Consider the following 72,089-nt stretch of genomic DNA (forward strand, 5'->3'; position numbering starts at 1 on the left):
TGGCTCCTGTGTTGGTGAACTAGCCTCCTTCTCAGGGGAGTCCCCTGTCTCCTCCTTGGTGGGGACGGTGTGCTCTGTTGCTTCCAAGAAGAGCTCCAGCTCTCTAATTCTTTGGAGCGTAGCTACACGTTCCTCCAGTTGCTGGACTTTGTCTTTTAAAAGGGCAATCAACATGCAATTGCTGCAGGTAAAGCTGCCTGCAACCTTTGGCAAGATGGCAAACATTGCGCAGGAATCGCAGGCGACTGCAGCTGTTCCCTCCCCTTCCATCTTGAGATCGTGTCGTTGGGGGTGGCTACAGAGGTCCTCCATCATAAAAAGCTTGAAGACAGGACAAATAACTTCCCCCAGAAAAAAACCCTAGGTCTCCCCCAACAAATGTTTGAGACTAGCTCCCCTAAATCTAAAAGATGGGTATAACTGCGCGCGCCACTAGGCGCGCACCGCTGCCCTGCAAACTCTGATAAGCTCCTCCCACAGCTAATCCCCTGCCTCAACAGAAATCCTGCCTCCTCTGACCTTTACACAGGGAAAACAGCTAATCAGCCACAAAGAAACACACACACACACACACAAGAAAACCCTTTTTGCTCCTTCTTCAACTGCTGCCCTGCAAACTCTGATAAGTTCCTCCCATGGCTAATCCCCTGCCTCAACAGAAACCCTGCCCCCTCTGACCTTTACACAGGGAAAAAAGCTAATCAGCCACAAAGAAACACACACACACACACACACACAAAAGAAAACCCTTTTTGCTCCTTCTTCAACTGCTGCCCTGCAAACTCTGATAAGCTCCTCCCACAGCTAATCCCCTACCTCAACAGAAATCCTGCCCCCTCTGACCTTTACACAGGGAAAACAGCTAATCAGCCACAAAGGAACACACACACACACACACACACACACACACACACACACAAGAAAACCCTTTTTGCTCCTTCTTCAACTGCTGCCCTGCAAACTCTGATAAGCTCCTTCCACTGCTAATCCCCTGCCTCAACAGAAACCCTGCCCCCTCTGACCTTTACACAGGGAAAACAGCTAATCAGCCACAAAGAAACACACACACACAAGAAAACCCTTTTCGCTCCTTCTTCGACTGCTGCCCTGCAAACTCTGATAAGCTCCTCCCACAGCTAATCCCCTGCCTCAACAGAAACCCTGCCCCCTCTGACCTTTACACAGGGAAAACAGCTAATCAGCCACAAAGAAACACACACACACACACACAAGAAAACCCTTTTTGCTCCTTCTTCGACTGCTGCCCTGCAAACTCTGATAAGCTCCTCCCACAGCTAATCCCCTGCCTCAACAGAAACCCTGCCCCCTCTGACCTTTACACAGGGAAAACAGCTAATCAGCCACAAAGAAACACACACACACAAGAAAACCCTTTTTGCTCCTTCTTCAACTGCTGCCCTGCAAACTCTGATAAGCTCCTCCCACAGCTAATCCCCTGCCTCAACAGAAATCCTGCCCCCTCTGACCTTTACACAGGGAAAACAGCTAATCAGCCACAAAGAAACACACACACACACACACACACACACACGAAAACCCTTTTTGCTCCTTCTACAACTGCTGCCCTGCAAACTCTGATAAGTTCCTCCCACGGCTAATCCCCTGCCTCAACAGAAACCCTGCCCCCTCTGACCTTTACACAGGGAAAACAGCTAATCAGCCACAAAGAAACACACACACACACACACACACACACAAGAAAACCCTTTTTGCTCCTTCTTCGACTGCTGCCCTGCAAACTCTGATAAGCTCCTCCCACAGCTAATGCCCTGCCTCAACAGAAACCCTGCCCCCTCTGACCTTTACACAGGGAAAACAGCTAATCAGCCACAAAGAAACACACACACACACAAGAAAACCCTTTTTGCTCCTTCTTCAACTGCTGCCCTGCAAACTCTGATAAGCTCCTCCCACAGCTAATCCCCTGCCTCAACAGAAATCCTGCCCCCTCTGACCTTTACACAGGGAAAACAGCTAATCAGCCACAAAGAAACACACACACACACACACACACACAAGAAAACCCTTTTTGCTCCTTCTTCAACTGCTGCCCTGCAAACTCTGATAAGTTCCTCCCACGGCTAATCCCCTGCCTCAACAGAAACCCTGCCCCCTCTGACCTTTACTCAGGGAAAACAGCTAATCAGCCACAAAGTAACACACACACACACAAGAAAACCCTTTTTGCTCCTTCTTCAACTGCTGCCCTGCAAACTCTGATAAGCTCCTCCCACAGCTAATCCCCTGCCTCAACAGAAATCCTGCCCCCTCTGACCTTTACACAGGGAAAACAGCTAATCAGCCACAAAGAAACACAGACACACACACACACACACACACACACACAAGAAAACCCTTTTTGCTCCTTCTTCAACTGCTGCCCTGCAAACTCTGATAAGCTCCTCCCACAGCTAATCCCCTGCCTCAACAGAAACCCTGCCCCCTCTGACCTTTACACAGGGAAAACAGCTAATCAGCCACAAAGAAACACACACACACAAGAAAACCCTTTTTGCTCCTTCTTCAACTGCTGCCCTGCAAACTCTGATAAGCTCCTCCCACAGCTAATCCCCTGCCTCAACAGAAACCCTGCCCCCTCTGACCTTTACACAGGGAAAACAGCTAATCAGCCACAAAGAAACACACACACACAAGAAAACCCTTTTTGCTCCTTCTTCAACTGCTGCCCTGCAAACTCTGATAAGCTCCTCCCACAGCTAATCCCCTGCCTCAACAGAAATCCTGCCCCCTCTGACCTTTACACAGGGAAAACAGCTAATCATCCACAAAGAAACACACACACACACACACACACACAAGAAAACCCTTTTTGCTCCTTCTTCAACTGCTGCCCTGCAAACTCTGATAAGTTCCTCCCACGGCTAATCCCCTGCCTCAACAGAAACCCTGCCCCCTCTGACCTTTACACAGGGAAAACAGCTAATCAGCCACAAAGAAACACACACACACAAGAAAACCCTTTTTGCTCCTTCTTCAACTGCTGCCCTGCAAACTCTGATAAGCTCCTCCCACAGCTAATCCCCTGCCTCAACAGAAATCCTTCCCCCTCTGACCTTTACACAGGGAAAACAGCTAATCAGCCACAAAGAAACACACACACACACACACACACACAAGAAAACCCTTTTTGCTCCTTCAACTGCTGCCCTGCAAACTCTGATAAGCTCCTCCCACTGCTAATCCCCTGCCTCAACAGAAACCCTGCCCCCTCTGACCTTTACACAGGGAAAACAGCTAATCAGCCACAAAGAAACACACACACACACACACACACACACACACAAGAAAACCCTTTTTGCTCCTTCTTCAACTGCTGCCCTGCAAACTCTGATAAGCTCCTCCCACAGCTAATCCCCTGCCTCAACAGAAACCCTGCCCCCTCTGACCTTTACACAGGGAAAACAGCTAATCAGCCACAAAGAAACACACACACACACAAGAAAACCCTTTTTGCTCCTTCTTCGAATGCTGCCCTGCAAACTCTGATAAGCTCCTCCCACAGGTAATCCCCTGCCTCAACAGAAACCCTGCCCCCTCTGACCTTTACACAGGGAAAACAGCTAATCAGCCACAAAGAAACACACACACACACACAAGAAAACCCTTTTTGCTCCTTCTTCGAATGCTGCCCTGCAAACTCTGATAAGCTCCTCCCACAGCTAATCCCCTGCCTCAACAGAAACCCTGCCCCCTCTGACCTTTACACAGGGAAAACAGCTAATCAGCCACAAAGAAACACACACACACACACACAAGAAAACCCTTTTTGCTCCTTCTTCAACTGCTGCCCTGCAAACTCTGATAAGCTCCTCCCACAGCTAATCCCCTGCCTCAACAGAAATCCTGCCCCCTCTGACCTTTACACAGGGAAAACAGCTAATCATCCACAAAGAAACACACACACACACACACACACACAAGAAAACCCTTTTTGCTCCTTCTTCAACTGCTGCCCTGCAAACTCTGATAAGTTCCTCCCACGGCTAATCCCCTGCCTCAACAGAAACCCTGCCCCCTCTGACCTTTACACAGGGAAAACAGCTAATCATCCACAAAGAAACACACACACACACACACACACACACACACAAGAAAACCCTTTTTGCTCCTTCTTCAACTGCTGCCCTGCAAACTCTGATAAGCTCCTCCCACTGCTAATCCCCTGCCTCAACAGAAACCCTGCCCCCTCTGACCTTTACACAGGGAAAACAGCTAATCAGCCACAAAGAAACACACACACACACACACACACACACACACACAAGAAAACCCTTTTTGCTCCTTCTTCAACTGCTGCCCTGCAAACTCTGATAAGCTCCTCCCACAGCTAATCCCCTGCCTCAACAGAAACCCTGCCCCCTCTGACCTTTACACAGGGAAAACAGCTAATCAGCCACAAAGAAACACACACACACACAAGAAAACCCTTTTTGCTCCTTCTTCAACTTCATTAAGCTAAGTCTGCCTTCTGGGATCTGATTAGTTCTTCAACTAATTTGCTTATGCTAACAGAATTTCTAAAGGATGGTGTAAAGTAATATGTGTGTAATCACATCTAAGAAAATGTGGCATTTTCCCTCCCCATTTATTTTCAATGTTTCATTAATTAGGAAACCCCCTCACACTAAAAAAAGGGGGGACACACAAAGATGAGGCAATGCTAAGATATCTCAACCACATGATGATATTAAAGCATTGGTTTGAGCTTTAAAAATAAACTAAAATAGAAGGCTTAATGTGCTGTCAAGTGGTGGTGGGGGAAATCTCAACCTGGTGCCTTTAACCTGTGGGAATGTTCAGGGATGCAGGAGAGGATATATTGTCTGATTATATCCTTATCCAATGTGTGTTAACAAGTTCCACAATTTCAGCAGAGTAACATTCCCCTTAATTTTAAGCTTGCAACGGATGCGATTGCTCAGGCTCGCTAATGCCTATTAACTATTCTGGTAATTTTCCCGTATTCCCTATAAAATATAAGAGACGACACAGTCTTTTACAAAAGTATATAAAGAGTTTACTCACATTCTATTCACAATCAGATCCCAGAAGGCAGACTTAGCTTAATGAAATAATATACACTTGGAATCTATCTCATAAAAAACAGTCCCTTTGTCTTCTCTTGGCTGGAAGCCAAGAGGGCATCTTTGGCTCAGTAGATGTTGTTTCTTTGATGCATGTAGTCAAAGAGAGAGAGATGGCTGCGCTGCCCTGTGCTGTTGTCATTACCAGCACAGATGAGGCCACACCCACCTCTAGTCACATGCAGAGGAAGTCTGTCCAGCCCAGAAGGAAACAGGAAGTTTGCCTGCTGGCTGGACAAACATCCCTCCCCATCTGTAAACATGTTCCTCTAGGAATGTCGTACTTGACTGCTCTTGTGTTTCACATCCCACATAACCAGGTGGAGAGGTGGAGAAGTGGGCATCTCCCAGGGTGAGAGGCAGGATGAGAAAAGGAAAGCTCCAAGGTGAAAATGGGGAGGGCCTGTCATTGGGAGCCAGGGAGGGTGCTTGTGACTTGTCAGTGCTGTGACTTGTTTGCAAACCATTTTGAGGTTAAATCTCAAGCGGTGTCCAGAGCACTGTCTACCATGATGTGTTGGATGAGGATCAGTTGGTAAGATTCAAGGACATTGCCCCTTGCCCCTCTTGTCTGAGGATAACTAGCAGGGAGGGTACAGCTGACTGGCTCAAAATGTGATTAATCTCTCCTTGGAAGAGGGGGTGGTCCTTGCCTACTTGAAGGAGGCAGTAGTGTGTCATCATCACAGATGGGTTACGTGGATCTCCCCTCAAGTTATTTCATAGTGTCCCTTGGAGGTGGGACATCTGAGATGGGACTTTTGGGGTGCAGTGTCATATGACATCTTCAATCAAACTCTAGAGGGGTGGGGCATAACCAATAGACAGGAGGTAGTATACTAATACTACTGATGCCTGTTGTATGCATGAGCAAAGTATCCTGCCAGGCTGCTCAATCAGAGGAATTGGGGGGGGGCAGTGTCTATGGCACCCTGTCTGAAGGCAACTAGGAGAGACAGGCAGACCAGTTGCTATGCCCATCAACTTTGGGAGGGACCGGCTCCCTCAGGCATTTTACGGGGCGGGGGGGGGAGTGAAGTCCCCTTGGCACCTTGGAGTTGCCTCCTATGTAAACTGGTGTTTGTTCAGTGAAGGTCAGAGTGCATATCCTTTCCCTTAGGTATTTATTGATAAAATTTAAAAATGGGATGGAGGTTTCAAGGAGATTCAGATTTTTAACAATAGAGAGCCTCCATATTGGAATAAGATAATACTACAAATTATTGATGATTATGATCTTCCTTGAGATATTCTTACTGTGTTAGATATTGAGGTGACACCTAGTCATATGAAATTTCATATTTAGAAGCATAATTTCATGGTCAAATGTGCTCCTTGGAAAGTCTGTCCCAAGACATGTTGGCAGCTGAAGCAAAACACAAAATAGTGCCTCCCCATTCCAGGGAAGAAGAGATAAGTGCAGATCGACATCCGGAACAATGTGAAGGGTGAAGAATAAAGATCTCCACAGGAAACAGGATAGGAAGAGACCAGTAGCACCTCCTATTGGCCAAGAGGCCACTGAAGAGGCAACCTGATTGTGGGGAAAGGGCAAATCTGGTCTCTTAAGAAGCACAGTGCGGCTGTCATTGCCACTGTGCCAGCAGCAGTGGCAAAGAAATCCTTGGAGGCCAGATCTACTGCCTCTATGGATCCAGCCGACTAAGGCTTTGATGACAAAAAATCAAGATTCAACATAGAGATAGTAGAAGGAAAGAACAAAACATTATCTAAAATATATGATATGCTATTAGAATGGTACACAAAAGATGAGGAGGTGAAAGAAGCAATGATTAAATGGGCAATTGATTTTGGCTATAACATTGATTTTGAAAGGTGGCTGGAATTGTGGAACAGTAATATTAAGTTTACGGCTTGTATGGCATTGAGAGAGAATGTCTGGAAGATGATGTACAGATGGTATCTTACGCAGGCGAAATTGGCCAAAATGTATAGATTAAAGAATAAGACATGCTGGAAATGCGGTGAAGTGGGGGGAGACCTTTACCACATGTGGTGGTTATGCAGTAAGGTGAAGGCCTTTTGGGAATTAATTTATAATGAGCTTAAAAAAATATTAAAATACACCTTTCCCAAGAGACCTGAGGCCTTTCTGCTGGGAATAATGGACAAAGAAATAAAAAGTGAGGATAAAATAATATTCCTCTATGCCACCACAGCCGCAAGAATCCTGCTGGCACAAAATTGGAAATCGGAAACTGTACCTAGCATAAGTGATTGGCAGGTTAAAATGGTAAATTACGCCGAGCTGGATAGACTAACAGGCAGATTACGAGACCAAGATGAACAGAAATTCAAGAAAAATTGGAGTAAATTCTGGAATTATATTGGAACAGACTTATAAGATGATCTGGCGGGGAGAGAAAAACTCTATCGGCGACAATCTTAAGATTAAAAATAAATACGTAACCATGGAATTTATTAGAAACTTACCAAAAGGGTGGAGGGAAGTCAAAGACTCGACAGAGTATAAAACATTTTTTATTTTCTTTATTTCTATGATTTTGTATGCTCAATTCTTGTTTGCATAGAATGGGAAATGGGAATAATAATTTATGTTAATTTGTTTGTTTACATATTTGTTTGTTCTTTATTAAATATGAACGAAAATTTAATTTAAAAAAAAAAGATGGTTGCCTCACCTTGCCTCATTGGGGGGGGGGGAGACAGTCTTGCACCTTCGTATGCCAAACTACTCATTCAGGCCCCAGACTATGTAAGCACATCAGAAATACCAAATGGGGAAAAGCTTTTACAACTCTGTCATAGTTGAAGGCTGCTCTCACCGGATCCCCTATGTCGTTTGCCTATGTAAAGGTAAGGGGCCTGAATATTCACCCAACTACTTACTGGTTTGTTCCATCTATGAGGACTTAAGATAAGCTTTGCTCAAATATTTAAATCTCCCAATTGAGAGATGAACTGGTATTATTTATTAAGGGACAAATTCCCTTAGCCCGCTAAAAAATTGATCTGTTTTTCCTTTACAGTTCCGATTATGAGGAGAAAGGTTTGTAGCGCTCAGCGCTATTTTTCTAGATTTGCAGGTGCCAGAGTTCACCACGAACTTGTTCCTTGTTCTCTTAGAATGACAATGGCACTAACCTGAGAGATGCCTGAGCTGAGCTCCAATGAACTCTGCCTTAAAATATGCCCTAATTTAAATCTTTCAATGGAGAAACCTCTTATCTAAGGAATCAACTGATTCTAATAATAATTTTAGTTGTGCAATGTGTTAATTTTGTTTTTATTCTGTTTTATGTATTGCGTCTTTCGTAATCGGTGTGGCTAAACAATAAATGATAATTGCATTTGTATCTGAAAGAAACAGATCTGAGAACCAGCATTTGATTCTCCATAACCATTTATTTTGCATTGTAATCGTCATAATGAAAACTTAACTGTTTTTTAATGATACACAATAGGATTCTTTGAAGTTAGAATCCCCAGTTCCCGTATTCTGACCTCTTTTTCTCTGCCCCTTGCTTCCCTTTACTTCATCTAAAAGCAAAAAAGAAAGAAACAGAGATCCTGAGTCCTGATTTTCAACACTAGACCTCCAATTCCCCCTCATTGCCATAGATTTTGGAATACACAAGGAGGAGGTCTACACTGTCCCATTCACTCTTCATGTTCAGGCTGGTGTGAGATTTGTGAAGCATTGTAGCAACTTTCTTCGATAACAGAAAGGATAAAGCTCCCAGCTCCGATCACCTTTCTTTGATTTTTCCCGATGGCACAAAAATCTGTTGTTCCACAACCTTGGAAAGTGAAATAGTGGATCTGAAATACACCTGGGGGGGGGTGGAGAGAGAAATGTTGGTGTCTGTGATGGTGAATGATAATTTTAATAAGTTAGTTTTTAAAAGTGTATATTTACGAAATCTGAGAAATATCATAATTTCATCAGAACATACAAAATATACAAAATCATATACATACATCAGAATATACAAAATTTTCAACATTAGAAGTTCAGGTAAAAAAGTTAGATCAGATATAATTTAAAATTGCTATCATACCCAAAGGACTCTCAAGACACAAAGATTTTTAATAAACAGCTTATACTTATAAGATATAATGAAATCAGAGAATTGATAAGATTAACCAAATCAAATTCTTGTGGGCAGGTGAGTAGCAATAAAATGGGTGGAATTCTATCCCCCCACCATCTCCTGGGCATATTAAAAGTCACATGCTATGGCCACACAGCAAGATCTGAGAACAACACTCCCACCTTGGTGTCTGAACCTTGAGTGAACCTGCCATAAGTCAACAGGGTGATCCAGCAGCAAAAAAAGCTGGAGATGCACTTCATTGTCTCTCAGGATGGTTGGGTGCCAACTGAGGCTCCCTCATTGCCCCACTGTGATCTAAGTATCCAGAGAATCCTCCTTTTATTTTACCATATCTATTTTCATGTTAAACACGTCAAACATAAAGCAGGTGAAAACTACGAATCCCAAGAACTAATCAGGTATTCACCTCAGAATTCTTACTCAACCCTTAAAAGAGAAAATAGCAAAGCCAAGGCTGTAAAGGGCAGCAGAAATAAGAGAAGAAAGCATGTAGGGCAGAAGCATCACAAATGGCCTGGAATCTGCCTCTGTCCTCCTGAGGCAAATCAGCCATATGCCCCTCCCCCATGCATTCCAAATTCCCTCTTAATGTAGCATTATTCCTAAAAAATATAGGTTAAGAACGGACCTCCGGAATTAATTAAATTCTTAACCAGAGGTAATAGGATATCCTGTTAATGAAAGACGGGACTCCCAAGTGCCATCTGGTGTCAAATTGTTATAATACACATAAAGCACTTTATCTTTACGGATGTAGCTAAATCATGACATCAACAAAATAATGTATGGTTGTAGAAAGGAACATATCCTCCCTCTCTTCCTCCTTCTGTGTATCCCCTAAATGAATTCTGAGGGTTTTCCCAATTCTGTGGAGCAGATTTTGGGAGGATACAGAGCACATACATGCAGAAGAGAGAGGAAATTCTCTTGCACAACTATAAATCCTTGCACTAATGGTCTGAGTTAACCAGATACTGCTCATTGTCACAGAATTTAAAGAAATGTAATACATTCCTTTTACTTAATAAATATTTGTTTTGAGCAAGACGGACACATCTTGTCCTGGACTGCATCCCAGTGGTGGAGAGATCCGGATTCAACTGGGGTGAAGCAATCAATGCCCTTTTTTACTTTTGTTCAGAAGGGTATTTTATACAGTGGTGCCCCGCAAGATGAATGCCTTGCAAGACGGAAAACTCGCTAGACAAAAGAGTTTTCCGTTTTGGAGGTGCTTCGCAAAACGAATCTCCTATGGGCTTGCTTCGCAAGACGAAAATGTCTTGCGAGTTCCTGCTGGTTTTTTCCCTTCCCCCCTTTTTCTAAGCCGCTAAGCCGCTTATCAGCTGATCCGATAAGCCGCTAAAAGCCGCTAAAAGCCGCTAATAGCGCTAATCCACTAATCCGTCAATGGGCTTGCTTCGCAAGACGAAAAAACCGCTAGACGAAGAGAATCACAGAACGGATTCTTTTCGCCGTGCGAGGCACCACTGTATACACATCTCACTCTGAATCCTCCTTCCAGACAATCAAGTGGCATTATGAGAGTTAAAGGACACAGACCAGGCAGGCAAAACAATATGGAAGGGTGCAGAGTGGGGCCAGTGAGAAATATGATCCCTCTCATTGTTCGTGCAACATGCAAGGGAAAAGGAGGAAGGAAGAGAAGGAGACAAGGAGAGAGTCTGCATGACCAAGAATTACTAGGCCTTTTTTTCTTGTCTGAGTAGCAATGTTACCGGTACTAAGAATTCCTTTAAAAACAACACACTGGGTCTCATTCTCAAGGCAGTTGATGGTCTTCTCACTTTTACACATTATGGATCCTTTGGAAAAGCAGGATGGGCAATGCAAACCATTTTCAGCCTTTATGTTGCGATCAGGAACTGCCAAAATCAAAAGTATAGTGAGCATGTTAATGTCTTCGTCTGTTTTTGTATCTCTGTGTTGTATTAATGGAATCCACCCTAGGGCCTTCCAGTTTTGGTGGGGCAGCTGCAAGTACTCTTGGATAAAATATAATCTAGACACAATCTGGGTTCAGGACTGAGCATGGGACAAAGTCACCATTGTTCTCTGAGATGAATGACCTTTACATAAAGAGGGATGGGGGAGTGTGAACTTCCTTCCCTTCTCAATCTCTCAGAAGGTTTTCCTGCCATTTATTATGGTGTAGGCTGTATGAAAGCATATGCTCTTAGTCCCTTATCTTTGTACAGAGTTTCTGGCTGTCTTCTGCACTTCCGGAATGAACTAACCGTCACTTTCTGTGAATTCCCTGAGACCTGCAGGTACAAAGCAGTATATAATTCAATAAATAATAATAATTAATAATAACTGCCAGCTTAGACAGTGCTTATTTTGTCAATTAAAAGACTGTCCAGAAGCAGTTGAAGGGTCATTTAGGAGGACACATAGATAAGATAGGTGGGTTGTAAGGCCCATATTTGGACCATCTAATTGAATGTTATCTTAAAGGGACCATAACCTGTTTATGAGCTGTTCATGCACCTAGGTATCCAATTATGTTGCTTTAAATATCATTCATGGCTAATTATGCATAGGGAATGTTATAAAGGCATCTTGAAAATTGTTTTCTTGACCCCGATTTTCATTTTCATTTTTTTATTTATCCACTTGGTTAATTAATGTAGGCAAAATTCCTAAACTGACATAACTGACCCTTCTTTAGACACTTCTAAATCCTAGTGAAGGGCCATAAGGCTATTATTTAATAGTATATTATTTTCTTTTTTATATCCAACGCTGCTCTTCTTCCTTCTGCCTGTGGCAGAACAAACCTTCTTTCTTTAACAGACTGAAATATCCTGATCCCCTTGCAGGAATGTGCCAAGGTCATAAAACCTAGCCATAAAAGAATGAACTGTTCTTCTAGCAGAGGGAGGGCTAGGCTGGGGGTAGTCTCTCTTTGATGGATGTTATATTCCTCTATTATCTCTTACACTAAAATCTCTATAGGTTTCATATTCATATATATATATATACACACACACACACACACACACACACACACACACACACACACACATATTATATATGGGAAAACTTTCCTAGGTATATAGCTAATTATATTATCCTTATTTACATAATAATATTAAAAGCAAGAATCTCTTTGGGCTTCCTCTCCCTACAGACCCCCCCCCTTCCCGTAGAAGCATGAGGAATGACTGATTGCTCAGCCAAAAGATAACGGGTTGCTATACCAACTCCAGCAGCCCAGGAGGAGGGAGGAACTAGAATACGTGAAATTAGGAAGTTAGCCCCTTTTATGGAAAAACGAATGTTTTAATTCTATACCATTTCTTGTAAATCACATGTTTTCTGGGAAATCAGATGATAGACCGTCACAGGGGGTATAAAAGGGCTGGCAAGCCCAGAGAGGGGCTCTTCCTTTTGGCAGGGCAGGCAATGAGCATTAGCCTGTCTGTACCTTTTTTTCATGACAAATAAATAACTGATTTTACTACTGTCAAATTGACTCTTTGAAGCGTTTCTGATGCTCAGAGAATTACAAGGAACTAAGGCAGGACCTAACACTAGGAAATCAACATGACTAATGTCAGAAGCAATCTACTTCTGAGGTAACCATTTTGGGGAAGTGGGTCATTAAAATAGCAAATTAGCACAGCAGCACATCAAAGGAATGGAGGCTGCTCCCTGTGTAGTAATAAAACAAGGATTAGGTTTTATTAGAATATGTGGGATGTGACCGTTCTCAGAAAAAGACAAACTGCCAAGGCAAGGATGCTGCTGTGCCTATGAGAGGGAGAGGACATATTCTGGTGGGTGTCTTCATTGTAGGCCTCAGGTTGTATATATTTATGCATAACCATATATAATAAAGACACCACAGTGCATTATGGTCCCACAGGAAACACAGAGCCTGGGTTACAGCATGCCTAGTAAGCATGGAATCTCACATCACTTGGATATAGGAGTGATTTGTAACCATATCTTAACATACAGTAAAAACATGGCTGGGACAAGGGGCACTGGCACTGTGCAGGATCAGATCCTCCCACCTATCAGAAGGATGATCTGATTCTGCATGGTGCTGCTTTCAGGGGCAAAAAGAAGGAGAGGCCTGGTTGGAAAGGCAACCCATCCCTTCTCTGGCAGACGTATCTGCCAAGTAAAAGGTAAAGGGACCCCTGACCATTAGATCCAGTCGCGGACGACTCTGGGGTTGTGGTGCTCATCTCACTTTATTGCCCAAGGGAGCCGGCGTTTGTCTGCAACCAGCCTCTGGGTCATTTGGCAGCATGACTAAGCAACTTTGGTGAACTAGATCAGCGCTCAGAAATGCCGTTTACCTTCCCGTTGGAGCAGTACTTAGTTATCTACTTGCACTTTGTGCTTTTGAACTGCTAGGTTGGCAGGAGCAGGGATCGAGCAACGGAAGCTCACCCCATTGCGGGGATGTGAAAGGCTGAACTTCTGATCGGCAAACCCTAGGCTCTGTGGTTTAACCCACAGCGCCACCCATGACTCTAGCTAGGTCCCTATTTTTCACAGTTTCTCGTCATCACTGCCTCCCCATCCTGCCTGACTCTCCATCCCTTGAGAGCCCCTAATAGTCCTGAGCTGCTCAACCCAACCTGTAGCCACCTGGGGCTGTCTCACTCCATTTGAATGAGGCACAGATTCTCTAAGTACTGCTGATTGACTAAGGATCCAGGCCATGGCTAAATTCAGTGCAAAACCCTAACATGTTAATGATTCTAAATTGATGCAGAAACGTACGGCTGAGAAATGCATTGTTACACATTTTAGTCCTGCAGCAGTGCCTCTTCATCTGAAAGAATTTACCATCCCCTGCAGTGAAGCTGTAATTGCCTGAGGAACAGAATCTGGATGACGAGCATTGATTCACAAGTTGCTCTTGGAATTTCACTATGAAAAAGAATTTGAAAGAATTAACTAGATATGGAGGTTTATTGCTCCTGACACGTTCATTGTAATGGTTCCAATTTTCTGTAATGTCTGAATGAGAACCTTTTCAAACAAATAACATGGAAAGTATTATTTAATTTGGCAACATAAAGTGATGGGTTTTATGAATTAAAATATGTACACACCAATATGTCATAGAAAGAAAAAATATCAAAATGTCTTCCAGCCATAATACTTAAAGCATTCAATAAAAGCTATTAAAAGTAAAGAAACAGATATCAATTAACCAGTGGAAAGATGTATTCTGAATGGCTTGTATGAGCCTGGTGGCATACACATTTTTCTGCAGGCATTTAAAAGATGCTTGCCAAGGATGGGTTGAATAATAGTGAGACAAGAGAAGCAAATATAAGTCAGATGATACTGCCCTGGCCATGGCTAGGTTCCTCTTAGAAGTAATAAGAAATAGTAACCTACATACTCCGGATAAAACAAAGTGACCGCCTTTTAATCTTCATTGTATTTCTCTTTTATCTTGTTTTTGAAAATGTTTTTGTAGGTCTTTTGACTGAAATAAATAATGTTGTTCTTCTTGGCAGTATCAGTTGCATTTTCAGCTGAATTTGGGGGAACCACTTGAAGCAGCCATTGTGCAGAGCTATTTCAATGGCTTTTGTTTGATTTGCTCAATGCAAACAGCTAGAAGTCTGTAAATTTTGATAATCAACCCAATTTGCAATGGAGCATGAATAATTTCGATTGCAACTGTAGTTTGTAAAATATAACCGAAGCTTTCAAAGCTTTAATACGATCATAGACCAGAGTAAAAGGCATTAAATTTGGAATGAATGTAGAACTTCATTTCAGGTCCAATCTGCAGCATGAAGAATCATGGCTTCTTCTATACTTCTGACAATACATGTGCCATACACTGCACTCTCTCTGCTAGTCGATCATAACCGTTTACAGGGTGGGGAAATACTTCTCTGAACTCCTGTTGCCCAACCCAAGATACTTGGCAGAGGTTTAAAGACTGCCTCAAGGCAAATCTAAAAAAATGTAGTATCAGCACTAACAACTGGGAAACACCGGCCTGCGAGCACTCCAGTTGGGAAACAGCCTTTAACCAAAGGTGTCAGAGGCTTTGAAGACACTTGAATTCAGGATGAAAGGGAAAACATGCTAGGAGGAAGGCATGCTTGGAAATCCACACCATGATCAATTCCTGCCTGTGGAAGGATATGTGGATCCAGACTTGGCCTCCACAGGTGCTTACGGACTCATTGTTAAAACCATGTTTATGGAAGACAATCTTACTCAGCTACAAGTGATCGCCAAGGAAGAAGACTTGGCAGGGCACTTCAACTGCACCAACCTCACTGTCCCATTTCCCCTCTCTCTCCAAGTATGTAGCAATGATGCAGGAACAGATGGTCAAGTGAGCACAACCATCCCACCCAGAATAGCCCCACAGTATTTTAGCAGCTGAGGCGAACCACAAAATGGCAACCACACACTCTAGGGAAGAAGGATGGGTGAACATGTACATCAAGCTGGAAATCTGATGCTTGTGATCAGGTGATTTTAGATTCCCCATTTTCAAATGTTAGTGATTCCTTACTGGAGGATTGGGAAGCTGTGATCCACCAGATGTTTCTGGACTTCATCTCCCATCATCTCTGACTGGTGGCCAGGATAGATGAGGCAGATGGGAGTTCTCATTCATCTACAGCTTATGTGACACAGCTTCCTTACCACTAACTTATTAATTTCAAAAACAAAAGACAAAAAACCGGATAAATCTTACCTATATTTGTACGCAGAACACTGGCAACACAGGAATCTTCTTTCCAGTTACAAGGTTTTTTTACATAGTGATCATATGTCAGTCCAGTACTGTTAAACACATGTCTGCAGTACAGAGGTAATGCTGAGGATAGGAACAAAAGATTACTTCATGGATTATTATTATCATTAACATTATTATTATTTGGTTTTGTGGTTTCCTTCATTTGACACAGAGAAGGAGGTGAGAATGAATTAAATATTTTAAATGAAATGGGGTTCAAGTTAATAATATATTTTTAAAAAAATAAATGAGTAAAAGCCATTGGCCAGAACACTGGTTTAATTATTTCCAAGAGGTTTGAAGGTAAACCCTCCCTTTACCACGGCCCATTTTTCCTCCCATCCACTTAAATGCCTTTTTTCTTCTACAGTTTGATTACAATCTTAGATGTGAGCTTAGCTAAAGGATCAATGGCCAGATGATGAGCAAGAGGAAGGCAAATTGTGACAGATCCTTTCCCCCTTACCTGCAGTTCCAGTTTTAAATCTAAATTGGTCTTATCCCATCATTTAGGCATGAAAAAAAGCATTGGGGAAACTGGGAACCCTCTGTAGGAATACTCTGTGCCATCACTTACTAGACCTCTTGGGGAGAAGGTTTTGCATTTCAACCAGTTTTAAGCAGAGTTAAATGAACAGGGTTAGATGCAGTTGAAGAGAGTTGGACTTTAAGGGGGGAGTTAGGACAGTTAAGAGGGGAGAAAGAGGGGACTTCCTGGAAGCACATACTGTTCTGCATGATATGGACAAAGTGGAAATACAAATATTTTGATCCCTGTCTCGTAAGACTGACAAAGCTACCAATTTGAATGGCTACACAAAAGGTTTACACAAATGATGCAGAATTAGGCTACCATTGGCTACTAAACATAGTACCTTCAGTTACTAGCATATTTCAAATATCATTTTAAAACTCTATCCATTTCAGTTGCTCTTGGTTTCTATTTTTTTGATTTATTTGTTTTCTGCACTTGCCCCCAAGCAGCTCAAGGCTGTGTACATGGTTCTCCGCTCCCCATTTTATCCTCACAAGAACCCTGTGAGGTAAGGTAACCTGAGGTATAGTGACTGGTCCAGGATCCCCCAGCGAGCTTTGTGGCTGAGTGGGGATTTGAACCCTGGTCTCCTGGATCCTTGTCTGAACCGCTAATGACTACAACACACTAGCTCTCTTAATTTCAGCTCTCCGGATTCCTCTGTGCTTCTAAATATTATTTCTGTAAAAGTTCCCCATCCTACTGGTTCCTACTTACCTGGAGAAAGCAGGGCCAAGAGGAGGCATGTGCTCAGGAGTGCCTTCATCATTCTAGAAAGAGAACTGATGCCCGTAGAGTCTTACTTGGAGGGATTTATAGGCTACGTGTTTCTGCTGCAGGCAACACTTGGGGACAAATGTTCAGTGAGTTCTGGGAAGAGGAGGGTTTTTCCCCCCTTTGGCATAAAGACATAGAGAAAATGATGAAATTCAAAGCTCACTGTTGGACTTAGAAGGTTTTAATAATGTTTTTGGATGGCATGCATACCTTTGGTACGACAAGGTTAAAGCTCATAAGGCATTTAAAAATCACATTGTCAGGAAAGCACTGTTTAATGTCTGGACACGATATAAAGACTTACTTGAAAATAAAACCCCGAGGTGGTTGTCACCGATGGAGGCAAAAGCTCAAAAAAAACCCCCAAAATGGAGGCCAGGTGGCCAAAATATTGGGAGATTTTGGAGCAAGAAGGAGACAAATTGAAATTGCAGAGTTTTGAGAAACTTAAAGACAGAGTGCGAGCTTGGCTTCATTATTATCAAATAAGAGAGGTTTACAATTTGGATAAAAAAATTGGCTTCCAGGTGGAAAAATAAAAGTTGGAAACAGAACTGTTAGATCCCAAAACTAATTCAAGAATGTATAACTTGCTGTTAAAATGGAATACTCAAGATGAGACGGTTAAATCTGTTATGATTAAATGGGCACAGGATGTTGGACATAATATCATGTTTGCTGACTGGGAACAGTTATGGACCACAGGTATGAAATTTACGGCATGTAATGCCTTAAGAGAGAATATTATGAAAATGGTATACAGGTGGTACATGACACCAGTCAAGCTTGCAAAAATCTATCATTTGCCCGATAATAAATGCTGGAAATGTAAAGAAACTGAAGGTACATTCTTTCACCTTTGGTGGACGTGCCCAAAGATTAAGGCCTTCTGGGAAATGATATATAATGAATTGAAAAAGGTATTTAAATATACCTTCCTGAAGAAACCAGAGGCCTTTCTCCTGGGCATTGTCGGCCAATTGGGGCCAAAGAAGGACAGAACTTTTTTTATGTATGCAACAACAGCAGCAAGAATACTCATTGCAAAGTATTGGAAGACACAAGATTTACCCACTCTGGAAGAATGGCAGATGAAGGTGATGGACTATATGGAATTGGCAGAAATGACTGGCAGAATCCGTGACCAGGGAGAAGAGTCGGTGGAAGAAGATTGGGAGAAATTTAAAGACTACTTGCAGAAATACTGTAAAATTAAGGAAGGTTAAAATCATGTTGGATGGAAAATAAGTAGTATTGGTAAAAAGTTTTTTAAGAGTATGCAAGTATGGATTGTTAACACTTAGAAGTATATACTTACAATAGGTGATGACACAGAGTTACGAAAAATGACAGAGGGTAAGGATTTGCTGAAAGGATTCTTTAAATGGGAATACAAAAGGGGAGGTGTGAGGGGGTCAAAGAATCAAGGTAATGAGGTAAAGGATGATTGAAGGATGGAATTAATTTTAAACTTTTTATGCTTGTTTTTTCTTTCTTTTTATGTATCTAATCATTGTTTTTTCTCTTGTCTATATAATTTTTTCTCTATGTGTGTTTTCTCTTTTTTATTTTTTTCTATTTTTTAAAAAATTTTTATTTGTGTGAACTGTATTGTATAATTCTATGTTTATTTCTAAAATGTTAATAAATATTATTATAAAAAAATAAAAATAAAATGTTGACTTCATATTGCAGCACACATGGCTGCAATGGAGGTTTCAACCAGTAAAACTGATCCACACAGAAAAAAGGAGGGTGACTCAGTGGCAGTGAAGCAATCACTTCAGGTGCAGGGAAGTAAGGCTGAGGTAGAAAGCAGAGTGATACCTCTTCATACGAACACTTCTGGCTACGAATGCTTCGGGTTACGAAGTCCGCTAACCTGGAAGTAGCTGCTCCTAGTTGCAAACTTTGCCCCAGGATGCGAATGGAAATCGCGCGCAGCAGGAGGCCCCATTAGTGAAAGCACGCCTCAGAATAAGGAAGGTTTCAGCTTAAGAATGGACCCCCAGGACGAATTAAGTTCTTAACCAGAGGTACCACTGTAAGGTAATGTTACTGCAGGACCACAAACAGCTCCAAATGAGCAACTTGTTCCAAGAAGGCTGCAAAGTCAATTGAGGCCATGTGACTATGCTCATCTTTAAAAGTAGAAAAAATAATTCCGAGCCAATGCCTCTGTTTTTGCCTTTTCTTCCTGAGTTGGAAGGAGCAATATACTTTTTCTCTTCTTCCAGGCCACTAATCAAAGTGCAATGAAAGCCTCAAGGTACTGCTCAGGTGACTGCTCAGCTGGCAAAGCTAGACATAGCTCAGGGCTGTTGAAAGGTGCCAGGGACACACTGAATAGAATACAATGACACCAAGATCATTACTGAGAGCTGATTAAATCATTTTACTGAACTTTGCCTTGTTCTAATTGTGTCAGATTGTTGTGAAAGGCAGAGGATACTTTGAGCCAGCTGATTTGTTTAGTGATGACTATCCTTAGCCATATTGTCTTGGACTGAATCCACCTAGTTGTTTATCCCTGCTTCAAATCCCACCCTCCATTTTCAGAAGACACAAAGAACCCTGCAGTCTAGCAGCATCCTTCTTGGAGTGGCTGATCAGATGTCCATTCGTACAGGACTATCACAACAGGAGGGCAGTCGCCCACTCCCCCTGTTCTCCCCCAGCAACTAGAAATGGTATATCCATCAAATTAATTGCCACTGATAGCCTCTTCCACAAATGTGACTAGTCCAGTGTTTGGTCTATCCAACTGTGGCTTTCACGGCTGATATGGGTTTTCTATAGCTCAGCCAGTAGAGCATGAAACTCAATCTCATGGTCGAGTCCCATGGGGGGAATTACAGTGGTTGGACTCTACAATTCTATGATTAAACTGAAGAATTTTCTGATGCAGATTATGCTTCGCTTCTTTTCTTTTTTAAAAAATAATTTTATTACATTTTCAGTTTTTTGTAATCACAATATCCATACATTAATCAATAAGCTGAAACATTGCTCTACCCGAGCATCGACCTCCTCCGGCCCCTTCTTCTGACTGCCATACATATTTACTTTATTCTTAGCATTTCTATTTTTTTTTTTATAATATTTTTTATTAGTTTTACAAAAGTTTTTATAACAGACAAACACAAAAAAGAAAACAAACAAACAGACAAGTATAATTTCATAATGTCATTTCATAAACTTCTTTCCTCGGACTTCCCCATACCTCCCCTTTCTGCATCCTCATGTCCAAATTTTATAGCAACTTATAAATGTTTTTTCCAACTCTAATTCGTCATAGTCCTTTCTTATTCTAATCTTATATTACTGCAACCCTTTCTCTCTATAGAATCTCGACATTCTAAACTTCATCAAGTTTATAATAGTCCTTAAGATAAATCTTGAATTTCTTCCAATCTTCTTCCGCAGTCTCCTTTCCCTGGTCTCGAATTCTGCTCGTCATTTCCGCCAATGTCATATAGTCAATCACTTTCATCTGCCATTCTTCCACGGTGGGTAGATCTTGTGTCTTCCAATACTTTGCGATCAGTATTCTTGCTGCTGTTGTTGCGTACATAAAGAAAATTCTGTCCTTTTTTTGCACCAATTGGCCGACAATGCCCAAGAGAAAGGCCTCTGGTTTCTTAAGAAAGGTATATTTAAATACCTTTTTCATTTCATTATATATCATCTCCCAGAAGACCTTAATCTTCGGGCATGTCCACCAAAGATGATAAAAAGTACCTTCAGTTTCCTTACATTTCCAGCATTTATTGTCAGGCAAATGGTAAATTTTTGCTAGCTTAACTGGGGTCATGTACCACCTGTATACCATTTTCATCACATTTTCCTTTAAGGCACTACATGCCGTAAATTTAATTCCGGTGTTCCACAACCTTTCCCAGTCAGCAGACATAATATTGTGGCCAATGTCCTGTGCCCACTTAATCATAACTGATTTAACTATTTCATCTTGTGTGTTCCATTTTAACAGCAAGTTATACATTCTTGACAAATTCTTAGTATTGGGTTCTAGCAGTTCTGTCTCGAGTTTTGATTTTTCCACCTGGAAGCCAATTTTCCTGTCTTGTTTAATATTCTTAGCATTTCTATAACCACTTTTTTTTTACCTTCTCTCTTATTTTTCTATTTCCCCTTATTAAATGTACATTGGTTCTTTCATATACAATATAAATTTGCTCCAGTCCTTTTGAAACAGTTCGTCACGCTGATTCCGGATCTTCCTCATCAGCTTTGCTAACTCAACGTATTCCACTATCTTACTCCACCATTCTTCCAATGTTGGAATCTCCTGTGATTTTCGTTTCTGAGCCAGGAGTATCCTTGTGGCCATTGTGGCATACATAAATGCATTCACATCTTTTAAAAAAAAATTCATCTCCCATTAGACCTAACAAAAATCAATTTATAAGATTATGCTTCGCTTCAGCAGAATTTCTGATGTCCAGGAGAAGGTAATCTAATGTTTTTTAATTATTTTGCTTGTGTTTAGTAAGTTAAAGAAGAAAGAAAAGTATTCTATTTAACGATTAACCCCATAATATCACAAATATTTTAGCTGAGATAGTTCAAAGGAGGGATGAAGCATAATTAGTGCAGTTCAGATGCTATGTGCTGTATAATATGTTATGCAGTTCATAGTTCAATCATGGAACTCACTTCCATAGGAGGCAGTGATGGCCACCAGCTTAGATTACTTGAAAAGAGGATTAGACAAACTCTAGCAGGGCAAAATAACCCACAATGTCTATGTTCCACCTCCACATTCAAAGGAAGCTTCCTTCCTTGAAAGCAAAAGATATTTCTCAGTTTTCCACCCCATCCCACACCCATCCCAGGTGTGGCTGTCAAAACCTGATTTGCCACAGAAGGGCAGGTGCAGGAAACTGAACCCAAAGAGTGGGCCCGTTTGAAGTTGTGGACCAGATCAACTCTCTGACTTTCTGGCTCCAATTGCCTGTGTCTATGAAGATTCACCCCATCTTGCACAGATCAGTCTTGTCACCCGTCATGCCTGCACACCCTTACCAGGCACCTAGACATGGTAGAAGGAGAGGAAGAGTACGAAGTAGAACAAATTCTAGACTCCAGGATGCAAAGAAAGAAGTTGCAATACCTGATTGTGTGGGAGGGGTATTGACCGGAAGAAAGATCATGGGAGTATGCAAAGCATGTCCATTCACCATACTTACAAAGGGCATTGCATACATGCCACCCCAACTGACCAAAACTACTGGGATGGGTGGAGGAGGGCTCTGGAGAGGGGAGTGATGTCAGGGACTGGGCGGAGGAGGAATGGTGGAGACCGCCTCCCCAACCTGACCCTTCCAGAGAAGAAGACAGTTCAGAATTACAACAGAGGTTTGAGGGAGATCACAATTCAGAGGAAGATGAGGGGAGAAGTTGGGAAATAATGGGAGAGTAGGAGGAGCCAGATCCAGAGCAGCTGGCTGACACATTATCACTAGAAAGCATTTCAGATCCACCATCTCCCTGAACCCTGCGAGTAAGGAGCTCAAAGACAAATGGCCCTAAGAGGCAACCATGGAGGGGGTGGTGCTGTTGACGAATGAGGAAGTGGGAAAGAAGGGGAGTGGAGATTTACTCAGGACTACGGCATTTCTCCAAGAGGCTGCATTCCCAAGCATCTCCCTGTAAACATTGAATAAAAAGCAGATGGGAAGGAATTTTTCTTGTGTTATCCGTTCCTGGCAACCTGCCATGGTTGTTGGTTCCTCTGCCACCTGACAGCTGTTAAAATATACTAGTTTAGACTTGTTTTTTCCTGTGTACATATTTTCCCAAATGTTCCCAAATTCCTAACTGACCTTCTTCTACCATCCTTTATTCCTATTTCGTAACAGGGTGCTTACTACACTGTTGTTTTATTTGTCTTAAATAAATATGTAATTCTGTGTTTTTTGATGCAAACCAGTGCATCAGATCTTTTTGAGTATCCTGTGCTATATATTTTGGTGATTTAGCTCCTACTTTCTGGAATCACTCAAATGTCCTTTGTACCCACAGGTGTTCCCTGGACCTGAAGGGAAGAATTGTTAGCAAGAGTGTTGACATACTAATATTCTGGGAGTTTGGCCATGTGTTTAAGAGCCAACAAGAGAACAAGCTCTTAAACAAAGGGTCCATTTCATAAGCTACAGGAATGCAAGAGTTGTAGATAACATCTTTTATTGTAACCTATTTTCAGTGATCTGACTTCTGAACGGCTTTCATCTGCATTTTAAACATGCACACACATTCCTGCCTTCCCAATCTTTCACTTTTGCCCTTCCTTCCTTCCTTCTTTCCTTCCTTCCTTCCTTCCTTTACTTTTCCTCATATTTACCCCTTTCTTTTCTCCTCCCTTTCCTGCTTTTATTGTGTTCTCTTTTTTATACACCCTAATATCATCATCATCATAACCATCATTATTGCTATTAATATTATTTAAATATACCTCTTTCTATACATTTCCTTTGAATCGGTGTGTCTTTGTTGTTGTTGTTGTTTAGTCGTTTAGTCGTGTCCGACTCTTCGTGACCCCATGGACCAGAGCACGCCAGGCACTTCTGTCCTCCACTGCCTCCCGCAGTTTGATCAAACTCATGCTAGTAGCTTCAAGAACACCATCCAACCATCTCATTCTCTGTCGTCCCCTTCTCCTTGTGCCCTCAATCTTTCCCAACATCAGGGTCTTTTCCAGGGAGTCTTCTCTTCTCATGAGGTGGCCAAAGTATTGGAGCCTCAGCTTCACGATCTGTCCTTCCAGTGAGCACTCAGGGCTGATTTCCTTCAGAATGGAGAGGTTTGATCTTCTTGCAGTCCATGGGACTCTCAAGAGTCTCCTCCAGCACCATAATTCAAAAGCATCAATTCTTCGGCGATCAGCCATCTTTATGGTCCAGCTCTCACTTCCATACATCACTACTGGGAAAACCATGGCTTTTACTATACGGACCTTTGTTGGCAAGGTGATGTCTCTGCTTTTTAAGATGTTGTCTAGGTTTGCCATCGCCTTTCTCCCAAGGAGCAGGCGTCTTTTAATTTAATGACTGCTGTCACCATCTGCACTGATCATGGAGCCCAAGAAAGTAAAATCTCTCACTGCCTCCATTTCTTCCCCATCTATTTGCCAGGAGGTGATGGGCCCAGTGGCCATGATCTTCGTTTTTTTGATGTTGAGCTTCAGACCATATTTTGCGCTCTCCTCTTTCACCCTCATTAAAAGGTTCTTTAATTCCTCTTCACTTTCTGCCATCAAGGTTGTGTCATCTGCATATCTGAGGTTGTTGATATTTCTTCCGGCAATCTTAATTCCAGCTTGGGATTCATCCAGCCCAGCCTTTCGCATGATGAATTCTGCATATAAGTTAAATAAGCAGGGAGACAATATACAGCCTTGCCGTACTCCTTTCCCAATTTGGAACCAATCAGTTGTTCCATATCCAGTTCATGTCCCACATAGAGATTTCCCAGGAGACAGATGAGGTGATCAGGCACTCCCATTTCTTTAAGAACTTGCCATAGTTTGCTGTGGTCAACACAATCAAAGGCTTTTGCATAATCAATGAAGCAGAAGTAGATGTCTTTCTGGAACTCTCTAGCTTTCTCCATAATCCAGCGCATGTTTGCAATTTGGTCTCTGGTTCCTCTGCCTCTTCTAAATCCAGCTTGCACTTCTGGGAGTTCTCGGTCCACATACTGCTTGAGCCTTCCTTGTAGAATTTTAAGAATAACCTTGCTAGCATGTGAAATGAGTGAAATTGTGCGGTAGTTGGAGCATTCTTTGGCACTGCCTTTCTTTGGGATTGGGATGTAGACTGATCTTCTCCAATCCTCTGGCCACTGCTGAGTTTTCCAAACTTGCTGGCATATTGAGTGTAGCACCTTAACAGCATCACCTTTTAAAATTTTAAACAGTTCAGCTGGAATACCATCACTTCCACTGGCCTTGTTATTTGCAGTGCTTTCTAAGGCCCATTTGACTTCACTCTCCAGGATGTCTGGCTCAAGGTCAGCAACCACACTACCTGGGGTGTACGAGACATCCATATCTTTCTGGTATAATTCCTCTGTGTATTCTTGCCACCTCTTCTTGATGTTTTCTGCTTCAGTTAGATCTTTACCACTTTTGTCCTTTATTATGGTAATCTTTGTACGAAATGTTCCTTTCATATTTCCGATTTTCTTGAACAGATCTCTGGTTCTTCCTATTCTGTTGCTTTCCTCTATTTCTTTGCATTGCTCGTTTAAGAAGGCCTTCTTGTCTCTCCTTGCTATTCTTTGGAAATCTGCATTCAATTTCCTGTATCTTTCACTATCTCCCTCGCATTTTGCTTGCCTTCTCTCCCCCGCTATTTGTAAGGCCTCGTTGGACAGCCACTTTGCTTTCTTGCATTTCTTTTTCATTGGGATGGTTTTAGTTGCTGCCTCCTGTATAATGTTGCGAGCCTCCACCCATAGTTCTTCAGGCACTCTGTCCAGCAAATCTAAATCCTTAAACCTGTTCCTCACTTCCACTGTGTATTCATAAGGGATTTGGTTTAGATTGTATCTTACCTGTCCAGTGGTTTTTCCTACTTTCTTCAGTTTAAGCTTGAATTTTGCTATAAGGAGCTGATGATCTGAGCCACAGTCAGCTCCAGGTCTTGTTTTTGCTGACTGTATAGAGCTTCTCCATCTTTGGCTGCAGAGAATATAATCAATCTGATTTCGATGTTGCCCATCTGGGGATGTCCATGTGTAGAGTCGTCTCTTGTGTTGTTGGAAAAGTGTGTTTGTGATGACCAGCTTGTTCTCTTGACAGAACTCTATTAGCCTTTGCCCTGCTTCGTTTTGATCTCCAAGGCCAAACTTGCCAGTTGTTCCTTTTATCTCTTGATTCCCTACTTTAGCATTCCAATCCCCTATAATGAGCAGAACATCCTTCTTTGGTGTCACTTCTATAAGGTCTTGTAAGTCTTCATAGAATTGGTCAATTTCAGTTTCTTCAGCACCAGTAGTTGGTGCATAAACTTGGATTACTGTGATGTTAAAAGGTCTGCCTTGGATTCGTATCGAGATCATTCTATCATTTTTGAGTCTGCATCCCAGTACAGCTTTCGCCACTCTTTTGTTGACTATGAGGGCCACTCCATTTCTCTTATGGGTTTCTTGCCCACAGTAGTAGATATGATAGTCATCCGAACTGAATTCGCCCATTCCCGTCCATTTTAGCTCACTGATGCCCAGGATGTCAATATTTATTCTTGCCATCTCATTTTTGACCACATCCAACTTACCCAGCTTCATGGTTCTTACATTCCAGGTTCCTATGCAATATTTTTCTTTACAGCATTGGACTTTCCTTTCGCTTCCATGCATATCCACAACTGAGCGTCCTTTCGGCTTTGGCCCAGCCGCTTCATCAGCTCTGGATCTACTTGTACTTGTCCTCCGCTCTTCCCCAGTAGCATGTTGGACACCTTCCGACCTGAGGGGCTCATCTTCCAGCGTCATAACTTTTATATGCCTGTTGTCTTTGTCCATGGAGTTTTCTTGGCAGGGATACTGGAGTGGCTTGCCGGTTCCTACTCCAGGTGGATCACGTTTGGTCAAAACTCTCCACTATGACCTGTTCATCTTGGGTGCCCTGCTCGGCATAGTTCATAGCTTCTCTGAGTTCTTCAAGCCCCTTCGCCACGGCAAGGCAGTGATCCATGAAGGGGGGTGTGTCTTTAGTATTTGCTTATACTAACAGAATTTCGAAGGGATGGAGAAAGGAGAAGAGAAGATTCCCTGGAAAAGACCCTGATCTTGGGAAAGATTGAAGGCACAAGGAGAATGGGATGACAGAGGACGAGATGGCTGGACAGTGTTCTTGAAGCTCCTAACATGAGTTAGTAGACCAAACTGAGGGAGGCAGAGGAAGACAGAAGTGCCTGGCATGCTCTGGTCCATGGGGTCATGAAGAGTTGGACACGACTAAACAACGGAATATGCATGTAATCACATCTAACAAAATGTGGCATTTTACCTCTTGTTTATTTTCAATGTTTCATTATTTAGGAAACCACTAAAGCAGAGTTGGGGTGTGTGTGGAGATGACAAGGCATTGGTACTGTATGTATCAAAAATACATGGTGATGAGTATTGGTCTGTGCTTTAAAAATAAAATAAAAGGCTTAATTGTGCTGTCAAATGGTGGGGGGGAGATCTCAAGCTAGTGCCAGTATCCAGGTAGAGAGGTGGCAAAGTGGGCATCTCCCAGGGTGAGAGGCAGGATGAGAAAAGAAATGTTCCAAGGTGAAAATGGGGAGGGCTTGTCGTTGGGAGCCAGGGAGGGTGCTTGTGACTTGTCAATGCTATGACTTTTTGCAAAGCATTTTGAGGTTGAATCTCAAGGGGTGTCCAGAGCACTGTCTAGCCCTGTTGTGTTGGATGAGTATCAGTTGGTAAGATTCAAGGACATTGCCCCTTGCCCCTCTTGTCTGAGGAAAAGAAGCAGGGAGGGGACAGCTGACTGGGTCAGGGAGATGATTAATGTCTCCTTGCAATACAGGGGGGTAACTGCCTACTTGAAGGAAGCAGTAGTGTGTCATCATCACAGATGAGTTACGTGGATGCCCGTCCCCAGGTTATTTCATAGTGTCCCTTGGAGGTGGGCCTTCTTAGATGGGACTTATGGGGTGGAGTGTCATATGACATCATCAATCAAACTCTATGGCAGTGGCGCATAAGCAATTGGCAGAAGGTAGTATCCTTATACTACTAATGCCTTGGCCTGTAGATTAGTGTCAGGAAAGATGAGCTGACTGAGTCCAGGAATGATACACCATTGACTGGAAAACTGGACCTGAATCCTGATACTGAAGTTCCGCCATGATTGCCCCAAGGGTCCTGTAACTTTCAACCTACATGCTTCTCCATTCCAAAGTATTCATCTGAAAGAAGACTTGGTGTTTTAAATCAATTGGTAATGGAAGAAAAACTAAAACTTAATTATAAAAAGACAGGATGATTATAATGGGAATAGTATGTTGGGATCAGTGCTATTTTTTCTAGATTTACAGGTGCAAGAGCTCACCATGGAATTCTTCCTTGTTCTCTTAAAATGGTAATGGCACCCACCTGAGAGGTGCCGGAGTTGAAAAGATGCCCCGAGTTAAATTGTAGAATGTATTTTAATTATAATTATAATTGTGTAATGTATTTTATTATGTTTTTATCCTCTTTTATGTATTTTTTCTTTTGTAATATCTTCGGCTAAACCAATAAATATTAATCACATTTGTATCTGAAAGAAACATCCAAGAACCAGCATTTTATTTCCCATAACCATTTATTTTGTATTGTAATAATCATAATGAAAACTTAACTGCTTTTTAATGATACACTACAAGGCTCTTTGAAGTTAGAACCCCCCCCCCCACATTCTGACCCCTTTTTCTCTGCCACTTGCTTCCCTTTATCTCCACCAAAAGCAAAAAAGAAAGAACTAGACTTCCTGAGTCCTGAATTTCACCACTAGGCCTCCAGTTCCCCCTCATTGCCTACACTGTGCAAATTACCCTTCATGTTCAGGCTGGTGTGATATTCGTGAAGCATTATAACATCTTTCTCGCGCAACTAAAAGGGCATATATTCCTGCTCCAACTTTCTTTCCTTTTTTTCGGATGCCACAAAAATCTGTTGTTCCACAGCCTTGGAAAGAAAAATTGTCAGCGATAAAAAGAGCTGAAAAAAAGGGAAGAAATGCTGACATTAGTCCTTTACCCAGGGACTAAAAGATGGTACCTGTGATGGTGAATAAGAATTTAATAAGTTAATTTTAAAATATGTATATTTCAGAAATCTGAACAATATTATAATTTCATCCAAAGATGAATATACAATAATAATACTACTACTAATTTATTATTTATACCCCACCCATCTGGCTGGGTTTCATAATTTTCACCATTAGTAGTTTGGGTAAAAAAATAACCCTTATGTAATTCAAAATTGCCATCATACCCAAAGGAGTCTCAAGAAATGAAGATTATTAATAAACAGGCTATATTTATAAAATATATTGAAATTAGAGGATTTGAAAACAAGCCTTGAGTATGTGGATGTGGCATTAAACAAGCTGGGGGTGCACTCCATTGTCTCTCAGGATGGTTGGATGTTCACTGAGGCTCCCTCATTGCCCCACTATCATCTAAGCATCCAGAGGATCCTCCTTTTATTTTACCATATCTATTTTCATTTCAAACTAACATGAAGTAGGTGAAAAGGGGGAATCCCAAGAGCCAATCAGGAACTCCCCTCAGAATTCTTACTCAACCCTCAAAAGAGAAACTAGCAAAAGCCCAGGTGTAAAGGGCAGGAGAAGGATGAGAAGGATGAGAAGAAAGAATGTATGGCAAAGGCAGTTCAAATGGCCTAGACTCTGCCTCTTCCCTCATAGGGCAAATCAGCCCATATGCCCCTCCTCCATTCATTCCAAATTCCCTCTTCTTTTCAGAAAGGAGGGATTTGGCAATCCCCCCCCAAAAAAACCCATCATTATTCCTCAAAACTATGTTGATTTGGAGCTATGCATCTAAGACTGGATCAAAAAAGTTGTAAACTTCATACATGGAAATCCCATTGGTGAAAGGTGGGACACCACAATATCAATTCCATAATGTTGTAATGCGTATAAAGTGCTTTATATTTTTATGAATGTAGCTAACTCATGACATCGGCAAAATGATGTATGCTTTTGGAAAGGAACATAGCCTGCCTCTTTTCCTCCCCCTGTGTATCCCCTAAAACCATTCTGGGAGTTTCCACAATTGTGGAGCAGATTTTGGGAGGAAACAGAGCACATGCAGGCAGAAGAGCCCAGATATTCGGTTGCACAACTGTAAATCCTTGCACTGATGGTCTGAGTTAGCCAGATACTGCTCATTGTCACAGAATTTAAGGAAATCTATTACATTCATTTTACATAATAAATATGTTTTTTGAGCAAGAGGGACATAGTTTGTCCTGGACTGCATCTCATTGGTGGAGAGATTCAGATGCAACTGGGGTGGAGCAATCAATACACTTTTTACTTTTGTTTGGAAGGGTATTTTATATGCATATCTCACTTTTAACCCTCCTTCTGTACAAGCCAGTGGCATTATGAGAGATAAAAGACACAGTCCAGGCAGGCAAAACACTAAGGAAGGGTGCAGAGTGGGACCAGTGAGAGATGTGTTCCCTCTCACTTTTCCAGCAACATGAAAGGGAAAGGGGGGGGGGGGCGAGAAGGAAAACAGGAGGGAGTCTCTATGACCCAGCCGAAGACTAGGCCTTTCCCCCCTGTTTGAGTAGCAGTGTTACCTCTAGTGAAAACTCCTTTAAAATCCACACACTTGGTCTCATTCTCAAGGCAGTTGACGGTCTTCTCACTTTTACACTTTTTGTTTCCTTTGGAGAAGCAGGATGGACACCACAGACCATTTTCAACCATCATGTTCCCATCAGGAACTGCCAAGATCACAAATATACGGAGCATGTTAATGGTTTTGTCTGTTTTTGTATCTGTGTGTGATAATTCACTTATTTTGCCAATTAAAAGACTGACCAGGACCAGCAAAGGCTGATTTAGGAGGACACTTGGATAAACTATGTGGGTTGTAAGGTCAATATTTGAAAAAATTGAACGTTAACTTGAAGGGACCATAAACTGTTCATGAGCCTAGGTATCCAATTATTCTGTTTGAAATAGATCGTTCACAGGCTAAAAAGCATAGGGAATGTTATAAAGGTGTCTTAAACTTTGTATTGAGTGACGCGGGTGGTGCTGTGGGTTAAACCACAGAACCTAGGACTTGCCGATCAGAAGGTCAGTGGTTTGAATCCCTGTGACGGGGTGAGCTCCCGTTGCTTGGTCCCTGCTCCTGCCAACCTAGCAGTTCGAAAGCATGTCAAAGTGCAAGTAGTTAAATAGGTACCGCTCCGGCGGGAAGGTAAACGGTGTTTCTGTGCACTGCTCTGGTTTGCCAGAAGTGGCTTAGTCATGCTGGCCACATGACCCAGAAGCTGTCTGTGGACAAACGCCAGCTCCCTTGGCCTTTAGAGTGAGATGAGCACCACAACCCCAGAGTCGGTCATGACTGGACCTAATGGTCAGGGGTCCCCTTTACCCGTTACCGAAACTTTGTATTCTTGGCACAGGTCTTTTTGGGGGGACTTACCCACTGAGTTAATTAACCTAGGCCAACGTCTTAATTTTGGCTTGTTAGACACCTCTTGATTCTAGCAAATTATCTTGATTTATGTCAGAAGCAATCTACTTGTGAGGTGACCATCTGCAGAAGTCGGTCATTAAAATAACAGATTAGCACAGCAACACCTCAAAGGAACGGAGGCTGCTCCCTGTGTAATAGGGTTAAGTTTTATTAGAATATGAGGGATGTGACCGTTCTCAGGAAAAGACAAGCTTCCAAAACAAGAATGCTACTGTGCCTATGAGAGGGACAGAACTCCTTGTTGTGGACACCTTCATTGTAGGATTCAGGTTGTATATATTTATAAATAAAAAATAAATCATAAAGGCACCACAATGTCAGCTGTGTATTTTGGTCCCACAAGAAACACAGACCCTGGGTTGAAGCATGCCTGGTACCCCTAGAACCTCAAATCCCTTGGATATAGGGGTGATGTGTAACAACATCTTAACATCCAGTAAAAATATGGCTGGGACAAGGGGCACTGGCACTGTGCAGGATCAGATCCTCCCACCTATCAGAAGGAGGATCTGATTCTGCAGGTTGCTGCTACAAGGGGCAGGAAGAAGGAAAGGCCTTTTTGGAAAGACAACCCATCCCTTTTCAGCTGCCCAGTAGGTCCATCTTTTTCACAATTTCTCCTCATGCCTGCCTCTCCATCCTGCCTGCCTCTACCCCCCTTGAGAGACCCTAATAGTCCTGGAGCTGCTCAACTGAACCTGATCTATCTGGGGATGTCTCACCCCATTTGAATGAGGCTCAGGTTCGCAGACTTCCGGAGGCGGCGCGAACGGCAATGGCGGTCCTCTTCAGCTGCTGAAGAGGGGCTCCGCAGAAAAGGATCGTGCGCTACGGCACAGCGACGATCCACGAAGATAAACCACGAGCAGAGTGAGCTCGTGGCCGTGGGACCCGGCGGGCACCTGAAGCGACCCCCAAAACGAAGAAGGGACCCCGTAAGGGGTTCCGGAAGCGCGGAGGGGAAGCGGTGCTGTGGGTTCATCGCTCTTTCTGCTGGAGTGAAGCCGCGCGGCTGCTGCCGATGAGCGCCGACCTTTCTTCCTTTGAATTGGACTCCAAAACATCTACTCGTGAGTAAGGATTACTCTTTCTTTGGGATTACAAATTCTTGAATTTCGGCTGAAAGCGAGAGACGAAAAAAAGGAAGTCCGTCTCTCTGCGTTGCTTAAAGATCAAAGACAAAGAACTGACAGCGGGAAGCGCTTTAAAGGGATTTAAAAACTGAAACCATCGTGCGTGAACGGAAACTGATAAAATAAAAGGCAAGTCTTTCTTTTTTTTAATTTCTACGGTATTGAACAAGTTGGGAACTCTCTCCTCCTTAGTGGATTACAAATCCTGAGATACCCAGTATCGGGCTGGCAGAGCGAAGGGAATCTGTGGCTGCGGAAACTGTATCTAAAGTGGAACTTGATACTTTGGGCGCTCTGGAGGACAACTTTTAAAAACTGTATCAGGCACCTTGTGGACTTTGTGACGATTTGTGGTTACTCTGTAAGCTCTAAAGAAGTGGGTAAAGGCTTATTTTTCCTTTTCCCTTTCTTAAAAAAATACTTGTTTAAACTTTGTGGAACTGCAGGGACTTTAAATGGCGGACAAGTTTCTTCTTTTCCTTACTGAACTGCTACAATACTCCCTCTAGTGGAGTTTTGGATTTACAATTGCCTGGGAACAAACTTTATTTTGTCTCTCTGTGGTTTTCTTTGGCAACTGTGGGACTGCCTTTCCTATGGGAAGATTGACAATTTGACCTTGAGTCAGAGACAGGTGTGGAATGAGTGGCCCGCCGAAAACAAGGGCTGCAGCAAAAGCGAAAGCAGGGAAGGGACAACTTTTGCAAACAACCTTGACAACCCAAGCACGCAGATCATCCGTCCCTGCGGTATTAGACGAAGCTGATCAAACTGCATCAGAGGGTATGGCTGCAGGAGGAGCTGAGTCCACTTTATTGAAACAGATGATGGACCAATTTGCAATCCTAAATAAGAAAGTGGACGAACAGACGGCTAAAATTGACTTAGCCACATCCTCCATCACCAAACTTACTGAACAAGTGACACAACACTCACAAGCAATTGGAGATCTTAAAGATACTGTATCACAAAATCGGAAATTAGCTGAAGCTGCAAATTCAAAAGCTGAACAAGCAAATAAAGAAATTCAGGAAATAAAGGGAGAAGTAAGGCCACTACATAAACATATCAGTGACCAGCAGGCTTACCTGTCTTTGATCGAATTGAGAAACCGGGAAAATAATTTGAGAATTCGCTTTATCCCAGAATCAGAGAAAGAAGATTTGACTGGTTATTTGACAGAGGAGTTTTCTAAATTCTGGGATATAAAAGTTGATCAGGACTTTAAAATATCAACTGCATTTAGATTGGGAAGAGTAACAAGGAAGGACAGACCCAGGGACTGCTTGATTATTTTGAGATCAAAACAGGAGAGAGACAAGATATTAGACCTTCATTTTAAGAAACCACTTGAGTTCCAAGATAGGAAAGCTGAAATTTACAAGGATATACCAAAACAACTTTTGGACCTCAGAGCTGTCTACACGGACCTAGCAAGATTACTGAGAGGCAACGGGATACCTTATAGGTGGGAGTTCCCTCAAGGGTTATCATTTACATACAAGGGAAAGAAAATTAAAATCAAAACGCAAGAAGATTCCCAGAAGTTCCTGCACGACCACGGAGAGGACCTACAGAAGGGGATAACGATCCCTTGGCCACCACCACCGCTTGGAGTAGATCCATCATCTTTGCCCTCGGGCTCGAAAGAAAAGGAGGACACCCCATAAAGAGTAACAACAGATCGACCCAGGATGTCTCTGCAGTTGTACAGCTGGAATATTAATGGCGCAAATTCCCCGGAGAAAAGAAGAAAGATTTTTCATATTTTGAAAAAAGAACATTTGGATATAATCTGTCTTCAGGAAACACATGTGACAAGACTCCAAAGGAAAGTATTAATAAATAAAAGATTGGGCCAAGAATTTATTTCATCGGACAGAGTCAAAAAAAGAGGCGTAGTGATCTATGCAAAGGAGAATTTGTCACCAAAATTTTTGTTTAAAGATGAATATGGACGAATTTTGGCAATTGAAATACAAACTCAGGGTGAAAAAGTTTTGATATTAGGAATTTATGCACCAAATGAGGGGAAATCGGAATTTTATAAGAAACTGCATGAGACATTGCTGGACTATCTGGACTATACTAACATCATTATGATGGGAGATATGAATGGAGTGGTCTCTACTTTAATGGACAAGTCGTAGAATCAAAATTTGACTAAAGACGGCAGACTACCTAAAACCTTTTTTGAACTGACTGACAACATGGATTTGATTGATATTTGGAGGACAAGGAACCCCCTTGGTAAAGAGGGAACGTTCTTCTCTGAGGCCCACCTATCTTGGACAAGAATCGACCAGATTTGGGTAACTAGAGGGCTGGCACCTAAGACTGTAAAAGTGGAAATCTGCCCAAAAACCTGCTCCGACCATAACGCTCTGAAATTGGAATTAAGATTTACTCCAGCCGGTTCCTTCAGATGGAAAATGAATGACAACCTGTTAAGAGATCAAGAGATTGTAAAGAAGGCCCAAAAAGCTTTAAAAGACTATTTTGAAATAAATTTGAACACCTCGGTGGAAAAGAGAACAATCTGGGACGCAAGCAAAGCTGTAATGAGAGGGTTTCTGATACAACAGAACACAATCAAGAAAAAGCTCTGGAATGGAAAAAAGGATAAGATATTAGAGAAAATAAAAGATGGCGAGAAAAAACTGAGATCTAACCCGAAATCAAAAGAGATTCTGAGAGAAATTAAATTCCATCAAGCACAATATATGAAATTGATAAATCAAGAAGTGGAATGGAAAATTAAACAAATGAAACAAAGATCTTTTGAATCAGCGAATAAATGTGGGAAACTGCTAGCATGGCAGTTGAAGAAAAGACAAAAATTGAACTATGTTACCAATCTAGAGGTTGAAGGGAAAAACATCCAGAAACCAGGTGAAATTAGAAAGTGTTTCCAGAAATATTTTAAAAAACTGTATACGCAAGGACCCGAGGAAGTGTTTGAGATGGATCAATTTTTGAAAACCAATGGCCTACCAGAACTTTCTCAGGAAAAGAGATCAATCTTGAATTATAGAATAACACAACAGGAAATTGAGGTTGCCATTCAGAATATGCAATTGGGCAAATCTCCAGGCCCTGACGGACTTACCTCCAAGTATTATAAGATACTAAAAGACTATTTGACACAACCCTTAATGGAGGTTTGCAACCAGATTATGGATGGAGGGAGAGCACCAGAAACGTGGAAAGAAGCTTTCATTACATTGATTCCTAAAGTGGAATCTGAAAAGACTCAACTAAAGAATTACCGTCCCATCTCACTCCTTAATGTGGATTACAAAATATTTGCAGACATTTTGGCAAATAGATTTAAAAAGGTTTTGAATGAAGTAATTCATAAGGACCAGGCAGGCTTTCTCCCAGGTAGACATTTGTATGATAATACCAGGAACATTATTGATGTCTTGGAACTTTTGCAAACTAACATTAACACCAAAGCAGTGTTAATCTTTATTGATGCGGAGAAGGCCTTCGATAACATTTCCTGGAGGTTTATGAAGAAAAATTTGGAAGGGATGGGAGTGGGACGGGGATTTGAAAACGGTTTAGAGGCAATATATTCAGAACAGAAAGCTAAGTTGATAGTGAACAATGTGGTGACAGAAGAGTTTCAAATTGAAAAAGGAACACGTCAAGGGTGCCCTCTCTCCCCCTTATTATTTATTTCGGTCCTGGAGGTGCTCTTGAATATGATTAGGAAGGACCGGCAGGTACAAGGTATACAGGTCGGAGAGAAACAATATAAACTGAAAGCTTTCGCAGATGATTTGGTTTTGACATTACAGGAGCCAGAATCTAGTACAAAAAGAGTTCTAGAATTGATTCAGGAGTTTGGTCGGGTGGCAGGATTTAAGTTGAACAAACAAAAAACCAAGGTATTGGGTAAAAACTTGACATCTTTGGAAATAGATGGGTTTCAGAGGGAAACAGAACTAAATGTGGTGAAAAAGGTAAAATACCTGGGGATTAACTTGTCTTCAAAAAACTTGAATTTGTTTAAAGATAATTACGAAAAATGTTGGACAGAGGTGAAAAAAGATCTAGAAATTTGGACAAGATTGAAACTTTCCTTGTTGGGCCGAATAGCAGCGATAAAAATGAATGTGTTGCCAAAGATGTTATTTTTGTTTCAAACCTTACAGATCGTGGACAGAGTGGAATGTTTTGGGAAGTGGCAGAAGGATATTTCGAAGTTTGTTTGGCAGGGCAAAAAGCCCCGAATAAAGTTTAAAATATTAACTGATGCAAAAGAAAGAGGGGGGTTTGCCCTGCCAGACTTAAGGTTATATTATGAAGCTGCAGCCTTCTGCTGGATGAAAGATTGGCTTTTACTCAAGAACACTGATGTCCTAGATCTGGAAGGGTTTAACAATTCTTTAGGATGGCATGCCTATTTGTGGTACGACAAGGTAAAAACACATAAAATGTTCAAAAACCATATTGTCAGAAAAGCAATTTTTATAGTCTGGACAAAATATAAGGACTTGTTAGAAAGTAAGACCCCGAGGTGGCTTTCACCAGTGGAGGCCAAGGCGCGGAAAAGATCCAATATGGAGGCCGGCTGGCCGACATATGGCGAAATAATAGAAAAAATTGGAGACAACTGGAGATTACAGAGTTTTGAAAAATTAAAAGACAAGGTGCAAGATTGGTTTCATTATGCCCAAATTCAAGAGGTATTTAAGACGGATAAAAAAAATACAGGTTTTCAGGTGGAAAAATCGAAACTAGAGACAGAATTGTTAGAACCTAGGACTAAGTTACTGTCTAGAATGTATAACTTGCTGCTTAAATGGAATACTCAGGATGAGACAGTTAAATCGGCCATGATAAAGTGGGCTCAAGATATTGGGCATAACATCATGTTTGAAGACTGGGAAAGGTTATGGACCACCGGTATGAAATTTACGGCATGTAATGCCCTGAAAGAAAACATTATGAAAATGATATACAGGTGGTACATGACCCCAGTCAAACTAGCAAAGATATACCATTTGACTGATAATAGATGTTGGAAGTGTAAAGAGGCCGAAGGGACATTCTTTCACCTGTGGTGGACATGCCCTAGGGTGAAGGCCTTCTGGGAAATGATATATAATGAGTTAAAAAAGGTGTTTAAGTACACCTTCCCTAAGAAACCAGAGGCCTTCCTCTTGGGCATTGTCGGACAAAAGGTGTCAAAGAAGGATAGAACGTTTTTTATGTATGCAACTACAGCAGCTAGGATTCTTATAGCAAAATACTGGAAGACTCAAGATTTGCCCACACTGGAAGAATGGCAAACGCAGCTGATGGACTACATGGAATTGGCTGAGATGACTGCCAGGATCCGAGACTTGGGAGAAGAAGCAATGGAGGAGGAGTGGAAAAAATTTAAGGACTATTTGCAAAAGTTTTACAAATTATATGAATTATAAGATTCCGCACGACTTGGAGAAAACAGCTTCAGCAATGAGAGTGAAGGACAATGAAATTAAATAATGAATTAATGAAAAGAATAAATGTTTAAAGGTTGGAAAGATAATTATATTGGCTGATTAAAGTAATATGACAATATGTAATTTAAACCAAAAAGTAAGCTTTAAGGCAAAAGAAAGAAACGTATGAAACAAGGATATAATTTGTTGAAAATTTATTTGTTAAGAATGCAATGCGGGGGAGACGTGGGGAAGTTCGATAGTGGACTGGAACAAGCATGGAAACAACTAATTTCTTTTCTTTTTCTGTCTTTTTCCTTTTTCTTTTTGTAAATGCATAAGCTTTCTGTGTGGCTTGCTGAACAATTTCTATCTGGAAAAAAACAATAAAAATATTATTAAAAAAAAAAATGAATGAGGCTCAGGTTCTCTGAGTACTGCTAATATACTAAGGATCCAGGGCTTCACCAAATCGCTAGATTGCGCTTTGCACATGTGCAGAAGCGCCGAATCGCAACCAACATGTGCACAGACACGCCACTGCAGGTTGCCAACGTGCCTCCTGCATGGATCACGTTCGCAACCCGAGCGTCCACTGTATAATGAAATGAAAAAAATATTTAGAGTAACTTTTGTAAAACAAAAAACCAGCAGCCATTTAAATAGGTATTATAGGAGCAGAGGTTCCAAAAGACCAGAAGAAATTGTTTATGTATGTTACAACGGCCGCCCAGACATTTCTAGCCCAAAGATGGAAAGAGGAAGCAATCCCTACCAAAGAAGACGGGCAAACCAAGTTAATGGACTATGCTGAAATGGTGAAATTAATTGGAAAGCTCAGAAACCAAGATGATGAGAAATTTTAAAAAGAATGGGAAATGTTTATTATATATTTACAAAAGTACTGTAAACATCTTAATACACTGGCAGGTTTTTAAAAACACTTGTAATATTAGAGAGGGTACAGGAAACTTGAGGTTAAAATACAAATTTGGAGTAGAAAGGATATGCAGTTTAAAAAGATTTTCTTTTCTTTTCTCTTTTTCTTCTTTAATTTTTTGATGTAGTGTTTGTTCTCTTTTGTTTATATGTGATGCTTGTTACCCTTGCAGAAAATCCAATAAAAACATTATTTCCTTTAAGAAAAGGATTCTAAAATGATGCAGAAACTTACGGCTGAGAGTTTCACTGTTACACAGATCAGTGTTGCAGCAGTGCCTCTTCATCTGAAAGAATTTGCCATCTGCTGCTGTGAAGCTGTAATCACCTGAGAAGCAATAGTGGGATGATGAGCACTTATTCAAAAGTTGCACTCGGGGATCCACTATGAAAAAGAATTTGAAAGAAATATTTAGTTCGGGGGGCGGGGGCGGGATGCAGATTTATTGCGTCTAAGGCACATTCATTGTAATGGTTCCAGGTTTCTACGTTGCCTGAATCAAGACCATTTCAAACTGACAATATGGAAAATTATTATTAAATTTGGCAATGGAATGTATGCAGAACTTCATTTCAGGTCAAAATTGTAGCACGAAGACTCATGCCTTCCTCTATGAATCTGATAATGCATGTGACATACACTGCACTCTCTCTACTTGTTGATTGTAACAGTTTGCAGGTTGGGAAAAATGCTTCCCTGAACTCTTGTTCCCAATGCAAGACACAGCTTTTGAATAGTTTTTATAGATCTGTGAAAGGACTCTTAATTTTAAGGTAATTTATGGCAAAGGGGATGTTCAGTTTATATTCCAGGCTTATTGTCCTATTTTGCTAACCAAAACTAACCTGGAATTCACTGGTGTGGGTCAATAGGGATTTCTGGTTGATGCAAATCGAGTTCTTCAAGCTTGGCGATCAGCCCCCAGATTCGGCCACTGGTTGTGATCAGGTGATGTTAGATTCCCCATTTTCATATGCAAGCCATTCCTTACTTCAGATGTTGTTGAACTACATCTCCCATCTTCCCTGACTAGTGGCCAGGCTAGCGGAGGCTGATGGTAGTCCTAATTTATCTACAGCTGAAGTCTCACAGTTTCCTCACCTCACTTTAGACTAGCATAGACTTCTATATGCTAGTAGAACCCTTAAAATGCACCTACCTTAACCTGGATCTAATCCAATAGCAAAAGACAAAGTCTTACTTATATTTGTTCGCAGAGCACTAGCAACACAGGAATCTTGGTTGGAGTCACAAGTTATTTCTGCATAGCCATGATCTGTCAGTCCAGTCCTGTTATAGGCAATTATGCACTTCCTAGCTAATGCTGAGGACAGGAGCAAAAGATTACTTCATAAATTATTATTACCATTACCATTATTATTATTTGGTGTCGTGGTTTGCTTAATGAGACCCAGAGGAGGAGGTGATAGTGAATTAAAACTTTTAAATTAATTGAAATGATGGAAAACATGGACTTAATAGACATATGGAGAACAAGGAACCCCCTTGAGAGAGAGGGAACCTTTTTCTCCCAAGCAAAGATGACCTGGACCAGAATTGATCAAATCTGGGTTACTAGTGGAATGGCTCCAAAGATTAAGAAGGTAGAAATCTGCCCAAAAACCTGCTCCGACCATAACGCCGTGAAGATGGAAATGAAACTTACATCAACTGGTCAGTTTAGATGGAGGATGAATGACGCCCTGTTTCGAGATAAGGAGATCCACATGAAGGCCCAAAAAACCCTAAAGGACTATTTTGAAATAAATCTAAAGGGCGATGTGGAAAAGAGAGTGATCTGGGACGCAAGTAAAGCTGTGATGCGAGGTTTTTTGATTCAACAAAATTCAATAAGGAAGAGAAAGCAGAATGAAAAAAAGGAAAAAATTCTGGAAAAGATAAAGGAAGGAGAGAAAAAATTAAGGTCAAAACCAAAGTCCCAGGAGATATTGAGAGAGATCAAGTTATACCAAACACAATATATGGAATTGATGAACCAAGAGATAGAATGGAAGATAAAGCAAATGAAACAGAAGACATTTGAATCGGCAGATAAATGTGGCAAACTTTTGGCATGGCAACTGAAGAAAAGGCAAAAACTAAATACAGTTACAAGCCTAGAAGTGGACGGAAAGAACATATCTAAACCCAATGAGATTAGAAATTGCTTTTTGAGTTATTTTAAAAAACTTTATTCCCAAGGGTTACAAAATGAAGAAGATATAGACAAATTCCTTAGTAAATTTGGATTACAAAAGATCTCTCATCAAAGTAAGGTGGACTTGAACCAGAGAATAACAGAACAAGAGATAGAGGGTGCCATTCAGAACATGCAATTGGGCAAATCTCCAGGGCCAGATGGACTGACTTCCAGATATTATAAATCTTTGAAGGAGTGGTTGATACAACCGTTAAAGGAAGTTTGCAACGAGATCTTAGAGGGAAAAAGGGCACCTGAATCGTGGAAAGAAGCGTACATTTCACTCATACCAAAGACAGAGACTGAAAAGACTCAACTGAAGAACTACCGCCCAATATCATTACTTAATGTGGATTACAAAATTTTTGCAGACATTTTAGCAAAAAGATTTAAAAAAGTATTGATGGAGAAGATTCATAGGGACCAAGCAGGCTTTCTCCCAAAAAGACACCTATCAGACAATGTTAGGAATATAATAGACATTTTGGAAAAGTTAGAGGTGAATATAAATACTAAAGCAGTTTTGATATTTGTGGACGCGGAGAAAGCCTTTGACAATATCTCTTGGAGCTTTATGAAAAAGAATCTTCATGGGAGGGGGGTAGGGCAAGGATTTCAGAATGGTATGGGTGCAATATATTCTGAACAAAAAGCTAAGTTGATTGTAAATAATGTAATAACTGAGGAACTCAAGATAGAAAAAGGAACACGACAGGGGTGCCCAATTTCCCCATTGCTTTTTATATCGGTTCTGGAGGTGTTGCTGAATATGATTAGAGAGGACCAGCAGGTTAAAGGTGTACAGGTCGGAGTTAAACATTACAAGTTAAGAGCATTCGCAGATGATCTTGTATTGACTTTGCAAGAGCCAAACACTAGTACGAAAAGGGTGTTAGAAATAATCCAACAATTTGGACAGGTAGCTGGATTTAAATTGAATAAACAAAAAACTAAAGTCTTAGGGAAAAACTTAACAGATATGGAGAAGAACAAGTTTCAAGAAGAGACAGGTTTGATGGTGGTTAAGAAGGTGAAATACCTAGGGGTACATTTGACATCTAAAAATTTGAATTTGTATAAGGACAACTATGAAAAATGCTGGTCAGAAATTAAAAAAGATTTAGAAATATGGTCAAATTTGAAATTGTCAATGTTAGGCCGAATTGCAGTTATTAAGATGAACGTATTGCCTAGAATGTTATTTTTGTTTCAAACTTTGCAGATTATTGACAAGATGGACTGTTTCAAGAGGTGGCAGAAAGACATTGCGAAATTTGTCTGGCAGTGCAAAAAGCCCAGAATAAAACTTAAAATACTTACAGATGCAAAAGAAAGAGGGGGATTTGCCCTGCCGGACTTAAAATTGTACTATGAAGCAGCAGCGTTTTGCTGGCTGAAAGAGTGGATGCTCCTTGAGAATACAGATATCTTGGATTTAGAAGGTTTCAATAATGCATTTGGTTGGCATGCATATTTATGGTATGACAAAATCAAAGTGCATAGTGCCTTTTAAAATCACATTGTCAGAAAAGCGTTGTTTAATGTTTGGATAAGATATAAAGATTTGTTGGAAAACAAAACCCCTAGATGGTTGTCACCTTTGGAGGCTAAGGCATTGAAGAAATTTAATATGGAGGTCGGATGGCCAAAGTATTGTGAGATCTTGGAACAGGATGGAGAAAAATTGAAATTAAAGAGTCACGAAAAACTGAAACCCAAAGTACAAGACTGGCTCCATTATTATCAAATAATGGAGGTCTATAAACAAGACAGGAAAATAGGCTTCCAGGTGGAAAAATCAAAATTAGAGACTGAATTGTTAGAACCCAATACTAAGAATCTGTCAAGAATGTATAACTTGCTGTTGAAATGGAATACACAGGATGAAACAGTTAAGTCAGCCATGATTAAGTGGGCACAGGATATTGGTCATAACATTATGTTTGCTGACTGGGAAAGGTTGTGGAACACCGGGATTAAATTTATGGCATGTAATGCCTTAAGAGAAAATATTATGAAAATGATCTATAGGTGGTACATGACTCCAGTCAAGCTTGCAAAAATTTATCACACGCCTGACAATAAATGTTGGAAATGTAAAGAAACTGAAGGTACTTTCTACCACCTTTGGTGGACATGCCCGAAGATTAAGGCTTTCTGGGAAATGATATATAATGAAATGAAAAAGGTACTCAAATGTACTTTTCCTAAGAAGCCAGAGGCCTTTCTCCTGGGTATTGTCGGCCAATTGGTGGCAAAAAAAGATAGAACTTTCTTTATGTATGCAACAACAGCAGCAAGAATACTTATCGCAAAGTATTGGAAGACACAAGATCTACCCACCTTGGAAGAATGGCAGATGAAAGTGATGGACTATATGACTTTGGCTGAGATGACTGGCAGAATCCGCGATCAGGGGAAAGAGACGGCAGAAGAAGAATGGAAGAAATTTAAAATCTATCTAAAGGACTATTACAAACTTGATGAATGTTAAAATGTTAAGGTTTCTTAGAAAGAAAGGGTTACAGTGATATAAGATTGGAGTAAAGATAAGATTAAGATGACAGAGGGTTGAAAGGAACATATATAAGTTGCTAAAAAACTTTGGACATGTGGATGCAGAAAGGGGAGGTATGGGGGAGTCTGAGAAAAGAGGTTTCTGAAAAAATATTATGTAATACTATATGTGTTTGTATGTCTTTTTATGTGTTTGTTTGTTAAAATTTTTTTGTAAAACCAATAAAAAAATTTATTAAAAAAAATAAAACTTTTAAATTAAAAGGGGTTCAATTTAATAAGCATTTTAATAGAATAATATGAAATGATATGAGTACAACACTCATTAGTTAAAGCTCTTGAAGCCATTGACCAGATCACTGGTTTAATTATTTCCAAGAGGTGGGGAGGTGAACCCTCCCTTTCCCATGGCCAACTTTTCCTCCCATCCCAACTCCCACTTAATTACATTTTCTTCCCAATATTTGGTTACAAGCTTAGAATAGAGCATAAATTGACTGAGAAGAAGACTCTCAGTGGCTACAAATCATGATGGCTATGTACTGCCCCCAATATCAAAAGTAGCATATTTCAGACATAAGTTGCTGGAACCCACAGTAAGACAGAGTGTTGCAGCTTTGCTGAGGTCCTAATTGTGTGCTTCCCATAGTCAATGGGTTGGCCAGTGTGAGGACAGGATCCGGGACCAAGGATGAACAAATCTATCAGTTTCGCTTGCTCTCAATTTCAATTTTTTCAAATTTATGTAACTGCAGCCAAGCTCAAGGCTGTGTACATGGTTCTCCCCTCCCCATTTAATCCTCAGAAGATTCCTGTGAGGTAGGTTAAGCTGAGGGATAGTGCCTGGTCTAGGATCCCCCAGTGAGCTTTGTGGCTCAGTAGGGATTCAAACCCTGGCCTCCTGGATCCTTGTCTAACACTCTCATCACTGCAGCAAACTGGCTCTCTTAAATTCAGCTCCCCAGATTTCCACAATCAACGAGTAGTAGTAGCAAAACTGGATCCTCAGCAGTGGGTTTCTGTGATCTGTTCCAAGAGGATGGTTTTTTTCTTATTAAAATGTATTGAATTTCTTCCTGCTATGGCCATACTTTGTTTTCTCCCCTTTCCTTTCCTAAGCAACTTTTACTCTCCATTTCAATGGAATTACTATTCTGTCCTATTTTCTAAGTCCTATTTTCTCCCCCTCTCCCATTGAAGAAAAGATTGTTCACCTTCTTACACTTTCCCTGCATTTTGAAATCATATCCAACATTTTCATCTGACCATCTCTTGCCTTTGCACATCCCCCATCTGTTTCCACACCTAACCATCTCTCTCTCTCTCTCTCTCTCTCTCTCTCTCTCTCTCTCTGTATGTGTTTGTGTGTATATAAACACACAAACATATATAAACACACACTCACACACAGAGGGAGATCCTTGATTTGTGTGTTTTGCTGGAACTCAATAGAAATAAACTCGTGACTAGACTCTCCCCTACTTCCTCTTGGTAATCCAGCAGTCCTTGCTCTCTATGGTGTTGATCTACACTCCCAACTCCCCTTCCCTCCCAAGCAGCAAGTTCTCTTCAGTGTCCTCTAAAAGCAATTTAATGTTCCCCATCTTACCTGGAGAAAGCAGGGCCAAGAGGAGACATGCTCTCAGGAGTGCCTTCATCATTCTAGAAAGATTAGGAGACTCAAAGCAGAGAAGGATCATCAAATGAATTGATGCAGGTAGAGGCTTGCCTGGAGAGATTTATAGGCCATGGATTCATGTCGAAGGCAACACTTAGGAACAAATAGTTCAGTGAGGTCTGGAAATGGGGATTGTTTGTTCATTACAAAGATAAAGAGGGACATATTAAAATCCAAAGCTCACTGTTGGAATTGTCTAAATTATTTCTCTATAATCTCATTACTTGTTAATAGACACCTCTCAGATTTATTCCTAATAATAATAACAATAATATTTTTACCCCAACCATCTGACTGGGTCACCCCTGCCGCTCTGGGTGGCTTCAAGTATATGCAGAAACATTCTTCTTCTTCTTCTTTGGCAATCACTTGAAGCTGAATAAGATTGTCTTCGATAAACACGGTTTTAACAATGAGTCCGTAAGTGACTGTGGAGGCCAATTCTGGACCCACATGTCCTTCCACTGTGGGGACATTGGTTCCCGGGCAGGAGTTGATCACGGTGTGGATTTGCCAAGCATGCTTTCCTCTTAGCACGTTTCTCCATTGTGTCCTGAGTTTGAGTGTCTTCAAAGCCCATGACACCTTTGGTAAAGGCTGTTCTCCAACTGGAGTGCTCGCAGGCCAGTATTTCCTAGTTGTCTGTGTTTATACTACATTTTTTTAGATTTGCCTTGAAACTGTCTTTTAACATCTTTTGTTGACCACAAGCATTGCACTTTCCATTTTTAAGTTTGGAATAGAGTAGTTGCTTTGGAAGACGATAATCAGGCATTCCCACAACATGAGCAGTCCAACAAAGCTGATGTTGACACTGGTGACACGTTGGTGATCTTTGCTCCATCCAGTACACTGATATTATTTCGCCTGTCTTCCCAAGTGATGTGTAACATTTTTTCAGAGACACCATTGATGGAATCTTTCAAGAATTTGGAGATAGCATTTGTAAGTGGTCCATGTTGCACAAGCATACAGTAAGGTTGGTAGTACAATGGCTTTGTAAACAAGCATTTTGGTTTCCCTGCGAATGTCCTGGTCCTCAAACACTCTACACTTCAATCAGGAGAAAGCCACACTTGCAGATCTCAGGCAATGCTGGATTTTGGCATGAATGTTGACCCTTATGGAAAGATAACTGCCCAGGTAGGAGAAGTTGTATTGTAAAGGTTGGGAGGTCATTCCACAGTGTGGGCACCACTACCAAAAAGTTTCTCTGCCTGGTTCCCTCTAAACTCACTTCTCAAATTGAGAGAACTGCCAGAAGGCTCTCAGAGCTATATCTCAGTGTCTGGGCCGAATAACGGTGATGGAGACTCTCCTTCAGAGAAAGCTTGGATATCAGATCCATATGGAATGGGCTGTGGGTCACATGGATGCAATGGAGGCGTTATCCATTAAAACTGATCCTCCTATGTTTTTCTACATCTTTGAGAGCTATGATGGGGTTAGATACCTCTATTGTCTATTTAACATGTTTTCTTTAGTGTTATAACATGTCGTACACTTCATAGTTTTTTTCCATAGGTTTTCCCACTCATTCAGCATTATAGGGTGTCCAATATCTTGATCCCATCTAATCATAACTGCCTTAACCAGTCAAGGAGGAGTCAGTCTCCTGGATCCTTGTCTGACACTCTAATCACTACAGCTCACTGGCTATCTTAAATTCAGCACCCGGGAATTCCACAAACACCAAGTAATAGTAGGTCATCTGGATCCTCACTAGTGAGTTTATGTGATTTGTTCCAAGGAGTAGACTTGAAGCTGTCTTTCTTTGTAAAATGTATTTAATTTCTTCCTTCTATGGCCATACTTTGTTTTCTTCTCCTTCTTTTTCTGAGCAACCTTTACTCTCCATTCCAATGGAATTATTATTCTGTCCTATTTTCTAAGGCATATTTTCTCCACCTCCCCCACTAAAGGAATGCTTCTTCACTTTCCCTGCACTTTGAAATAATGCCCTACATTTTCATCTGGCAATCTCTTGCCTTTGCACCCCCCCCCACCAGTTTCCACACCTACCTGTGTTTGTGTATGCATGGTTTTGTGTGTATAAACACACACACACAAACACACACACACAGAGAGATCCACTATTTTGTGTACTGCTGAAATGGAGCTTCCATGTTGGAGTGGGCCATTTCCTTATTTATCTGTATGACATCATTTAACTGTATGACATCTGAAGAAATAAACTCTTGAGTTATTATTAAATGTTCCCCATCTTATCTGCAGAAAGTGGGGCCAAGAGAAGGCATGCCTTCAGGAGTGCCTTCATCATTCTAGAACGATTAGGAGACTGAGAGCAGAGAGGGACCAACAAGAGAACTGATGCAGGTAGAGACTTACCTGGAGTGATTTATAGGCCATGGACTCATGTCACAGGGAACACTTGGAAACAAATACTTCTGTGAAGTCAGGGAATGGGAAATGTTTATTCTCAACAAAGATAAAGAGGGACATACTGAAATTCAAAGCTCACTGTTGGAATTGTCTGAATTTGCACTATGGTGTGAGCTCCCGTTGCTTTGTCCCAGCTCCTCCAACCTAGCAGTTTGAAAGCCTACCAATAAGAGTAGATAAATAGGTACAGCTGTGGCGGGAAGGGAAATGGCATTTCCGTGTGCTCTGACACAAATACAGCTACTGTTCAAGAATGCTCTCTCTTTTACACACACACACACAAACACACACACACACAGAGAGAGAGAGAGAGAGAGAGAGAGAGAGAGAGAGAGAGAGAGAGTTTGCTGTTGAATGAAATTATATTTGCAATTTATTTTGTCCTCACTTGAATCTTAAACTCAGTCCAAGAAACTAGCCTTCCCTGAGCTGGTGTGGCATTTCCTCTCCCCCAAGTTTCATGCAAAGGTTGACTATAACTGAGGACAGGACAGAACCCTGAGGTCAATTGTCACAGTCCAATGGCTAAGACTTTGAAAAGGAGTCCTCTCGGCTCCCTCCTTTCCAGGCTAAATATACCCAACTCCCTCATCTATTCCATATAAGGCTTGGTTTCCAGACCCTTTATCATTTTGGTTGGTCCCCTCTGTACATGTTCCATCTTCTAAATATCCTTCTTAGATTGCGGTGCCCAAAACTGGGCACAGCATTTCAGATGTAGTATGACCAAGTCAGAATAGTGCAGTACTATTAATGATCTGGACACTATAAAAATCAGCTATAACATAAGAGAATTTAAAAAAAATAAGCATAAACTTAAAAAAATTAAGTCATGAAGATTCTCATTCACCATCAGAACCAAAACTCCAAGGCCCTAGTCAATGACTAATGTGAATATTTCCTTTTCTTTTCCTGATTTTGGTTGTGGGAGTGACTTCACTTTCCAAGGATGTGCAAAAACAGATTTCTCTGCTACTGAAGAAGGAATTGGAATCGGAGTAATAGTTCTCTTTTCCAGTTGAAATAAGTGTTATAATGCTTTACAAATCTCTCTTTATATATATATCTATCATCTTCTTGCCAAGAGGTATTTTTTATTATTCTTTTTACTAACTTTTTATTACAGCACATAAACACACGACACTTAAGAAACTAAAAAGAAAACACAAAACAAATGACAAACATATAACCATAAATCCAAAAGCTCTTACTCACGGACTTAAGTTACCATACTTTATTCTCATCATAGAATAGAATCATAGAATCATAGAGTTGGAATAGACCACAAGGGCCATCGAGTCCAGCCCCCTGCCAAGCAGGAAACACCATCAGAGCACTCCTGACATATGGTTGTCAAGCCTCTGCTTAAAGACCTCCAAAGTAGGAGACTCCACCACACTCCTTGGCAGCAAATTCCACTGTCAAACAGCTCTTACTACCAGGAAGTTCTTCCTAATGTTTAGGTGGAATCTTCTTTCTTGTAGTTTGGATCCATTGCTCGGTGTCCGCTTCTCTGGAGCAGCAGAAAACAACCTTTCTCCCTCCTCTATATGACATCCTTTTATATATTTGAACATGGCTATCATATCACCCCTTAACCTCCTCTTCTCCAGGCTAAACATGCCCAGCTCCCTTAGCCGTTCCTCATAAGGCATCGTTTCCAGACCTTTGACCATTTTGGTTGCCCTCCTCTGGACACGTTCCAGTTTGTCAGTGTCCTTCTTGAACTGTGGTGCCCAGAACTGGACACAGTACTCCAGGTGTGGTCTGACCAGAGCAGAATACAGTGGCACTATTACTTCCCTTGATCTAGATGCTATACTCCTATTGATGCAGCCCAGAATTGCATTGGCTTTTTTAGCTGCCGCGTCACACTGTTGGCTCATGTCAAGTTTGTGGTCAACCAAGACTCCTAGATCCTTTTCACATGTACTGCTCTCAAGCCAGGTGTCACCCATCTTGTATTTGTGCCTCTCATTTTTTTGCCCAAGTGCAATACTTTACATTTCTCCCTGTTAATATTCATCTTGTTTGTTTTGGCCCAGTTCTCTAATCTGTCAAGGTCGTTTTGAAGTGTGATCCTGTCCTCTGGGGTGTTAGCCACCCCTCCCAGTTTGGTGTCATCTGAAAATTTGATCAGGATGCCCTTGAGTCCATCATCCAAGTCATTGATAAAGATGTTGAATAAGACCGGGCCCAAGACAGAACCCTGTAGCACCCCACTAGTCACTCTTCTCCAGGATGAAGAGGAACCATTGATGAACACCCTTTGGGTTTGGTCAGTCAGCCAGTTACAAATCCACTGAGTGGTAGCATAATCAAGTCTGCATTTTACCAGCTTCTTTACAAGAATATTATGGGGCACCTTGTCGAATGCCTAACTGAAATCAAGGTAGGCTACATCCACTGCGTTCCCTTCATCTACCAGGCTTGTAATTCTATCAAAAAACGAGATCAGGTTAGTCTGACTTGACTTATTTTTCAGAAATCCATGCTGACTATTGGTGATCACAGCATTCCTTTCTAGGTGCTCACAGACTGTTTGCTTAATGATCTGCTCCAGAATCTTCCCTGGTATTGATGTCAGACTGACTGGGCGATAATTATTTGGGTCCTCTCTTTTCCCCTTTTTGAAAATAGGGACATCATTTGCCCTCCTCCATTCTGCCGGGACTTCGCCTGTTCTCCAGGAATTCTCAAAGATGACTGCCAGTGGTTCTGAGATCACATCTGCCAGTTCTTTTAATACTCTTGGATGCAGTTCGTCTGGCCCTGGAGACTTGAATACATCTAAACTAGCCAAGTATTCTTGTACTATCTCCTTAGTTATTCTGGGCTGTGTTTCCTCTGCTGAATCATTTGCTCCAAATTCTTCAGGTTGGGCATTGTTTTCTTTATCGGAGAAGACTGAGGCAAAGAAGGCATTGAGGAGTTCAGCCCTTTCTGTGTCCCCTGTCTGCATTTCACCATCTTCTCCTCTGAGTGACCCCACTGTTTCTTTCTTCTTCCTTTTGCTACGGACATACCCATAAAAGCCTTATTTGTTGCTTTTAACCTCTCTAGCAAGCCTGAGTTCATTCTGTGCTTCAGCTTTTCTGACTTTGTAGACACATGAGTCTACATGTGCTGGCTATTTGTTTGAATTCCTCTTTGGTGGTTTCCCCCCTTTTCCATTTTTTCTACACATCCTTTTTAATCTTAACTCGGTTAAAAGTTCTTTAGATAGCCACCCTGGCTTCTTAAGGCACCTTCCATGTTTCCGTCTCATTGGTATTGCCTGAAGTTATGCTTTTACTATCTCCCTCTTAACAAACTCCCAGCCATCATGAACTCCCTTTCCTTTTAGTATTACTGTCCATGGGATCTCACCCAGCACTTCCCTAAGTTTTATGAAGTCGGCTTTCTTAAAGTCAATAAATTGAGTCCTAGTATTGGCTGCTCCTTTCCGCTGTATAGTAAACTTCAGAAGAGCATGATCACTCGTGCCTAATGATCCTTCCACTTCTACTCCACTAACCAGGTCATCAACATTGGTTAGGACCAGATCTAATATGGCTGTTCCTCTTGTTGCTTCTCCCACTTTCTGGACAATGAAGTTGTCTGCAAGGCCAGTGAGGAATCTGTTTGACCTTATGCTCTTGGCTGAGTTTGACATCCAACAAATATCCGGGTAATTGAAGTCCCCCATTACCACTATCTCCCTTCCTTTTGCATGCTTGGCCATCTGTTCCAGGAATGCATCATCTATGTCCTCCGTTTGGCTTGGGGATCTATAGTAAACTCCCACAATGAGGTCTCTGTTATTCTTCTCTCCCTTAATTTTGACCCAAATGCTCTCACTTTGGCTTTGAGGTTCTAAATCTTGGATCTCTTCACAGGTATACACATCCCTGACATATAACGCCACTCCTCCTCCTTTTTTGTCTGGTCTGTTTCTCTGAAATACATTGTATCCCCCCATTATTACATTCCAATCGTGGGACTTATCCCACCAGGTTTCAGTAATGCCTATTATGTCATATTTAGTTTGCTGTACCAAGAGCTCAAGCTCATCTTGTTTATTTCCCATGCTTTGCGCATTAGTGTACAGACATTGAAGTCAATTAATCATTCCCCCGTGTCTCTTATTTAAGGATTTTTTCCTCCCACCACTAGGTCTGCGTGCTGTTTGCTCCATTTGGTCTATGACATTTGGATGATCATCTTCATCAATTGATAGACTTCTACCTTCAGGAGCACTGTCTCCCTCCCCCACATTAGTCAGTTTAAAGCCCTCCTGATGAGGTTTCTGAGATTTTTGGCAAAAACATTCCTCCCAACCGTTGTGAGGTGCAGCCCATCACTTGCCAGAAGTCCATCTTCAAGAAACTGCAGTCCGTGATCTAAGAATCCAAACCGTTCCTGTTTACACCATTTGCGAAGCCAGCTGTTCACTTCCACTATTTTTCCCTCTCTCCCTGGGCCACGTCGTTCAACTGGGAGGACAGATGAGATGACAATTTGTGCATTTAGTTGCTTCAATTTCCTGCCGAGAGCCTCGTAGTCTCTTTTGATCTTCTGGAGGCTATTGCTTGCAGTGTCATTGGTTCCCACATGAACCAAGAGGAAGGGGTATTTGTCAGTGGGTTTTATGATTCCTTGCAGTCGTTCAGTTACATCTTGGATCTTAGCCCCGGGGAGACAGCACACTTCCTGAGACATCTTGTCAGGCCCACAGATCACTGCTTCTGTTCCCCTCAGTAGGGAATCCCCTATCACCACTACACGCCTCCTCTTAGGTTTGGTCGGGGTTCTTCCGTGAGGTGTCCGTTCCAAGGTCACCTGCACATTCCCTGAGGACTGACTTTGCTGCTCGTCTTCATATACCTGATCCATATACTATTCTTGTAGACCATATTTTGTTTTGCAAAAATTACTCAAAGCAAGTCCAGGTTTTGATTTGAGGATGCTTCACAAATCTCACACCAGCCTCACATTGATGGGTAAATATGGATATTTTTTTTTAAAAAAAAAACTCTCTTCCCACAATGGCTGAGACCGCCAACCATATTCTTCAGTGCCTGACTGCAGGCCTCATTAGCTACAAATATGTACACAGACAGCTAATGCTATCATATCCAAGGCCTATGGGAAGTTGCTGGGTCCTTGATGGATAAAGGTGTCTTCTGAGCAAATGCCTCTGTTTTTTCACTTACATGGTGTTGGGTCTTATTGAATTAGAATAAACAATATACTTTTTCTGTTCTTCCAGGCCACTAATCAAAGTGCAATGATATGGACAAAGTGGAAATACAAACATTTTGATCCCTGTCTCGTAAGACTGACAAAGCTGCCAATTTGAATGGCTACACAAAAGGTTTACACAAATGATGCAGAATTAGGCTACCAGTGGCTACTAAACATAGTACCTTCAGGTACTAGCATATTTCAAATTTCTTTTTAAAATTCTATCCATTTTAGTTGCTCTTGGTTTCTATTTTTTAAAATTTTATTTGTTTTCTGCACTTGCCCCCAAGCAGCTCAAGGCTGTGCACATGGTTCTCCGCTCCCCATTTTATCCTCACAAGAACCCTGTGAGGCAGGTTAACCTGAGGTATAGTGACTAGTCCAGGATCTCCCAGTGAGCTTTGTGGCTGAGTGGGGATTTGAACCCTGGTCTCCTGGATCCTTGTCTAACCCTCTAATGACTACAACACAATAGCTCTCTTAAATTCAGCTCTCCAGATTCCTCTGTCCTCTAAATATTATTACTGTAAAAGTTCCCCATCCTACTGGTTGCTACTTACCTGGAGAAAGCAGGGCCAAGAGGAGGCATGTGCTCAGGAGTGCCTTCATCATTCTAGAAAGAGAACTGATGCACATAGAGTCTTACTTGGAGGGATTCATAGGGTACGTGTTTGTGCTGCAGGCAACACTTTGGCATAAAGACATAGAGAAAATGATGAAATTCAAAGCTCACTGTTGAAATTGTCTGAATTATTTCACCACAATCTCATTAGTTGTCAACAGGCATTTTCAAATTTCTTCCTCTATACAGTTAATTTAAAATTTAAATTCTAATGGAACCCAATAAAGGAGCTGAGAACAAAAAAAAGGTAAAGGCTAAGCCCAGAAGCCACCTACAAGAAACCTCCTCAATACAGTCTCCATCTAAGGATTCCTCTTCTTAGGAAGAGAAAAGCCTGAATACTAGATCCATCCCAGCAAGGCTGAGAAGGATGGGATGGGCTGTGTTTAAAACGTTGACTTCATATTGCAGCGCACATGGCTGCAATGGAGGTTTCTACCAGTAAAACTGATCCACACAGGAAAAAGGAGGGTGACTCAGTGGCAGCAAAGCAATCACTTCAGGGGCAGGCAAGTAAGGCTGAGGTAGAAAGGAGAGTGATACCTCTGGATACGAACACTTCTGGCTACGAATTCTTCGGGTTACGGACTCCACTAACCTGGTAGTTGCTCCTGGTTGCGAACTTTGCCCCAGGATGCGAATGGAAATTGTGCGCAGGAGGAGGCCCCATTAGTGAAAGCCATTCTGTACTTTTGATAGATATTTGGATACAGTCTTGATCCAAACCAGTACCTCAGATCTCTTTTGGCATCCTGGGTGATATATTTTGGTGACATCGGGCAGAGGAAGGGGTCATTTAGTTCCTGCTTTCTGGAATTGATCTGATGTCCTTTTTACCCACAGGTGTCTCCTGGACCTGAAGGGAAGAAGCGTTGACATCGTAATATTCTGGGAGTGGGTGGGGTGTTTCTAATGTAATTCCCAACTCCCGCCCAAACTTTGGTTTATTTTTATTTTTAAAACATTTGAATACTGCCCTACAGATGTTGATTTCAGGGCAGTTTACAAGAGAAAAACACAAAGCACATAATAAAAACCAGATTGACCCCTTCTCACCCTGTGGGGTGTTGTTTGTTAGTCACTTTGACCTGCCCTGGGCAAGATAGAAAGTAATAATTTTAATTAATTGATCAATGATGATGATGATGCAAGCAACGCAAGCATGGCATCCAAAGAGAAACTTGCTTTTGCTGCAGCCCCTGCGCACCCAACCTTGCTGGGGTAGGGGCTTGTCCTCCCTCAGGGTGGGGCAGGCACGTCCTTTGCAGGGGCTGCATCCAACAAGCGAGGTTTCCTCTGGAAAGGAGCAGGGGCATGTTTAAAAAACCCATCTTGTGAGAGGAGCTCACCAGCTGCTTGTCCGATGGGACAGGGGTGGGCGCGTGCAGCATCAGAACATCCCCTCCCGTGAGAGGAGCTTGGGATGAGGTGGCAGCTGCTTGGGTTTGTCTCTTGCAGAGGTTGGGTGATAGGTAGGATGAGGCCTCAGCAACAGCGATCCAGCAGAATTCTTTCCACAATCAAATAGTCAATCGCGATCTACAGGTTGGACATAGTGGAGCTACAGGACTGACAGGGTTGTAGATAACATCTCCTCTTGTAACCTATTTTTAGTGATCTGACTTCTGAACAGCTTTTATCTCCATTTTAAACACACACACCCCCACACACATTCTCTCTTCTGCATTTTTCTCTTTTCTTTCTTTCTTTCTTTCTTTCTTTCTTTCTTTCTTTCTTTCTTTCTTTCTTTCCTTCCTTCCTTCCTTCCTTCCTTCCTTCTTTCTCTTTTTACTTTTTCTCATTATTTCCTCTTTATTTTACCTCCCTTTCCTACTTTTATGATGTTCTCGCTTTTATACATCCTAGCAGCATAAACATTGCCATCATTGTTGCTATTAATTTTATTTTAAATATACCTCCTTCTACTCATTTCCTTTCTATTGGTGTGTCTTTTGTACTTGCTTATACTAACAGAATTTCTAAAGGATGGAGTAAAGTCATATGTGTGTTTCATTAATTAGGAAACCCCCTTGCACTAAAAAAGGGATGGACACAAAGATGAGGCAATGCTAAAATATCTCAATCACCTGATGATATGAAACATTGGTCTGGGCTTTACAAATAAAATAAAATAAAATAAAATGCTTAGTGTGCTGCAAGTGGTGGTGGTGGGAAATCTGAACCTGGTGCCAGTAACCAGGTGGAGAGGTGGAGAAGTGGGCATCTCCTAGGGTGAGAGGCTGGGTGAGAAAAAGGAAAGGTCCAAGGTGAAAATGGGGAGGGCCTGTCATTGGGAGCCGGGGAATGTGCTTGTGACTTGTCAATGCTGTGACTTGTTTGCAAAGCATTTTGAGGATGAAATTGCCTGCATCCACTGGGAACCTGACTCAGTTGTTACAGCAGATGAAACTCAAGGGGTGTCCAGAGCACAGTCTAGTCCTGATGTGTTGGATGAGTTTCAATTGGTAAGATTCAAGCACATTGCCCCTTGCCCCTCTTGTCTGAGGAAAAGTAGCAGGGAGGGGACAGCTGACTGGGTCTGGGAGGTGATTAATGCCTCCTTGAAAGAGGGGGTGGTCCCTATCTAATTGAAGGAGGCAGTGGAGTGCCATGATCACAGATGGGTTACATGGATCCCCCCCAAGTTATTTCATAGTGGCCCTTGGAGGTGGGACATCTGAGATGGGACTTTTGGGGTGGAGTGTCATATGACATCTTTAATCAAACTCTAGAGGGGTGGGGCATAACCAATAGACAGGAGGTAGTATACTAATACTACTGATGCCTGTTGTATGCATGACCAAAGTATCCTGCCAGGCTGCTCAATCAGCATTGGGGGGGGCAGTGTCTATGGCACTCTGTCTGAAGGCAAGTAAGAGAGACCTATAGACCAGTTGCCATGCCCATCAACTTTGGAAGGGACCGGCTCCCTCAGACATTTTATGAGGTGAGGGGAGTGAAGTGTTACGGAAAAGCAGCAATGCGGGAGCGAGCTGCAAGCTGCTGGAATGCAAAACAGGATGTTGATGTTTGGGACTGTACCATGGGAACAAAGGGGCAGTCTATTCACTGTACTGAGCACCGGATGTTAGCTCAGAGTGTCATCTGACCTGTACTGGAAGTACAGGGGTGGAGTTTGTCTCTCTACTGTTGGAGACTGGAGAGTGCAGACGTGTTTCTCTGTACTGCTGCAATGACAGAAATAAAGACATGTAAATAGATTTCTGTCTGTCTCTTTCCCCTCCCTGGGGAAGCAGGGAGGAGGGAGGAGTGGTGCGTCCCTCTCACGCTGAGTGGGATCGCCGATCGTGACCTTGCCTGTATCCTGCAGGGAGACGCAGACGGGGAGGTCAACAAGGATCTCAAGCCGAGTGCCGGGAAAGTGGCAAGTTACCTCTGATAAAGGCTAGAGAATCCGACATCTGGTAGCAATGCTGGTGGTTTTGATCCACGGGAATCTGCATGAGAGGTTGATGGATCGTTCTTCATCCTCTGCACCAAGGGAGGGAAGATAAAGTCTGCGTGCAGCTGGAAGCTGGACAGACGGCTGGGCATCGAGACGAAGTGAAAGCCAAGCAACGGAGCCCCAAGGTATGAAAAATTTATGGCTGTGAGTGAACGCGTTAAGAAAAAATCTTCGGTTCACTGTGTGTCTGCGTTTGAGAGAAGCCAGCACCGGGGAAAACAGCCGGAAATACCTTGCATACCACAGATAACACTGGTATGCACAGTTGCTAAGCAACGAGAAGTCAGTGAAGTGAAATTGAATGGAAACTTACTGACTGGGGGCTGGAACACGGAGTGTGTTTTGATTACTTCGCCATTCTTTGCAAGGAATTTTACGCAGCTTGCGGTTTATCTGCCAAGTAAGAGAGAAAGCAGAAAAACAACCAAGAGTAACTGTTGGATTTTACAGGCTCGAGAGTGAGAGCTGAATGCTTGGATTCAAAATGGATGCCAAGAAGGGGGGAGGCTTACCTTACCCACCTCCCCTGACTAATGACAATTATTCATCTTGGTGTATAAAGATGAAAGCCCTGCTACAGAATCAGAGGATTTTGGGGGTGATTGAGAACCCCATTCCTGCAGCACCAACGCCAGGTTGGAATTCACAGAATGTGAAAGCCAGGACAGCTATAATTCTGTGTGTCTCAGATGAACAGCTCGTGCATATCCGGGGTTTAGATAACGCATGAGAGATTTGGGAGACGCTGCGTAGAACACATCAGAGGGATGCTGGTTCTTCAGCGTTGCTGCATTTTGAAAAGCTGACCAATCTGAGGCTTGCGCCTGATGGAGATGTACAAGTGCATTTGACGGAGATGAAGTTCCTGCGCCAGCAGATGGCGGAACGCAATTTCCCTCTACAAGAGGAGGTCTTCTGCTTCATGATTATAAACAGCCTTAATCGGACTTATAAAACGGTTGCCAGTCAGCTTGGTTCCCTACCGGCCACCGACCTGACCGCTGAGAGTGTGTGTGCGGTTGTTCTGAATGAACACGGCAGACTTGCTGCACTGGATGTGAAGGACAGGGGGAGAGTAGCACAGGGTTCTGACTCCCTCACTGCCGATGCTACTGGAGAGCATGCTGTAGCTTTGAGCACTGTCCGATGTTACAATTGTGGACAGACTGGGCATCTTCAGCGAAACTGTAAGAAGCCACGTCAGCAGAAAGGAGCCAAGGGGAACTCTGCGAAGCCTGAGGCGTCAGGCAAAAGTCGTACCAAGTCCCAGGTGAAACCTGCAAAGGCTTTGATGTCGAAAGGAACCACACCAGAGGTGGAGAACACGTTTGTCATTGACACGGGTTGCTCGAATCACATGACGTCACACAGAGAACTGTTTTCGACGTTCAAGAAGAGAAGCTTCACTGTGAAGCAGGCCAACGGTCAGGAGCTGGAAGCGACCGGGGTTGGAACTGTGTATCTTGAGAGTCTGAACTTGACTATTAACAATATGTACTTGGTTCCTGAGTTGAAGTTCAATCTGCTGAGTGTTTCGCAGATTGCAAAGAAAGGACTGAAACTGTCCTATGATGATGAAAGCTGCAAGATCTTCAAAGATGGAGAGTTGTATCTTTCTGCCAGAGAGAAGGATGGACTGTATTTGTTGACTTTTGATCAAAGTGATTACATGAAATGTAATGCATTTGATTCTAACGAATTTTCTCTCGCAGGTGTGACCAAGGATGCCCGGAAGGTGGCCAGGGTCGACAGCGCATTTCAGCGGGTGTATGCTGATGTGATTGGACCTCTAGCACCATCTAGAGGCAATGCAAGATATTATCTTGTGTGTGTGGATTGTTTCTCTCATTATGTGTGGGTATATACATTAGAGAATCTAAGGGAAGCCTTAGAAAGGTTTAAGGAGTTTTCTGACAAGGTTAAGAATGTGCATGATTCTAACATCGATTGTCTTTTCACAGATGAGAAGCCAATTTTTCTTTTACAGGATTTTCAGGAGTTCCTGCAGAAGAAAGGGATTGACCACAAGGTTGCTGTTTCAGCAGAAGCGTGGAACAGGGGTGTCTGTGTAAGGGTGAACAAAGAATTGCAAAAGGGGATGAATACGCAATTGCTTAGTTCATATTTGCCACATGAATATTGGGCGGAGTCATTAATGTCTTATGTTCACACGTGGTTGAGAAAGGTTTCAAAAGAGTTGAGAAGTTCTCCTTTTGAGAAGCAGTTCCATAGAAAACCTTCTGTTGCCCATTTTAAGGTTTTTGGGTCTCATATGAGAACAGAAGCTCCAGGTGGAGTAAAGAATGCCAGAGGCATTTTTGTGGGATATGAAAAGGGTCTCTACAGAGTAATTTTGTCTGAATCTGGTCAGGTGATTCTCACAAAATTTCTAGAGAGTGCTCCTGAACAGGAGAGAGTAATTGTTCACACATTTCCCACAGAGGACAATTCAGATGATGATGATGATGATGATTTTACTGATTACAGTGGTGATGATGACAGTGATAGCTCACAGAGCTCAGTTGACACAGTCATTGAGAGGAAGTCTCACACAATGGATAGACCTTCACAGATGAAGGAAGAACCACTATTACTATTGGAATTGGTTCTCCAAAGAGTCCAGAGGCTGAACAAGTGAGCAGAGAGGATCAGCACCTCATACGCAGGTCTGAGAGAGTTACAAAGGGAGTACCACCCAAGAGGTATTCAAAAGAGTTTGCTAACTTAGCTGTTGCATGTGTTGCTATTGTTAACAACTCAAGACAGCTTGAAGCTGTGTCTAAGTCAGAGACAAAGACACAACAGGCAGTTGCTAGCCAAGGTAATGCAGATGCACTCATTCCTTGGAAGCCAGACAACCAGAGAGGTACACTGGGGAAACCAGTGGCGGGGAGTTCCAAGGGTGGAACTGAAACAACAGGGGAGTGTTATATGTATAACAACTGTTTGTTTTCTTCTCTGGATCACGCTTTGCTCGCAACGTACATTGATACTTTTGGGGGAGTATGTTACGGAAAAGCAGCAATGCGGGAGCGAGCTGCAAGTTGCTGGAATGCAAAACAGGATGTTGATGTTTGGAACTGTACCATGGGAACAAAGGGGCAGTCTATTCACTGTACTGAGCACCGGATGTTAGCTCAGAGTGTCATCTGACCTGTACTGGAAGTACAGGGGTGGAGTTTGTCTCTCTACTGTTGGAGACTGGAGAGTGCAGACGTGTTTCTCTGTACTGCTGCAATGACAGAAATAAAGACATGTAAATAGATTTCTGTCTGTCTCTTTCCCCTCCCTGGGGAAGCAGGGAGGAGGGAGGAGTGGTGTGTCCCTCTCACGCTGAGTGGGATCGCCGATCGTGACTTTGCCTGTATCCTGCCGGGAGACGCAGACGGGGAGGTCAACAAGGATCTCAAGCCGAGTGCCGGGAAAGTGGCAAGTTACCTCTGATAAAGGCAAGTAAGAGAGACCTATAGACCAGTTGCCATGCCCATCAACTTTGGAAGGGACCAGCTCCCTCAGACATTTTATGAGGTGAGGGGAGTGAAGACCCCTTGCCACCTTGGAATTGGCTCCTATGTAAACTGGTGTTTGTTCAATGAAGGTCAGAGTGTATATTCTTTCCCTTAGGTATTTATTGATAAAATTTAAAAGTGGGGTGGAGGTTTCAAGGAGATTCAGATTTTTAACAATAGAGAGCCTCCATTTTGGAATAAGATAATACTACACATTATTGATGATTATGATCTTCCTTGAGATATTCTGAGTGTGTTAGATATTGAGGTGACACCTTGTCATATGAAATTTCATATTTAGAAGCATGATTTCATGATCAAATGTGCTCCTTGGCAAGTCTGTCCCAAGACATGTTGGCAGCTGAAGCAAACCACAAAATAGTGCCTCCCCATTCCAGGGAAGAAGAGATAACTGCAGATCGGCATCTGGAACAATGCGAAGGGTGAGGAATAAAGATCTCCACAGGAAACAGGAGAGGAAGAGACCAGCAGCACCTCCTATTGGCCAAGAGGCCACTGAAGAGGCAACCTGATTGTGAGGGAGGGGCAAATCTGGTCTTTAAGAAGCGCAGTGCGGCTGTTGTTGCCACTGTGCCAGCAGCAGGGGCAAGGAATTCCTAGGAGACCAGATCTGCTGCCCCTATGGATCCAGGCGCCTCATGGGGGGGGGGAGTCCTGCAACTTCGTATGCCAAACTACTCATTCAGGCCCCTGACATCACAAATACCAAATGGGGAAGAGCTTTTACAACTCTGTCATAGTTGAAGGCTGCTCTCACCAGATCCCCTATGTCGTTTGCCTATGTAAAGCTAAGGGGCCTGAATATTCACCCAACTACTCACTGGTTTGTTCCATCTATGAGGACTTAAGATAAGCTTTGCTCAAATATTTAAATCTCCCAATTGAGAGATGAATTGGAATTATTTATTAAGGGACAAATTCCCTTACCCCTCTGAAAAATCGATCTGTTTTTCTTTTACAGTTCCGATTATGAGGAGATAGATTTGTAGGGATCAGTGCTATTTTTCTAGATTTGCAGGTGCCAGAGTTCACCACGAACTTGTTCCTTGTTCTCTTAGAATGGCAATGGCACTAACCTGAGAGATGCCTGAGCTGAGCTCCAATAAACTCTGCCTTAAAATATGCCCTAATTTAAATCTTTCAAAGGAGAAACCTCTTATCTAAGGAATCATCTGATTCTAATAATAATTTTAGTTGTGCAATGTGTTAATTTTGTTTTTATTCTGTTTTATGTATTGCGTCTTTCGTAATCGGTATGGCTAAACAATAAATGATAATTGCATTTGTATCTGAAAGAAACAGATCTGAGAACCAGCATTTGATTCTCCATAACCATTTATTTTGCATTGTAATCGTTATAATGAAAACTTAACTGTTTTTTAATGATACACAACAGGATTCTTTGAAGTTAGAATCCACAATTCCCATATTCTGACCTCTTTTTCTCTGTCCCTTGCTTCCCTTTACTTCAACCAAAAGCAAAAAAGAAAGAAACAGAGATCCTGAGTCCTGAATTACAACACTAGGCCTCCAATTCCCCCTCATTGCCATAGATTTTGGAATACACAAGGAGGAGGTCTACACTGTCCCATTCACTCTTCATGTTCAGGCTGGTGTGAGATTTGTGAAGCATTGTAACAACTTTCTTGGATAACAGAAAGGATAAAGCTCCCAGCTCCTATCATATTTCTTTGATCTTTCTTGATGGCACAAAAATCTGTTGTTCCACAACCTTGGAAAGTGAAATTGTGGAGGTGAAATGCACCTGGGGGGGGGGAGAGAAATGTTGACATTAGTCCTTTACTCAGGGACTAGGAGATGGTGCCTGTGATGGTGAATGATAATTTTAATAGGTTAGTTTTTAAAAGAGTATATTTAAGAACTCTGAGAAATATCATAATTTCCTCAGAACATGAATATACAAAATTTTCAACATTAGAAGTTCAGGTAAAAAAGTTAGATCAGATATAATTTAAAATTGCTATCATACCCAAAGGACTCTCAAGACACAAAGATTTTTAATAAACAGCTTATACTTATAAGATATAATGAAATCAGAGAATTTGAAAACAGGCCTAATTGATAAGATTAACCAAATCAAATTCTTGTGGGCAGGTGAGTAGCAATAAAATGGGAGGAATTCTATCCCCCCCCCATCTCCTGGGCATATTAAAAGTCACATGCTATGGCCACACAGCAAGATCTGAGAACAACACTCCCACCTTGGTGTCTGAACCTTGAGTGAACCTGCCATAAGTCAACAGGGTGATCCAGCAGCAAAAAAAGCTGGAGTTGCACTTCATTGTCTCTCAGGATGGTTGGGTGCCAACTGAGGCTCCCTCATTGCCCCACTGTGATCTAAGTATCCAGAGAATCCTCCTTTTATTTTACCATATCTATTTTCATGTTAAACACATCAAACATAAAGCAGGTGAAAAAGGCGAATCCCAAGGGCCAATCAGGTATTCACCTCAGAATTCTTACTCAACCCTTAAAAGAGAAAATAGCAAAGCCAAGGCTGTAAAGGGCAGCAGAAATAAGAGAAGAAAGAATGTAGGGCAGAAGCATCACAAATGGCCTGGAATCTGCCTCTGTCCTCCTGAGGCAAATCAGTCATATGCCCCTCCCCTATTCATTCCAAATTCCCTCTTAATGTAGCATTATTCCTGAAAAATATGCTGAAAGAATGGTTTCAGGTTAAGAACGGACCTCCGGAATTAATTAAATTCTTAACCAGAGGTAATAGGAAATCCTGTTAATGAAAGACGGGACTCCCAAGTGCCATCTGGTGTCAAATTGTTATAATGCACATAAAGCACTTTATCTTTACGGATGTAGCTAAATCATGACACCAACAAAATAATGTATGGTTGTAGAAAGGAACATATCCTCCCTCTCTTCCTCCTTCTGTGTATCCCCTAAATGAATTATGAGGGTTTTCCCAATTCTGTGGAGCAGATTTTGGGAGGATACAGAGCACATACATGCAGAAGAGAGAGGAAATTCTCTTGCACAACTATAAATCCTTGCACTAATGGTCTGAGTTAACCTGATACTGCTCATTGTCACAGAATTTAAAGAAATGTAATACATTCCTTTTACTTAATAAATATTTGTTTTGAACAAGACGGACACATTTTGTCCTGGACTGCATCCCAGTGGTGAAGAGATCCGGATTCAATTGGGGTGAAGCAATCAATGCCCTTTTTTTACTTTTGTTCAGAAGGGTATTTTATACAGTGGTGCCCCGCAAGACGAATGCCTTGCAAGATGGAAAACTAGCTAGACGAAAGAGTTTTCCGTTTTGGAGGTGCTTCGCACCTATGGGCTTGCTTCGCAAGACGAAAATGTCTTGTGAGTTCCTGCAGGTTTTTTCCCCTTCCCCCCTTTTTCTAAGCCGCTAAGCTGCTTATCAGCTGATCCGATAAGCCGATAAGCCGCTAAAAGCCGCTAATAGCGCTAATAGCGCTAATCCGCTAATCCGTCAATGGGCTTGCTTCGCAAGACGAAAAAACCGCTAGATGAAGAGAATCACAGAATGGATTCTTTTCGCCTTGCGAGGCACCACTGTATACACATCTCACTCTGAATCCTCCTTCCAGACAATCAAGTGGCATTGTGAGAGTTAAAGGACACAGACCAGGCAGGCAAAACAATACGGAAGGGTGCAGAGTGGGGCCAGTGAGAAATATGATACCTCTCATTGTTCGTACAACATGCAAGGGAAAAGGAGGAAGGGAGAGAAGGAGACAAGGAGAGAGTCTGCATGACCAAGAATTACTAGGCCTTTTTTCCTTGTCTGAGTAGCAATGTTACCGGTATTAAGAATTCCTTGAAAAACAACACACTGGGTCTCATTCTCAAGGCAGTTGATGGTCTTCTCACTTTCACACATTATGCTTCCTTTGGAAAAGCAGGATGGGCAATGCAAACCATTTTCAGCCATTATGTTGCGATCAGGAACTGCCAAAATCAAAAATATAGTGAGCATGTTAATGTCTTCATCTGTTTTTGTATCTCTGTGTTGTATTAATGGAATCCACCCTAGGGCCTTCCAGTTTTGGTAGGGCAGCTGCAAGTACTCTTGGATAAAATATAATCTAGACACAATCTGGGTTCAGGACTGGGCATGGGACAAAGTCACCATTGTTCTCTGAGATGAATGACCTTTATATAAAGGGGGGTGGGGGAGGGTGAACTTTCTTCCCTTCTCAATCTCTCAGAAGGTTTTTCGGCCATTTATTATGGTGTAGGCTGTATGAAAGCGTATGCTCTTAGTCCCTTATCTTTGTACAGAGTTTCTGGCTGTCTTCTGCACTTCCGGAATGAACTAACCGTCACTTTCTGTGAATTCCCTGAGACCTGCAGGTACAGGGCAGTATATAATTCAATAATAATAATAATAATAATAATAATTTATTATTTATACCCCGCCCATCTGGCTGGGTCTCCCCAGCCACTCTGGGCGGCTTCCACAGAAACCAAAAAACACTAAAATATCATACATTAAAAGCTTCCCTGAATAGGGCCGCCTTAAGATGTTTTCTGAATGTCAGGTAGTTTTCCATCACCTTGACATCCGATGGGAGGGCATTCCACAGGGCGGGCGCCACCACCGAAAAGGCCCTCTGCCTGGTTCCCTGTAGCTTCGCTTCTCGCAATGAGGGAACTGCCAGAAGGCCCTCGGCGCTGGACCTCAGTGTCCGGGCAGAACGATGGGGGTGGAGACGCTCCTTCAGGTATACTGGGCCGAAGCCGTTTAGGGCTTTAAAGGTCAACACCAACACTTTGAATTGTGCTCGGAAACGTACTGGGAGCCAATGTAGGTCTTTCAAGACCGGTGTTATGTGGTCTCGGCGGCCGCCCCCAGTCACCAGTCTAGCTGCCGCATTCTGGATTAGTTGTAGTTTCCGAGTCACCTTCAAAGGTAGCCCCACGTAGAGCGCATTGCAGTAGTCCAAGCGGGAGATAACTAGAGCATGCACCACTCTGGCCAGACAGTCAGCGGGCAAGTAGGGTCTCAGCCTGCGTACCAGGTGGAGTTGGTAGACAGCTGCCCTGGATACAGAATTGACCTGTGCCTCCATGGACAGCTGTGAGTCCAAAATGACTCCCAGGCTACGCACCTGGTCCTTCAGGGGCACAGTTACCCCATTCAGGACCAGGGAGTCCTCCACACCAGCCCGCCCCCTGTCCCCCAAAAACAGTACTTCTGTCTTGTCAGGATTCAACTTCAATCCATTAGCCGCCATCCATCCTCCAACCGCCTCCAGGCACTCACACAGGACCTTCACCGCCTTCACTGGTTCTGATTTGAAAGAAAGGTAGAGCTGGGTATCATCTGCATATTGATGGACACCCAGTCCAAACCCCCTGATGATCTCTCCCAGCGGCTTCATATAGATGTTAAAAAGCATGGGGGAGAGGACGGAACCCTGAGGCACCCCACAAGTGAGGGCCCAAGGGTCTGAACACTCATCCCCCACCACCACTTTCTGAACACGGCCCAGGAGAAAGGAGCGAAACCACTGTATAACAGTGCCCCCAGCTCCCAACCCCTCTAGACGGTCCAGAAGGATGTTATGGTCGATTGTATCAAAGGCCGCTGAGAGATCCAGCAGAACTAGGAAACAACTCTCACCTTTGTCCCTAGCTCGCCGGAGATCATCAACCAGTGCGACCAAGGCAGTTTCAGTCCCATGATGAGGCCTGAACCCTGATTGGAAGGGATCCAAATGGTCCGCATCCTCCAGGCGTGCCTGGAGTTGTTCAGCAACCACACGCTCAATCACCTTGCCCAAGAATGGAAGATTTGAGACTGGGCGATAGTTGGCCATACTGGCCGGGTCTAAAGATGGTTTTTTAAGAAGCGGTTTAATGACCGCCTCTTTCAGCGGATCTGGGAATGTTCCCTCACAGAGGGAAGCATTCACCACCCCGCAGAGCCCATCGCCCAGCCCTTCCCGGCTAGCTTTTATAAGCCAGGATGGGCAAGGATCAAGGAGACAGGTGGTTGGTTTCACTCGTCCAAGCAGCCTGTCCACATCCTCGGGGGTAACGGATTGAAATTGATTCCATGCAACTTGACCAGACAGGGCTCTAGCACTCTCCCGCCCCAGCCCTGCTCCCACGGTGGTGTCTAGCTCCTTCCGAATATGAGTGATTTTATCTGCAAAAAACTTTGCAAAATCGTTGCAGGAGATCTTGGGGTCTTTACAAGGCCCCGATGGTAAAGGTGGTTCCGTTAAATTGCGGACCACCTGAAAGAGTCTCCTGCTACTATTTTCTGCAGATGCAATAGAGGCGGTGAAGAAAGTCTTCTTCGCCGTCGCTATCGCCACTTGGTAGGCTCGACGTTGAGCTCTAACCTGTGTCCGGTCAGATTCGGAGTGAGTTTTCTGCCACCGACGCTCTAGCCGTCTCAGCGATTGTTTCATCGCCCTCAGCTCCGAAGAAAACCACGGGGCTGTCCGGGCTCCATGCAATCGGAGAGGGCGCTTCGGAGCCAGATAGTCGATAGCCCTGGTTAACTCCGCATTCCAGCGGGCCACCAGGGAATCAGCTGAAAGGCCATCAACATGGGATAAAGCATCCCCTACCACTCTCTGGAAACCATTTGGATCCATTAAGTGGCGGGGGCGGACCATCCGAATTGGTCCCACCTCCCTGCAGAGGGGAAGGGTCGCGGAGAAGTCCAGTTGCACCAGGAAGTGATCTGACCATGGCACTTCTTTGGTTTCATTTTTACTTAGTGTCAGATCACCCACGTCGCTAGAGGTGAATACCAGGTCTAAGGCATGTCCATGACTATGAGTTGGGCCCAACTTATTCAGGGACAGCCCCATGGAGGCCATGCTTTCCACGAAGTCACGAGCGGCCCCTTGTAAGGTCGTGTCGGCGTGGATGTTAAAATCCCCTAGGACAACCAAACTAGGTGTCTCCAGGAGAACATCCGCCACGACCTGAAGCAGCTCGGACAGGGAATCCTTGGTGCAGCGGGGAGGTCGGTACACCAAAAGGAATCCTGTACTGCCCCTATTGCCCAACTTCCAGAACATGCACTCAGAAAACTGGGTCTTCCCAGTAGGACGCCTGGTGCAGACTAATGACTTCCTAAAAATCACTGCAACCCCCCCTCCCCGCCCACATGACCTGGGTTGCTGTGCGTAAGAGAAACCTGGCGGGCAGGCGGCAGCAAGGACGGGCCCATCTGTCTCATTCAACCAGGTCTCTGTCACACAAGCCAGGTCAAATCCTCCATCCACAATCAGGTCGTGGATGGCAGTGGTTTTATTCACCATTGACCTGGCATTACACAGCAACACCTTCAGGTTATGTGGGTTTCCCCTGTTGATTCCAGTATCCATCTGGTAAAGGCCAGACCCGGAGGCAGGGATAGTCTTCAAACAACGACTAAACCTGCCTCCTCGGTAATGACATGGTCTGGTCTTAGCGTAACTCCGCCTCCTGCCCATGATCACCGAGATCGGATGTCCCAGTGCTTCCCCCCCTGTGGAACTTGTCCCAGCCATCGTGTTGGCTGGGGCCTCACTCCCAGGCAGCCCTGATCCCACCCCTTAAAAACAAAACACAAACTATACAGAACCAATAAAACAACAGAAAACAAAAACAGAACAATTACACTAAAATTAATCCCCAACCAAATATCCATTACACCCACCCACCCGCAGCAAGAGAAAAAAGGAAAAAAAAAAAAAGAAATACAAATTTAAATTGCCACCGACTGCTTGAGGACATTTTAAAACACATTAGAACAGGGAAGCAATTGCAGAACACTTCCCAGCTTCCCCAAAAGTTTGTTCCAAATAAGGGCCTGGGCCACGCCCCCTGGGCCAGTTGGAGAAGGCCCTGGAAGGGAGCAGGCCCTGCAGTCCTCACCCAGCCGATGGTCCGAGGCTTCCCTGCAGCAGGAGTCCCTTTATAGCCGGGAGAAAGGGCCTGGGCCACGCCCCCTGGGCCAGTTGGAAAAGGCCCTGGAAGGGAGCAGGCCCTGCAGTCCTCACTGCCAGCTTAGACAGTGCTTATTTTGTCAATTAAAAGACTGACCAGAAGCAGTTGAAGGGTCATTTAGGAGGACACATGGATAAGATAGGTGGGTTGTAAGGCCCATATTTGGACCATCTAATTCAGGGGTCTGCAACCCGTGGCTCCGGAGCCGCATGTGGCTCTTTTACACCTTTGCCGCGGCTCCGGGGCGGATACTAGCGAGGGGAGGAGGCGCATTGTGCGCCCTAACACTCCCCACTGTGGCGGGTGCTGTACTGGCTGTGACTTCGCATGGGGGCGGTGCGTGCATTAGTCACGCACCGTCCCGACGTCACCTTCCCGCCCGCTGTCAGATCGGACATTAAGGTAAGAAACAATATATGCAGTAAAAAAATTCCTTCCAGTAGCACCTTAAAGACCAACTAAGTTAGTTCTTGGTATGAGCTTTCGTGTGCATGCACACTTCTTCAGATACCTGCATGCACACGATATATAACACTGCATATATAACACTATATGCAGTGTTATATTTGTTTTAAATGTCGCAGTGGTTTTGCGGCTCTTTTTGTCTTAAAGGTTGCAGACCCCTGATCTAATTGAATGTTATCTTAAAGGGACCATAACCTGTTTATGAGCTGTTCATGCACCTAGGTGTCCAATTATGTTCCTTTAAATATCATTCATGGCTAATTATGCATAGGGAATGTTATAAAGGCATCTTGAAGATTGTATTCTTGACCCCGATTTTCATTTTTATTTTTTTATTTATCCACTTGGTTAATTAATGTAGGCAAAATTCCTAAACTGACATAACTGACCCTTCTTTAGACACTTCTAAATCCTAGTGAAGGGCCATAAGGCTATTATTTAATAGTATATTATTTTCTTTTTTATATCCAACGCTGCTCTTCTTCCTTCTGCCTGTGGCAGAACAAACCTTCTTTCTTTAACAGACTGAAATATCCTGATCCCCTTGCAGGAATGTGCCAAGGTCATAAAACCTAGCCATAAAAGAATGAACTGTTCTTCTAGAAGAGGGAGGGCTGGGCTGGGGATAGTCTCTCTTTGATGGATGTTATATTCCTCTATTATCTCTTACACTAAAATCTCTATAGGTTTCATATATATATATATATATATATATATATATATATATATATATATATATATGTAGGTTTTGGTGTCTTCGGGTGTCTTCCCGTGTAAGAGTCGGGGTGTCTGGGCGACGTTTCGACGAGGTCTCACTCGTCATCTTCAGGCTGGTGCTTTCGGCTTCTTGTTACTGGAACAGAGCAGGATTTGGTGTTTGAGTTCCTATAAATACTGTAGAGGGGTGTGGTTTATAGCCTCCAACATTCTGGTCAGAGAGGAAGTTCCTAGATTAGTATGTCTTTTCTTCTTTTGTTCCTTAATGCTTGAGGGATATCTTGAGTGATTTCATGAGTGATATTCTGAATACCACTTAGGTGGGTCATTGAGTGTGGATTAGTTGCTAAAGTTTTCGTGTCTTGACCTTTTGAGCTTGTGAAGAGTTTTTCTGAGAAGATGGCTGTGCTGCATTTAGTTTTGCTTTGGCTTGGCTTCGTGTATAGGGGCAAGCTGTGATTTTGTGCTCTGTGCCAGCCGGATCTGTGTAGGGATTGTAGGGGGGTGCAGTATCCGGAGGTGCCACTATAGTTTGGCTACTGGATGGAGTCTGTAATTTGTATGTGGAGAGGGTCTGGGTTTGGGTCTGGTGTGGTTGATTGGTGACGGCGTTCTGTGTGCCTTTGGTTCTGGTGTCGGTTTTTGTGGGGAGGGCTAATTTCCAGATGAGAAATTAGTGAGACCTCGTCGAAACGTCGCCCAGACACCCCGACTCTTACACGGGAAGACACCCGAAGACACCAAAACCTACATTCCTATACCCGTGAAAATCTACGAAAGCATATATATACACACACACACACACACACACACACACACATATTATATATGGAAAAACTTTCCTAGGTATATAGCTAATTATATTATCCTTATTTACATAATAATAATAAAAGCAAGAATCTCTTTGGGCTTCCTCTCCCTACAGACCCCCCCTTCCCGTAGAAGCATGAGGAATGACTGATTGCTCAGCCAAAAGATAACGGGTTCCTATACCAACTCCAGCAGCCCAGGAGGAGGGAGGAACTAGAAAACGTGAAATTAGGAAGTTAGCCCCTTTTATGGAAAAACCAAAGTTTTAAATCTATACCATTTCTTGTAAATCACATGTTTTCTGGGAAATCAGATGATAGACCGTCACAGGGGGTATAAAAGGGCTGGCAAGCCCAGAGAGGGGCTCTTCCTTTTGGCAGGGCAGGCAATGAGCATTAGCCTGTCTGTACCTTTTTTTCATGACAAATAAATAACTGATTTTACTGCTGTCAAATTGACTCTTTGAAGCGTTTCTGATGCTCTGAGAATTACAAGGAACTAAGGCAGGACCTAACACTAGGAAATCAACATGACTAATGTCAGAAGCAATCTACTTCTGAGGTAACCATTTTGGGGAAGTGGGTCATTAAAATAGCAAATTAGCACAGCAGCACATCAAAGGAATGGAGGCTGCTCCCTGTGTAGTAATAAAACCAGGATTAGGTTATATTAGAATATGTGGGATGTGACCGTCCTCAGAAAAAGACAAACTGCCAAGGCAAGGATGCTGCTGTGCCTATGAGAGGGAGAGGACATATTCTGGTGGATGTCTTCATTGTAGGCCTCAGGTTGTATATATTTATGCATAACCATATATAATAAAGACACTACAGTGCATTATGGTCCCACAGGAAACACAGAGCCTGTAAGCATGGAATCTCACATCACTTGGATATAAGAGTGATATGTAACCATATCTTAACATGCAGTAAAACATGGCTGGGACAAAGGGCACTGGCACTGTGCAGGATCAGATCCTCCCACCTATCAGAAGGATGATCTGATTCTGCATGGTGCTGCTTTGAGGGGCAAAAAGAAGGAGAGGCCTGGTTGGAAAGGCAACCCATCCCTTCTCTGGCAGACGTATCTGCCAAGTAAAAGGTAAAGGGACCCCTGACCATTAGATCCAGTCGCGGACGACTCTGGGGTTGTCGTGCTCACCTCACTTTTATTGCCCAAGGGAGCCGGCGTTTGTCTGCAACCAGCCTCTGGGTCATTTGGCAGCATGACTAAGCCACTTCTGGTGAACTAGATCAGCGCTCAGAAATCCCGTTTACCTTCCTGTTGGAGCAGTACTTAGTTATCTACTTGCACTTTGTGCTTTTGAACTGCTAGGTTGGCAGGAGCAGGGATCGAGCAACGGAAGCTCACCCCATTGCGGGGATGTGAACCGCTGAACTGATCGGCAAAC

At 42.6% G+C, this 72,089-nt stretch overlaps 1 protein-coding gene across 1 annotated transcript; it reads right to left on the bottom strand.

Annotated features, from left to right (window-relative positions):
• Positions 1-8,605: 8,605 nt before the first annotated feature.
• Positions 8,606-40,320, bottom strand: LOC309537978 (phospholipase A2 inhibitor and Ly6/PLAUR domain-containing protein-like). Its single transcript, XM_082233155.1, has 4 exons — positions 40,275-40,320; positions 39,308-39,457; positions 30,652-30,798; positions 8,606-8,941 (listed from the first exon to the last, which is right to left on the bottom strand). Coding segments are annotated over exons 1-4 (471 nt in total). The 5' UTR covers positions 40,276-40,320; the 3' UTR covers positions 8,606-8,768.
• Positions 40,321-72,089: the final 31,769 nt, after the last annotated feature.

Source organism: Podarcis vaucheri (genome assembly GCF_965113315.1).
Source record: "Podarcis vaucheri genome assembly, chromosome: 7".
NCBI lineage: Eukaryota > Metazoa > Chordata > Lepidosauria > Squamata > Lacertidae > Podarcis > Podarcis vaucheri.

Bases quoted from the DNA above. Each gene is read 5' to 3' on its own strand.
- LOC309537978 (XM_082233155.1), bottom strand. The intron at 30,799-39,307 runs GTAAGTTTCTGC...TGATCTTGGCAG, and splicing joins TAACAGTGAAACTCTCAGCC to TTCCTGATGGGAACATGATG. The intron at 8,942-30,651 runs GTAACACTGCTA...ACCCCCCCCCAG, and splicing joins TAAAGGAGTTTTCACTAGAG to GTGTATTTCAGATCCACTAT.